At 46.4% G+C, this 68,768-nt stretch overlaps 6 protein-coding genes across 10 annotated transcripts in view; 5 read left to right on the top strand and 1 right to left on the bottom strand.

Annotated features, from left to right (window-relative positions):
- Positions 1-15,942, top strand: part of DCAF11 (DDB1 and CUL4 associated factor 11) — a 21,242-nt gene extending 5,300 nt beyond the window's left edge. For all 3 annotated transcript variants that reach the window (XM_033924658.1, XM_033924656.1, XM_033924657.1), the window contains 8 exons: positions 4,021-4,075; positions 4,389-4,457; positions 4,781-4,838; positions 5,654-5,839; positions 5,982-6,135; positions 6,247-6,399; positions 15,358-15,464; positions 15,555-15,942. In XM_033924658.1, the coding sequence (XP_033780549.1) occupies positions 4,021-4,075; positions 4,389-4,457; positions 4,781-4,838; positions 5,654-5,839; positions 5,982-6,135; positions 6,247-6,399; positions 15,358-15,464; positions 15,555-15,692 (920 nt within the window). In that variant the 3' untranslated portion in view covers positions 15,693-15,942. The remainder of the gene's footprint in view (positions 1-4,020; positions 4,076-4,388; positions 4,458-4,780; positions 4,839-5,653; positions 5,840-5,981; positions 6,136-6,246; positions 6,400-15,357; positions 15,465-15,554) is intronic.
- Positions 15,943-20,288: 4,346 nt separating this feature from the next.
- FITM1 (fat storage inducing transmembrane protein 1) lies at positions 20,289-23,301 on the top strand. The gene is made up of 2 exons (XM_033925331.1): positions 20,289-20,580; positions 21,582-23,301. The coding sequence occupies exons 1-2, from the start codon at positions 20,390-20,392 to the stop codon at positions 22,198-22,200; spliced, it is 810 nt and encodes a 269-aa protein (XP_033781222.1). The 5' UTR covers positions 20,289-20,389; the 3' UTR covers positions 22,201-23,301.
- A 6,177-nt stretch (positions 23,302-29,478) lies between these two features.
- Positions 29,479-36,276, top strand: PSME1 (proteasome activator subunit 1). The gene is made up of 11 exons (XM_033923003.1): positions 29,479-29,695; positions 31,686-31,718; positions 32,565-32,627; positions 32,726-32,833; positions 33,919-33,958; positions 34,322-34,419; positions 34,604-34,672; positions 34,801-34,868; positions 35,120-35,174; positions 35,295-35,381; positions 36,103-36,276. The coding sequence occupies exons 1-11, from the start codon at positions 29,657-29,659 to the stop codon at positions 36,181-36,183; spliced, it is 741 nt and encodes a 246-aa protein (XP_033778894.1). The 5' UTR covers positions 29,479-29,656; the 3' UTR covers positions 36,184-36,276.
- A 1,683-nt stretch (positions 36,277-37,959) lies between these two features.
- EMC9 (ER membrane protein complex subunit 9) lies at positions 37,960-40,363 on the bottom strand. Its single transcript, XM_033924240.1, has 6 exons — positions 40,231-40,363; positions 39,927-40,147; positions 39,767-39,846; positions 39,419-39,488; positions 39,185-39,279; positions 37,960-38,792 (listed from the first exon to the last, which is right to left on the bottom strand). Exons 2-6 carry the CDS (start codon positions 40,122-40,124, stop codon positions 38,609-38,611), a joined length of 627 nt encoding a protein of 208 aa, XP_033780131.1. The 5' UTR covers positions 40,125-40,147; positions 40,231-40,363; the 3' UTR covers positions 37,960-38,608.
- On the top strand, positions 40,354-61,739 carry RNF31 (ring finger protein 31). Of its 2 annotated transcripts, none has more exons than XM_033924238.1 (22): positions 40,354-40,479; positions 41,596-41,872; positions 42,426-42,572; positions 42,816-42,971; positions 44,323-44,382; positions 44,529-44,604; positions 45,374-45,542; positions 47,498-47,969; positions 49,118-49,375; positions 50,096-50,359; positions 52,107-52,289; positions 52,584-52,790; positions 53,259-53,432; positions 53,888-53,986; positions 54,634-54,723; positions 54,825-54,939; positions 56,719-56,837; positions 58,156-58,269; positions 59,270-59,327; positions 59,512-59,608; positions 60,468-60,636; positions 61,275-61,739. In XM_033924238.1, the coding sequence occupies exons 2-22, from the start codon at positions 41,672-41,674 to the stop codon at positions 61,326-61,328; spliced, it is 3,282 nt and encodes a 1,093-aa protein (XP_033780129.1). In that variant the 5' UTR covers positions 40,354-40,479; positions 41,596-41,671; the 3' UTR covers positions 61,329-61,739. The 2 variants fall into 2 exon arrangements, with proteins under 2 accessions (XP_033780129.1, XP_033780130.1); XM_033924239.1 differs by lacking the exon at positions 40,354-40,479 and adding an exon at positions 40,524-40,646.
- A 5,655-nt stretch (positions 61,740-67,394) lies between these two features.
- IRF9 (interferon regulatory factor 9) overlaps positions 67,395-68,768 on the top strand; it is a 12,990-nt gene continuing 11,616 nt past the window's right edge. Inside the window, exon 1 of one of the 2 annotated variants that reach the window (XM_033925375.1) lies at positions 67,395-68,034. The gene's annotated coding sequence lies outside the window, so the exon portion shown is untranslated. The remainder of the gene's footprint in view (positions 68,035-68,768) is intronic. The other variant, XM_033925374.1, reaches the window with a different exon arrangement.

Below are 68,768 nucleotides of genomic sequence, written 5' to 3'. Positions count from 1 at the left end.
ATGGATATTCCTGCAATTAGCACAGTTTCATCCACATGTAGTAGGTAGTAGACCAGACCTGCTCTTGACACTCAAGTGTTGCCCTTGCTCTGTAGCAGTGTGTCGCAAACCTTTTAAGCTGTGTCACACTGATCTTGGGGCTGCGGCTAAAGGGTATCCGGAAATGCGGGGATGTCCTCCAGCCACGGCCCTGAACCTCCTATTACCGCTAGTGGGGGGATGCCGCAGAAGGAGAATTTGAGGAGAAGGAAGAGAGGTGCAGGCACCGACTGACTGACTACAGGACATGCCTCTCGCCATGAGAGGCACATCCTGTAAGCAGGCAGCCAGCGCCATCATCTCGGGGCACACTGGAATCCTCCGGGGCACACTAGTGTTCCACGGTATACAGTTTGCGACGCACTTCTCTATAACCTTCCAAGTTTTAAGTTTATTAGCATTTTATGAATCGCCTATCGAAATATCTAGGCGATGTACACTCTAAAAGCCACAGATAGTGGTTTCACATATATTTTTGACAGGTTAGACATAATACAGACGATTTAAAACAGTTTTAGAGAACGACTAGTACAATACATTTGAGGTTAAGGAATAACATAAGTAGGCAGGAAAGAAGGGGAAAGTTACATCATTTTTATATATTGAAATTTACATAAAAGGGAAAACACAGTGGGAATAAGGGGGATTGGAAAGTGCAATATTTATATTAAGAAGTTCAAAAATTATGCGTGTTATAACGTGTTCAAATGCATCTTGAAATAAAAAAGTTTTTAAAAATCTTTTAAATGTATGTAAATCTTTTTCTATTCTTATGTAGTTTGGTAATGAGTTCCATAACGTGGGTGCCATAACGGAAAATATTTCGTTTCTTCGTATGCCAATAATTTTTAAGGAAGGGATAGATAATAAATTCCTGTGATGTTCTTCCTCTGCACCCGTCTGTGCATGTCTTTTTTCTTTGGTTCTGCAAAACTTGTAATCTCCCCATCTGTGTTTCTTTATTATCCTTCCAGACCAGCACAGAATGGATGGGTTTACGCTCTCTGCCAGCAGATGGAGACTGAGCACACATTGACTTTTGGCAGTAGTACACTTCTTCCTCCATGTTCGCAGGGGTTAGGAGCAGAGCTGGCTCGCGAATAACCTTTAGGGCCAACTCTGACCTACCCGCACCACCCTCCTGCTTCCCTGACCTTTCCACACCTTACCTGGTGGTCTAGCTGGGCAGGAGTGATTTTCCTACTGTGAGATTGAATTAAAAAAAAAAAGAAAGAAAGAAAGCATAACAGACAAGAAAAAAATAAAAGGACCTGAGGCAGCCGTTTTTAACCAGCGATTTTGTGTGTAGTTCTCCCGTGTATACGTGATGAGCACTTTTTAAAAAGTAGAAGTGCGTTTTGTGTGTGCGCCAAGCAGTTGATGCGGCCAACGTGTGCGCAAAGTGTTCTGGCTGCTTCGAGGAGGAACTGGCATCAGTTACAGGGTTCCCCTTCGCACGTGCACTGGTCGTCATGGGGGGGAGTGTGCTGGAGAAGCCCATGTTTCCCCTGCCACCCATGCAGGGGTTTCCTCAACCTCCGACAGTCAGGAAGATAAGGCTCTTTTCCCATGCATCAGGATATTCTGGTTGTGTTTTTCGCTTGGCGCAGTCCATGGCTAGACTTTTATTCTATTCCTGATGGGAATAAGGATACCTTTAAGTCTCCTGTGAATGATGTGGTGGTCTCGGCTATCGTACGTCAACACACCGTACCAGTTGAGGGCGGTTCAGCTGTGAGAGACCCTCAGGACCGTAAGATGGAGGCTCTCCTTAAATGGAGTTTTGATGTGGTTGCCTTTGCTGTCCAGGCGGCGATTTGTGGCGGTCTGGTGGCCCAGGCTTGTTTCCGGTGGTCTGAGCGGGTCCTTAACCAGGAGTTGGCTAAGATTAAGCTCGGTGCTTCTTATTTCTCTGATGCCATGTATGATCTGTTGAGGGCATCGGTTAGGTCCATGGCCCTAAGAGTAGCAACTCGCCATACCCTGTGGCTTCAGTGTTGGTTGGCGGATGTGGCCTGTAAGTCTAAGCTCAGTAAATTCCCTTTTTGAGGTTCTTTCCTCTTTGGGGAGGAGTTGGATAAGCTGGTTCAGGCCTTGAGAGACTCTAAAGTGCCTCAGCTTCCGGAGGACTGACTTAGCCATGCACCGTGGGGTGGCGCTGCCCATGGGCATTTATGTGAATTTTGTAGGTACCGCCCTGACCGGCTTTTCCTTCCAGAGGTCGCTTTTTTCAGTGCATGCAGTCCACTGGTGGCTCCTTCTCTGCTTGTCCAGCCCAATGACTCACTGCGGTTCTGGTGGGAACCTGCTTGCGGGAGTTTTACCGGGGGTGGGCTGAGATCACAACGGATCAGTGGGTCCTAGAAGTGATTCGGAATGACTATACTCTAAAGTTTTCCCATCCTTTGCCAGATCATTTCTTCTCTTCTTGTCAGGCTGCTTGGAAGAAGCTGGCATTTAGGCAGACGCTTCTTAGGTTCCTAGACCTCAGAACGGTGGTCTCAGTACCTCAGGAGATTTTACTGGCAGGTACTCCATTTACTTCATGGTGCCCAAGAAAGAGAGGTCATTTTGGCCCATTTTGGATCTGAAAGGTATCAGCAGGGCTGGGTTCTGTCTTTTCGTATGGAAACTCTGAAATCTGTAATTCTTGCAGTCCGGTCTGGGGAATTTCTGACCTCTCTCGACCTGACGGAGGCCTACCTGCATGTTTCAATTCGGGCCTCCTATCAGCGATTTCTTTGCTTTGCAATTTTGGGAAAACATTATCAGTTTTATGCGCTTCCTTTTGGTTTGGCTACGGCTACGTGGAATTTCACCAAGATTATGGTAGTGGTGGCATCAGCCTTGCACAAGGAAGGCATTTTGATTCATCCCTATCTGGATTACTGATTGACTCAGGTTTTGGAGTTCCTGCACTTATTGGGCTGGGTGGTCAACCTGTTCAAAAGTCGGTTGACTCCGTCTCAGCACTTGGAGTATCTCAAAGTTCTCTTCGACACTGGCTTGGGGAGAATCTTCCTTCCTGAGACCCAGGTGCTGAAATTGCAGTCGCAGATTTGCTCCCTCATGGATTGTCACTGCCCTCGGGTGCAGTATGTTCTGCAGTTCCTGGGGTCAATGGCATCCTCCCTGGAAGTAGTCAGGGGGGCCCAGGCTCACATATGCCCTCTTCAGTATGCGCTTTCTCAGTGGTGGTCGCTACAGATTTACGATCTGGACTCTCCCGTCCCTCTTCGGGGGTTGGTTCGTCACAGCCTGCACTGGTGGCTACAATCTTCCAATCTGATTCAGGGAGTGAGTCTGAATCAACCCCCGTGTACATTGCTTCTTACGGACACTAGTTTCCTCGGTTGGGGAGCTCAGTATCTCAGTCGCTCGACTTAGGGCAGCTGGTCACCGGTGGAGGCTTCCTTGTTGATCAATATTCTGGAGACCAGAACCATTCGGTTGGTGTTGCTGGCTTTCCACCCATGGCTGTCATCAAGGGGGAATTCAGTGTTTTTCGCAAACAGTACGTTTTGGTTTTGTATTGGTTGTTGGGGAGTATAATAAGAGCCGTGGTATTTGGTTCGGCTGGTTTAGCTGGCGAACTGTGGGGATGTTTTTGAAGGTTCTTGTTCTAATCGGTATCCAACAGTGTTTCCAGGTCCAGTCCAGACACTTACTTTGTCTTCTCCATGTGAGTGTGGAGTTGGTATGTTGACGTCTTTTTTTTTTTTTTTTTAGTCGAGTTTCTGCTTGGCTGTTCATCAGACTGATTGTAGATGGGACTGCACAATCCACTTGTACTACTGGCAAAAGTCATTATGTGTCAGTCTCCACCTGCTGGCAGAGGAGTGTAAACCCATCCATTCTGTGTTGGTCTGGAGGGACTAAAAGAAAGAAAATTAGCAGGTATGGACCTAATTTCTCCATGTCTCTTTCTCCACATCCTGGAAAGTCTCTTAACTTCATCTCATTCCATTCCTTTTCTTGTAGTTCACATTTGCAATATCTATGGGGACACTGATACGCACACAGCACTGGATTTAAGGTTGGTGGTCTTTACGGCGACCCTCTGTACCTGCGTGCACTATGTATTAGGTGAGATGTGCCTTCTCCATGCATCGCCTCTCCTCATTTTGCTGGATGGGTGGATGGCTTTGTGCAGCTTTGGGTGTGTATATTTGTGTCTGAATGTTCCACTTGTGTGATGTGATTCCTGCCTCTTCCTGACAGACCACTGCTGACCCTGCATTCCGCCATTGTGCAGTCCCTGTGTATCGGTCTGTATTGCATGTGACCTGAGAGATTCCCATTCTGTGCTTGTGTCTAGCACTGATCCTTGGTTTTCTCTTTCTCCACAGTCCCTCTACTCGCAGGTTTGCCGTTTTTTCCATCACAATCTCCTCAGATGGCCGGGAAGTCCTTGGAGGGTAAGAATTAATGGTGTGATCTTTGCTCTGAAGGGGTGGGGGTAAGAGCAGAGGAAGATAAATCTCAATAAAGCTGCACTATAGAAATGATAAGTAGTAAAGTGGAGAATCTCTTTAATTGGTACTCCGGCTCTTAATCCTTAATCTCCTCTCTATGGTCTCCAAACATTTATTTTCTAAATTTGTTTTGCTGCCCTCTTCTGTTGGAGGTTGGTAGGGGAGGGAGGACGGATGTGTGCAGGTGTGTGATGAGAGGGAATCCTGTATGGTTTTGGATACTTGCTCATCACAGAGACCCTCTCCACACTTCTCTCTCTTTCTAGTGCCAATGATGGCTGTCTGTATGTCTACGACCGGGAGCAGAACATACGGACACTGAGGGTAAGCCGTCTGCTTTTCACAAAGTAGATAGCGGGGTGTGCTTTGTGAAACCATTAGGTGCAGGGGGTGCTGCAGGTGGTTGGAGCTTGAGTTGATATGCTAGCAAACACATGGTGGAAATTTTCATAAAGGTTTTTATGTGGGACACACGAGACAGGACTTCTAGAAAAGTGCATGAGCACATATGAATTTAAAAATAGAATCATGGAAAAAATGCTTTCGCATGGTGTGCATGGAGATGGGTGGGGTGGAGGCACAGTTGTGATGTAAATGAGTGTTTTACTAAAATACACATGAATTTGCATAAAATTGGTTTCCATTGTTCTCGCTGCTTACTTAACAAAAGCTTTTTGATCTCACCATTATCACCACATTAATCATTTTAAGTGTGTGTGTGTGGGGGAGGGTTATTCATGCTGATCTTTCACCTATATTCGGAATGTTATTGTATATATTTAATGCCTTGATAAAAAATAGTCTCCTTTTGGACATCTCACTTGATCATCCTGTTAAAACCTTACCCCCCTCTACGTGCACCCCTGGTTCCCAGAAGGCTTACAGCATTGATCACCCTCGGACTGGGAAACGGTATCCGAAGAGCCAACATCAGTGCTTGTGAGATTTTGCTGCCTCTGGTTCTCCTTCTCCTTGCCATAATGGCACGGTGTGTCCAATCCTTCCTCTGTCCCAGAACATCCTCACCTTCTTTCTGTGGCATGGAGATACCCTTCTGCCCCCCCCCCCTTTCCTTTTGCTTTCTGTAGTATTCAGATATACTTTTCCTCCAATGGCACTAAATCTATCTGTCTCACTAGATTGATGCCCATGAGGATGATGTGAATGCTGTTGCCTTTGCTGATGCCAGCTCCCATATCCTCTACTCTGGAGGGGATGATGCGCTCTGTAAGGTGTGGGATCGTCGCACGTTGCGGGAAGACAACCCCCAGACTGTGGGGGTCTTGGCTGGCCATCAGGACGGAGTTACCTTCATCAATAGCAAGGTGAGGACAGAGCCGACCGATTCTTCCATCTCATCCAGGACAAAAGACCAGAAACTCTCTTTCTGTTTCAGATCATGTATCTCTATAGTTCCCTGACCCTCGTTCCTTAATTGTCCCTCTTTGTATCTCATCTTTTGAACAGGATGACGCTCGATATCTGATCTCCAACTCCAAAGACCAGACAATTAAGCTCTGGGACATTCGTCGTTTCTCCAGCCAGGAAGCACTGGAAGCATCTCGCCAGGCAGTGGTACAGCAAAACTGGGACTACCGCTGGCAGCAGGTGCCTAAAAGAGGTGAGAGAAGCTCGTGCCCAGCCAGGCCTGGCCACTTGCCACACTAGGAAGATCTCTTCTGCCCTCTCATTGTCTTAACCCTCTAATTCTCCTTCTGTTTCTCTCCCCAAGCTCTGAGGAAGCAGTCACTCCCTGGAGACAGCTCTCTCATGACTTACAGAGGTCATGGTGTCCTTCACACCCTCATCCGCTGCCGCTTCTCTCCAGCTTTCAGCACTGGTCAGCAGTACATATACACTGGCTGCTGTTCCGGCAAGGTCATAGGTGAGTTACTGCAGGGCTGGCAAAACATCTGTAAGGACTAGTGTTCGTTTCACTAAACTTTTAGGAAGTCAATCAAAACTTATCTCTTTGATAAATTTCTCTGACTCCACTTCTGCCTTGATGTACTTCTAAAACACTTCCAGGAAAAATTTGATTATCTTACCATGTTAATGTAATTTTTAAAGTTTTTTGTAATATCGCTGTCTGTATATAGTCTCTTCCTCTGTAAACCGCTCTGAACTGTTTGTGGTATTGCGGTAAATAAAATTAAGTTATTGTTATTACTAAATCGCTTATCCATTTCCTAAGCGATCTACAAAAAAAATAAAAATAGGGAAATGCAATATAGACTAAATTCACAGACAACAATGTCACAAGTTAAAAAGAAAACAATCCACAAGAATCAAGAGGAAAGAGGGGAGAAATACGTGTTCCAGCAAGGTCGTGGAAACCATCTTGGATGATGACAGTTAAAAAGGAAGTGTGTAGTGTGGTTTTTAGTATGAGCGTTGGAGCTGTTACCGCTGCAGCTGGCGCTAAAAAAAAAGGGAAGGTGTAAATGAGTAAGTTACCATCATGCTGGTAGAATCTTTGCACCAGGTTACAGTGGCAAAACAACTGTACCTGCTGTTCCGCATAATCTTGCCAGAGCAGGTCACTTCTGTGCTAGTGAAACATCTGCACCGGACATTGCTGGTCAGGAAAGGATATAGTTAGGATTTTTATTTATTTATTCAGTTTTCTATACTGTTTTCCCAAGGGCACTCAGAATGATATATGTGTCCTGGCAGGCTCACAATCTATCTAATGTACCTGGGGCAATGGAGGGATTAAGTGACTTGCTTGCCCAGGGTCACAAGGAGCAGTGTAGGTTTGAACCCACAACCTCAGGGTGGTGAGGCTGTAGCTCTAACGACTGCGCCATTCTAGAAATCAAAATGTAGTAAAAGTGAGCCAAGTCTAGGACAATCAACCCATTGCGACATCACTGATGAGGTTGCCTCTTATTGGTGGAATGAGGCATTATGACATCACAATATAATAATAATAATCAGTTTATATACCGCAAGGCCGTAAAGTTCTATGCGGTTTACAATAGTTAAAAAAAACAATAAAAGAAGTTGACTAGAACTAAAAAAGTTAAAGCCAATAATCAGAGACACTAAAATGATCAAAATAGTGCATAATATAATTTTTATGAATTAGCTGCCTAAATACTTTGAAAACAGATGTTTTTAGATGTCTCCTTAATTCCCCATAAGTGTCAGGAAGCAAAAGCAATTGTTCTAAATCATTACCCCATAACACAGCTTGATATGAAAAATGATTTTGATGATGTTTTTTAAGTTTACATCCTCTAACAGGCAGAAAGCCAAAATTCAGATGTGAGTTTCTCTTATGTCTGTTGGTTGCAAAAGAGAAAAGCTCAATTAATATCAGCTCCGGTTATCAGAGGCTGAAACTTTTCACACTATTCATTCGGTTTCCTATACTATTCTCCCAGGGGGAGCTCAGAATGGTATACATGAATTTCTTTAGCACTCTCCAGACCAGTAGAGGTTAACTTTACGAATGGGTATATATCTAATCATGACCAGCAGGTGGAGACTGAAAACAAAACTTTGGGACAGTATATACTATCCTCCCTTCTCTATTTCCCTCAGTCTTCTTTCAGTCTCCAGCAGGTGTTGAGTGATCTGTACCCATCTCTCTTGGTAGGGCTGTTGGAATTTGTTTAGGGGTTTATTGTCCCTGTTTTTGGCCGGACGGAGCTTGGTCGGGCCCTGTTTGGGGGTCCGTCCGACCTCGGGGGTGTCAAACCCGGCGGGTCACGAGCGGGGTCCCTCCCCCCACTTCCTCCACCTCCCCACATTTTTTTAGAGGAGCCTCAGCAGTAAGCCTTGCCCCCTAAGTCAAGCAAGGCATATTGCTTCGAGAGCCTGTGGAGTCTGTTCTGTAAAAAAAAAAAAAAAAAAAAAAAATCCTGAGGTAGTGCTGGTCTGAAGGGTTGTTTCCCTTTAAGAAAACTGTATTTTACTGTATTTTTTCATGTAACCAGCACTTTTTTATAGCTAGGTCGCGTCTGGAGCAATTGTGCCCTTCTCCGGGGGAGTAGGCCACAATTTTAGTCCAGCCGCGAGGCACTCGCGGCCGGCCTGAACTCGGCGGTTTGGGTCGGTGAGGTGGTGGAGCTCCGTCGGCAGCGGCTGCAGGCGCCCAGAGCTCCCCGCCGATGGTGCCTCGCGAGTCGGCTTGGAGCAGTGGGGAAGCCCGGTCTTCCACAACCGCCCACGGAGGGATTCCCCGAAGGATTCCCTCTCAGCTGATTTTTTGACAGCTGATGCCGACTTGCCTGTCTTAGCGGCTGGGACTGTTCAGTCTTCTCAGCCGCTACAGGCCATGGAGGGAGCATTTTTGGCGGGAACTTCGCCATTTTCTTTGTCTGGCCCCTCCATTTTGTCTGCAACCTCAGGTGACCTTCCCCCTGTATGGCGAACACAGGGGCAGGTTTCAGCATGGACCCCTGCTGGGGCAGGGAGTCCCTGGGGACCCCCAGGGGTTTTTTGCCCCCAATTTATTTTCTTTCTTTGTGCGGACTTTTGGGGGTCCCACGTGCGCCTGGGGGGTTTCGGGGGGGGTTTCCCTCCGCGCCCCCTATGGCTTTGCCTCCCTCTTTTCGTTTGGCGTCCCCTCTTCCTCCTCCCTCATCCAAGCGCCCGCGGGGGGGCTTGGATTGCGAATTGGTGGGCGGAGGAGCGTGTTGGCCTGGTTGAGGACCTGGCTGCTTTGGCGGGCTTCCAGGATCCTCTAGAGGGGACGCCTGTTGGCAGCGGGGCGGCGGGTTTCCCGTCTTCCAGAGCAGATGCGTCCGTGGTGCGCTTTTTTATTCAGAGGGATGAGCTTTTAGACCTGTGTAGCAGGTCTCCTTGGTGCTGCATTTTTGCAGTGGCGCCGCCGGAGACCCCGCGTATGGGGGCCCCTCTGCTTCAGGGGGTCTGTCCTGGTTCCCGCTCTTTTCCTGTGCGTCAGGATTTGCGGGATTTTGTGTTGGCGCAGTGGCCTATGGGCGCAGTTTCGTTTGGTGTGCGCCTTGGCTCTTGGGTATCCCGTCCCGGAGGGAGGTAGGGCTACCTTAATTTCGCCAATGGGGAACGCGGTGGTCTCGGCACTTCCTAAGCGGCATACCGTGCCTGTTATGGACGGTTCTGCTCTTAGGGTCTCGGAGGCGCGTGCGTTAGAGACTCTTCTTAAGTATGATTTTGATGTCTCTGCCTTTGGGGTCCAGGCGGCTGTTTGTGGGGAGCTAGTCGCTCGCGCCGTGTTTCGGTGGGCTGAGCGTGTCCTGGATCGGGAGTCTGATGACTGGTCTCTAGTGGATCAGGAGGTAGCGAAGATTGCGATGGCTGCCTCGTTCCTCTCAGATGCTCTTTATGACTTGGTGCGGATTTCGGCTAAGTCTATGGCATGGCCGCGCGGCGTATTTTGTGGCTGCGCGCTTGGGCGGCGGATTCTGCGTCCAAAGCTAAGTTTACTAAAGTTCCCTTTAGGGGGTCTTTTTGTTTGGAGAGGAATTAGATGAGTTGATTCAGACTCTGACGGACTCGAAGGTGCCCCGTCTGCCTGAGGACCGTGCCCGCCCTGCGTCTAGGTGTGGGGCTGCCCGGGGGCGTTTGCTGGAATTTCGCAAGTATCGCCCGGGGCGTGGGGCTGCTTCTTTCCCGGCTCAGGGTTTTTCCCGGGGTCGGTTCTTCCAGCGCATGCAGCCCTTTCGGGGGGCCCGTCGGGGGGCAGGGAATCCCTCCGCCGGTTCCCCCGCTTCCCGTCCTGCGCAATGACTCCTTGCCGGCGCCCCCTTTGGTTCCGGTGGGGGCCCGGCTGCGCAAATTTTTCCCCAAATGGGCCGAGATCGCGTCCGATCAGTGGGTCCTTGAGGTGGTGCGGGACGGTTACGCTCTGGAGTTTACCCGCTCTCTGCCGGACCTTTTCCTCGCTTCTCCATGTCAGACTCCATGGAAGACGCAGGCTTTTCGTCAGACCCTTCAGCGTTTGCTAGATCTCGAGGCAGTGGTGCCGGTGTCCCCTACGGAGTGGGGCACCGGCAGGTACTCCATTTACTTTGTGGTGGCCATAAAGGAGGGGACCTTTCGGCCCATCCTGGATGTCTCTCGATCTGACGGAGGCCTACTTGCAGGTTCCAATTCGGGCCTCTCATCAGCACTTCCTTCGCTTTGCGATCTTGGGGCGGCACTTTCAGTTCTGTGCGCTTCCCTTTAGTCTGGCCACGGCTCCTCGGACGTTCACCACGGTAATGGTGGTCGTCGCGGCAGCCTTGCGGTCGGTGGGCATCCTGGTTCTCCCCTACCTGGACGACTGGTTGATTCGGGCAAAGTCGTTGCAGGAGAGCTCCCGGGTTACGGCTCGGGTGGTGGAGTTTCTCCGGTCGCTGGGCTGGGTGGTCAACCTTTCCAAGAGTCGGTTGGTCCCGGCTCAGCGTCTGGAGTGCCTTGGGGTTATGTTCGACATCTCCTTGGGGAAGGTCTTCCTTCCAGAGGCCCGGGTGAGCAAATTGCAATCTCAGATTCGCCTGCTTTTGGCGTCCCGGGGTCCTCGGGCGCGAGATTTCCTCCAAGTCCTGGGGTCAATGGCGGCGTCCCTGGACGTGGTGAGGTGGGCGCGGGCCCACATGCGTCCTCTTCAGTATGCTCTGCTCCGGAGGTGGTCTCCCCGGAGGCAAGATTTGGATGTTCCGGTTCCCCTGCGAGGCTTGGCGCGCTGCAGTCTGCGCTGGTGGCTCCGGACCCCTCACCTGGTTCAGGGGGTGGGTCTGGATCTCCCGCAGTGGACGGTGCTCCTTACGGATGCGAGTCTCCTCGGTTGGGGGGCTCAGTTTATGGGCCACTCAGCTCGGGGCACCTGGTCCGCGGAGGAGGCCTCCTGGTCGATCAACGAGTTGGAGACCAGAGCGGTCAGGCTGGCGCTGTTAGCTTTCCACTCCCTTTTGCTGGGCAAGTCGGTCAGAGTCCTGTCGGACAATGCCACGGCGGTGGCTTATGTCAATCGTCAGGGGGGCACCAAGAGCACTCCTGTGGCGCAGGAGGCGGCTCGGCTCATGGTTTGGGCGGAGTCCCATCTTCTGGACCTCTCGGCTTCTCATATAGCCGGGGTAGAAAATGTTCAGGCAGACTTCCTCAGTCGTCACTTCCTGGATCCAGGAGAGTGGTTTCTCGGCGCCGGAGCGTTTCGGTTGATAGTGCAAGATTGGGGGCAGCCCCTGATGGACCTGATGGCCACGAGTGGCAACGCCAAAGTGCCCCGCTTCTTCAGTCGTCGCAGGGAAGGGCTGGCCGAGGGTCTGGATGCTCTGGTCCAGCCGTGGCCAACGGAGGGGCTGTTGTATGTGTTCCCTCCTTAGCCGCTGGTGGGCAGAGTGCTTCTTCGCATTGTTCACCATCCGGGTTTGGTGGTGCTGGTGGCTCCGGATTGGCCTCGACGTCCGTGGTATGCGGATCTGGTGAGACACCTGGTGGCGGTTCCTCTTCCTCTGCCTCTCTCGGACGACCTTCTGATGCAGGGTCCCATTCCCTTGTTCGACCCGTCTCTCTTCTGTCTTACGGCGTGGCTCTTGAAAGGGGTCGCCTTAGCAAGAAGGGATATTCAGACAAGGTGATCGCTACACTGTTGGGGTCCCGGAGGCTTTCTACCTCTCGGGCTTATGTGCGGGTTGGGCGTCTCTTTGAGGAATGGTGTCGGGCGCGGGGAGTGACCTCTTTTCGCGCTTCTCTGCCTAACATTCTAGAGTTCTTGCAGGATGGCCTGGATAGAGGCCTGGCTTGGTCTTCTCTCCGGGTTCATCTTGCGGCCCTGTCGACCTTTCGAGGGTTGGTGTCAGGTCAGCGTTTATCGGCTCTTCCTGATGTGATTCGGTTTCTGCGGGCGGCCAAGTTGCTTAGGCCTCCCCTACGGCCCTCGGTTCCCTCTTGGGATCTTAATCTGGTTCTCTCTGTTTTGGTGCGCCCGCCTTTCGAGCCCTTGGACGACTGTTCTTTGAAGGACCTTACTTTGAAGGCGGTCTTTTTGGTGGCCATTACTTCTGCTAGGAGTATTTCTGAGCTGCAGGCTTTCTCTTGTAGGGCTCCCTTCTTGGAGTTGTCTAGGGAGCGGGTCGTCTTGCGGCCTGTTCCTTCCTTTCTGCCGAAGGTTGTTTCTCCTTTTCATGTCAATCAATCGGTGGTTCTCCCGGTCTTGGGTGGTCGGGAGGGCTCTTCTGAGCAACGGCAGCTGCGCAAGTTGGATGTCGGTCGGGTCCTTCGCTCTGATGTGCAGCGGACCCAGGAATTCCGGAAGTCCGATCATCTCTTTGTCCTCCTGGCTGGTCCTCGTCGGGGAGCTGGCGCTTCTAAGGCTACTATTGCGCGCTGGATCAAGGAGACGATTGCTTCCGCTTATCTTCTGAAACAGCAGCCTGTTCCGGAGTTTCTCAAGGCTCATTCCACTCGGGGTCAGGCGGCTTCTTGGGCTGAGTCGTCGCTCGTGCCTCCGGTGGATATTTGTAAGGCTGCGGTTTGGTCCTCCTTGTATTCTTTTGTTAGACATTATCGGGTAGATGTTCAGGCGCGTCGGGACGCGGTGTTCGGTGAGCGTGTTCTGGTATCGGCCCTTCGGGGGTCCCGCCCGTGAGAGGGACTGCTTTGGTACGTCCCATTCGTAAAGTTAACCTCTACTGGTCTGGAGAGTGCTAAAGAAGGAGAAATTAGGTTCTTACCTGCTAATTTACTTTCTTTTAGCTTCTCCAGACCAGTAGAGGTCCCCACCCTGTCTGTTGTTGTTGTTGTTGTTGGGGCTGTTTTCGCGGGCAGTTTTTGTTTTTTGCTGCGGGTTCTAGTATTTTTCTAGGGCCGGGGAGAATTAAAGAACAGCGGCTGTGGCTCGGCTGGCTTAGCTGGCGAGCTGTGGGGACATTTTCCTTCGGGTATTTCTCCTCTGCATTTTCCAACAGCATTTGGGTATGTTATTTGTTACTCCTGTTCGGAGTATTGTTTTCTTCCTGTTTTCCAGTTCTTGGTTCTGCTTGGCTATTCGGCAGACTGAGGGAAATAGAGAAGGGAGGATAGTATATACTGTCCCAAAGTTTTGTTTTCAGTCTCCACCTGCTGGTCATGATTAGATATATACCCATTCGTAAAGTTAACCTCTACTGGTCTGGAGAAGCTAAAAGAAAGTAAATTAGCAGGTAAGAACCTAATTTCTCCTTATTCATGTACTCAAGCCTAATTTCCTATCTGTCCCGGTGGGCTCACAATCTGTCTAATGTACCTGTTTGTAGAAAACTTTCAGAGTAGCCGATGCTACTTTATGGACTTGGGGGCTGATTCTATAAACGGCCTATACATGGGCCTAGTTATATGGGGCGGCCTATATAAAAAATTTAAGTCATTCCCCCACCCCCGCTACCTTTTCAGGAGCCCCCTGGATGACGGACAGCAAATCTCCGGCGGTGCAGGGCAGCCGCGATCTCTTTGGCATCGGGCCTGCCCCCACACCGCTTGCTGAGTGACTGACGTCAGTTCTCGTGAGTCCCGCGAAAGCTGACAGCCGTTCAGCAGGCGGTGCGGGGGCAGGCCGAATGCCGAAGAGATCGCAGCTGTCCTGCACCGCCGGAGATTTGCCGTCTGCCGTCCAGGGGGCTCCTGAAAAGGTACCGGGGTGGGGTGGGGGATGATTGACAAAGGCAAGGGAGGTACCGGAAGATAAGCCATGGCTAATACCATGGGGCGGCTTATCTTCTGGTTTTGAAACATAGGCCGCCCTTTTCTGCGGCCTATACATGGGTGCAGCCTATGCAGAGGGGCGGACTATATGTGGGGAAATATGGTACATTTGCATATTTTGCCAGTAATTCTTGCTTCTAAGTAGTTGCACCATCCCTTTGGACATTAGACTTGAGTTCTGTCACAGGATCTGCAAACAACAATTGCAAACCTGTACAATTCCCTCCATGCTAAAGGGTTTTGTTATTCAGATTTTCTGTATCTTCCTGATGGTATTTTAATTATGTTGGGCCTGCCTCTGTACCTCCCCCCTTGTGTCCCATCTATCTACCATATCTCATTAAATCATTGTAACCTAGGCCTCCCAATCCGTCATCTCCTGTTGTTTTTCAACCCTTTTCAAATAATTCTTTTATCCTTCCTTTATATTTTTAAAACTGTAAACCGCCTAGATATGTAGTAATGATTTTGTCATGTATCAAATAAAGTGACCCATAAAAAATAGTTGTGTGCCAGGGACTTGGGAGTAGTCTTTCCCATTTCCTTAGCATCAGACCAGCCCAAAAACCTGTGGGTTGTGTCTCGATGGGCATAATGCATATATTTTGGACTGGTGGAAAAAATATCAAATAAGACATGATTTCTTCCTTAATTCTGTGCCAGGAAGTGGTGTAGTGAGAGGCGCTCGGGGCGGTGCCATCCCTCCCTTGCTCTCTCCTCCACCCCTCCCCCTACTGTCCTACTGTGCACACGTGCCACTTCCCTTTCCTCCATAACGTTCCTGGCGCAAGCAGTGACCCCCCCCCCAGCTACTGCTGCACCAGCATTGGCTCTTCTTATGACATCAGTATCTAGGTCCAGGAAATGACATCGGAGGAAGAGCCAACGCTGGCGCAGTAGCAGTTTGGGGGTTGCTGCTTGCGCCAGGAACGTAACAGAGGTACGGGAGAAGGAAGGTGGCGCACGCATGGGTGGCAATAGAGGGGCGGAGAGTTGAACGGGTGCCTGTGCCTTCACCAAGATGGCATCCAGGGGGGACCACCCCCCCACTTACTATGCCACTGAATCTAGAGCTTGTGGGTTCTGTCCATCAAATCACAACTTGCAGGTGTTAGGACTGGTCTGCTGGACTAAAGGAAAGAAAATGAGCAGGTAAGATCTAATTTCTCCTTTTTTTGGTACCTACCAGTATATGACCTGGTCACTGGAAAGATTGTGAAAAAACTGACGAATCACAAAGCCTGTGTCCGTGACGTAAGCTGGCACCCTTATGAAGAGAAGATTGTCAGCAGCTCCGTAAGTGGCTTGGGCTGAACTGGGATGGGGAGGAGGAGAGGCTTAGCGGTATTCCCTAAAGTCACTTTTTCCTCCTTTTTTCACCGGCAGTGGGACGGATTCCTGCGGCTTTGGGAGTACCGGCAGACAGAGTACTATGAGGATGACCTCCGTGACCCTGCTCCTAGAGAGGCATTGGAGCCCAGTGCTAAGCAAGCCACAAGGACTGGCGCTTCTTCCTCTTCATGAACTGCCTCGTGCTACTTTTTTAGGACTGCTGTGGCAAGGACTTAATTCTGGACATTGTGTTTTATTATTATGGGATTTTTTTTTGACAGGGGGTTGTTATGTTTGGCTTTTCTGCACAAAGATTCTTCTGTGTCTAGGACTCTGCCTATCCAGGGCGCAGCAGCAGACGGAAGGGCACAGTGCTGTGGTGATAAGAATGCGAGGATATCTGTACAGAATAAATTTATGGGTGTGAATTATGTTAACTTCATTTTGGAAGCACCTTTTTTTTGGGGAGTGGATCTCCTCATGGCACTATGACCCGAATTCTCTATAGGGTGTTGATATTGGTGGCTGCTGATCGCATCTCAGTCACGCAACGGTGCCCTATACAAAATCACGCCGTGGCAAAAGATAGGCGCCAGAAAAGTAGGTCAGGGTTTTCCAGGCCTACATTTCTGGCATCTATTTTTGTCGTGAATTGCGCTTATGTAGGCGTTTTAGGCTGCCTAACGCCACTTTTGGTATTAGCCATGCAAATGCTTACGTAAGTGCAATTCCGGCGCATATTATATAGGCACCAGTAGGTGCTTTAACGGTGCCAATTTTTGCTGTTTTAAATGGCGTTTGTTACTTAAGCGCCATTTCTAGGATTTCACCCTTAGTGTGTATGTGAGGGCAGTGGTATAGCGAGGGTGAGAGGCGCCCCTCTCTCGCTCTCATCTATGCACCCTTCCCTTCCCGCTGTACCTCTAGTTCACCGTCACGAGCAACAAGAACTTCAACGTGCTCCTCGCGACCCCCATCAGCTCTCCCTCTGACGTCACTTCCTACGTGTGGCACCCGGAAGTGACATCAGCGGGCGAGATGACGTGGCCGTGAGGAGCACGTTGAAATTGTTGCTTGTGGCGGTGAACAACCAGAGGTACTGGGGAAGGGAATGGGAGAAGTGGGAAGAGGTAGGGATCAGAGAGGAGGAGGGGTGTTGGCGCCCGGGGCATTCGCACCCCCTTACTATTCCACTGTGTGAGGGGCCTCTTTATAGAGAGAAAGGACTTTACACCAGATAAAGATCACAGCCCATCTGGCCTCATCCACACCAATGCTCAGTGTCACCATCCTCTCCTCTCCCTCAGAAATCCTCTGTGCTTCTCCCTTAGCTCGCCGTTCCATGCATCCACCATCCTTCCCGTAAAGAAGTCTTCTGTGTCGCCTGATAGACCGGTATAGTTTTTTACAGAAGGGTCTGACTGCAGGACACCAAGAGGGAAAGAAGCATGTTTGTTTTTGTTTTGTTTTTTCAGCATGTGGGGAGATTGCAGGGAGGAGGGCAACCCCCTGCCCTTTACAACTCTGGGGCAGCATGTCTCCTGCTGGTGGGAGAGGTCTGCAGGCCCCCTCCAAGGGAAAGAAGCATGGGAGATTCTTTCTCCTTAAATTCAGATTGGGAGGAGGGTGGGGCAGAGCCCTCGGGGCTGCAAGAGATTATCAGAGGTTTTCCCAAAAACAAGCAGATAGGACTTACCTTCGAACCCCGATCGGCTCCCTGCAGAGGCTGGCTGTACGCAGCAGCATGCAGTCTGGAGGGTGAAAGCCCCGATCTGCCTTTACGCAGCCTGCTTGCAGAGGCTGTGGCTTTACGCAGCAGCATGCGAGACTCCTATCGGCTGCCCTGCAGAGGCTGGCTGTACGCGGCAACATGCAGGAACTCCTGGAGAGATCTCTCGGTCTGATGAGGCTCCTATCGGCTGCCCTGCAGAGGCTGGCTATAAGCGGCAACATGCAGGGACTCCTGGAGAGATCTCTCGGTCTGGTGAGACTCCTATCAGCTGCCCTGCAGAGGCTGGCTGTAAGCAGCAACATGCAGGGACTCCGGGAGATATTTCTCTACCGGGCCGAGTGCAGGCGGGGGGTTTAGCTGAGCCAGGGCATCCTGGAGACTCCTTGCCGCTGTAGCTTGTGGATCCCCCGCTGCTGCATTCCGATGAGGATGGCTGCTGGAGGAAGATTCTCGGGCCTCACTTCTCTTCATGAAGTCTCCCAGTGCCCTCTTCCGTAGCTTGCATGCACGTGGTGACATGTGCGCACAATGCAAGCAACACGGAAACCTCGAGCGCCGGATCCAATCAGTGGGCGCACAATTCATGAGGATCCAGTGTATTCATCCTTCTCCTGCATCCCAGTCGTTTCTTTAGATGATTCAGGTATCTTCAAGGTGATGAGTAGAAAAGTTGTAATGGAGAGCTATAGAAAATCCGACCGATGGGAACGGGCGGAAACTAAAGACTGGGGATTAGGGGGAAGCAGGGGGAAATGGGTAGGGCTCGGGCATGCCCAGTGGGGCCCGGGCACTGCACGTGCTCAGAGAAAAAAAAAAAAAAAATCTCTGAACTATTGGAGAGCTTATCCGCAAATTGGGAGCTGTTGGGGCAACACCCATATGTGGCTGACTATCCTGCTGTCCACGGAGAACCTACGTTACAGGTAAGTAATTACACTTTATATCTCACTGTGACCAGCAGGTGGAGACTAAGACCAAAACTTGTAGATTAGATGAGGCTCCCCCTTCCCATCCAGTCTGCCGAATAGCCAAGCAGAACCTAGTACACTACCCCTCTGTATTCGCGAATTCCTTATCTACGGATTCGCTTCTTCGCGGTTTTAAATTAAAAAATTTTTCAGGCTATTTTAAGCCCTGTAAGCCCCCCCTTAAGCCTTACCTGGTGGTCTAGCGGGTTTTCGGGGCAGGAGTGATCTTCCCACACTCCTGCCCCGTGCAAATCACTCACAGGAAATGGCTCGAGAGACTACAGGAGCTCAAGGCAGCTATTTCCTGTGAGCGATCTACACGGGGCAGGAGTGTGGGGAAGATTGCTCTTGCCTGAAGACCCGCTAGACCACCAGGTAAGGCTTAAGGGTGGGGGGGGGGGGGGCTTTCATGGCTTAAAAAAAGCTGGGGGAAGCGGGGTTTAGGGGCAGAACCGGCCCAAATATTATTTGCGTTTTTTTAATATTCGCGGGCCGGCTCTGCCCCTAACCTCCACGAATATGGAGGGGGAAGTGTAAAACTAACTGAGAACAGTAAAAACACTCTGAACATGAGGTTAAAAAATCAACAAACACATAGGAACAACTGTTGGAACATGTATAGAATGAAAAACCTGCAGTGAAAATGTCCCCACAACTCACCAGCTAAGCCATAGCCGCTGTTCTTTGATCTCCCCAGCCCTAGAAAAATACTAGAACCCGCAGAAAAATTCAAAATCTGCACGTGCGCAAAACCCGCAATCACCGCATAAAGACAGATAGGGAGGGAAACTATACTGGTCTACAGGCTAACAGAAAGAAAATTAGCAGGTAAGAACCTAATTTCTCCTTTCCTTAGATTACTCCCGAGTCTGTCCCCTTTCACCTTCATTCTATGCCGCTGCGGTCCAGAGCTTCCTTTCCATTGAAAGAGACTCGCCTCCTGTGCATTTTATACCCCAGACAGAGGTATATCAATGTCTGTAGCATTTCTCCCCCCTTCGTTCTTGGTGCACATAATTCAAGTTTTATTAAAAATGTGATTAAATTGCTTAATCTCGCTTCTAAGCGATGTACAAAGTAAAAAATTTAAAACAGGGTAATACAACATAAAAATACACAAACTTAACATAATAAATACAGAACCAATACGGAAAAAGAGATAGGAAATACAATTTTTTTTAAATAGGGAAGAAACAAATAAAGGAAAAAAAAAACAAAAGGGGTGGGATTAGGAAAGAGATTAGAAATAAAATTAAAAATGAAACTAGTACAGAGATCAAATCAATATGTAGCTCATCCTAGTTCAAAGAGAAAGATTGAAAGCATCCTTAAATAGGAAACAGTTTAGGTTACCCTTGAGATCTTTAAACCTGTCATACATTCGAACCAATCAATTATAGCACGAAGGGAAAAAGACCTCCGAGACCTTTTTAAGCCACAATGTTGGTTGTATAAGGCGAAAAAAGCAGGTCAAGCCTCAATCATAGGTCAAAACCCCAAATGCTTTTAAACTGTAGTTGTGTAACATCGAAATTTGCACTGAAATTATTGCATTTGAAATTGAATTTATACATAAAAGCATTTGGGATTTTGACCTACGATTGAGGCTTGACCTGCTTTTCTCGCCTTATACAACCAACATTGTGGCTTAAAAAGATCTCAGGTTATTTTCCCCATGTGCTATAATTCATTGGGTTGAGTATACTATTGGTGTCTTGAGTTTTCATTTGTTGTGATTACACTGGTTGTTGCATTTTGACAATCTTTAAGCCTCTTTGACAGCCAGTGTTAACTTTTTTTATTTTTATTGTGTATGCATTTTTGACGCTGGCGGTACAGACAGAGCCCTGTCCTTGCGTGGTGTGTCTCTGGAGTTTTAAAGGGTGGTAATGTTTGTTGAAGGGCACTGCGTGTGGGTCTCTCCCTCGCTGGTCAGGGTTGGATCCCTTTGCTGTAGAGTGGTATGTGTGTGTTGTCTCGGCTGTGGTTTCAGGAGAAGGCTGGAGCCCGTTTTAGGATCCCTCAGCTGTTGCTGCCTGTCAACTGACGTCACAACTAGGCCCTGGCTTTGTCCTCTGTGCCCACAGCTGGGACACTGCAAGAGGGAGACAGGTCTCCAACAGCTCCAAAGACAGCTGCGACAGCGAGCGCAAGAGACTGCACACCCCTGGCATCGTCCCCCAGCTGCAATGAGTCCGCTCTGCGTCTTGCGGGCGCTGGTGATCTTCTGGAGTGATCAGTGCTCGCGGGTGCTAGCCAGCAGCTGTTTGCGCCGGATCTATCACCTCTGGGTGGCTGCTCTGGTGATCTTTGGACCACTGCTGCAGTACTATGTGAACCCTCGGACTATCTTTGCCAATCACCGCAATTTCTTTAACATGTGAGAGCTGGGCAGAGTCTCTGCCTGTTACTTATGTCTTGCACCTGTGTGTGCGTCTGTCTTTCTTGCATGCATGTGGGTCTGTGCTTCTGCCTTTTAATTATCTCTCTGTCTGTTGTCTCGCTGTCCTACTTGTCTTGCTTCTCTGCAAAGTAGGGTCAATGTAGGCAGTGGCGTAGAAAGGGAGGCGGACGACCTGGGTGCCAGCACCTTTCCGTCCCCATGCCATGCTCATTCTCCCCCCCACCCCCGGTACCTCTTTAAATCTTTGCCAGCGTGAGCAACTTCGGCCTGCTGCTTGCACCGGCCTGGCTTCCCTCTGAAGTGACATCGAAGGAAGTGACCTCGGAGGGAAAGCAAATGCTGGCGTGAGCAGCAGGTCGGAGAAGCTGCTCGTCCTGGCGAAGATTTAAAAGGTCACGGGTGTGGGGGGAAGGGAGGGCACGAGTGTGGTGTTGGCCTCATCACTACACCACTGATTGTGGGCACATTAATTGGTAATGTCAGCGGCGGAACTCAAGTGGCAGATTAGAAACCAACTAGTGTGGCTGCATTCCTCTGCATCTGTTCCAGGTAAGGAACTTTGCTATCTCACGCTGCGTAAATGCCCTTAGGAGGGGCTGCTGAAAAGTTCTCAGCCCAACCAACAAAGTTGGGGCAGTCTCCCTCAAGGTCTATACGCTTAGTCCAGCAATTTTCCCGCTTTTTTCGTTCCATATTTTCCCCAATGGAAAATCGCTGAACAAAGTGTCCAGCCCTCGATGGAGACTGCCCCAGTTTTGTTGGTTGGGTTGAGAACCTTTCAGAGGCCCCTCGTATTTCCATCTGTGTGTCTAACTGCCTTGCTGGATGGATGGATGTCTCTCTGCTTCCTGTGTTTCTAGATTTGCTGGCACGTCCATGCTGGATGCAAACTCCTAGTACAGGGCTGTGTACATTAATGCTCCTCTTCACTTTAACCTTCCATGTAATGTGTATTTTTTTTGTTTTTCTCTCTGCAGTAAGTTTGTGCAGTCTGCCTGGGGCTGGACCTGTCTTCTCTTAGGCGGTTATATCCTCCTAATCGCCTATATCTCCACCCACAGTGTCCTGTCCACCCTACGCCACCTCAGTCGCTTGGTGGTGGGTGGGGCTGTCTGGGTAGGCTCGAGCCGCCTCTTTCTGCTCATCGAGGATGTCACAGGCTCCTGCTTCCAGCCTGTGCCAGAGGGCCGCCTGCTGCTGCTGCCTGACCTGGAGAACAAATGCTCGTGTGAGGGGGAAGGTTACCGCTGGCGCGGCTACGACGTCTCCGGCCACACCTTCATGCTGACCTACTGCTGCCTGACCATTGCAGAGGAGGCAGCGGTCTTCCGGCGCTTCCTGGAGCGGGGCAAGCCAGCTGGGGTGCCGCTGCGTATGGTCTTTCTACTAAATGCCACCCTGTTGGCGCTCTGGAACTTCATGCTGCTGTGTACTGTTGTATACTTTCACGAATACTCCCACAAAGTGGTAGGTGCAGCCCTGGGCACCCTCTGCTGGCATCTGACCTACCGCTGGTGGTACCGAAGCCGCTGGTCTCCCGGCCGCCCAGGTCATGGCCTCTTCCACAAGACCTGGGATGCCCAAAAAACAGACTGAAGGGAGCCCACTGACTTTACTTACCATCCCAAGATAGCCCTCCCCCCCCCCCCACCTCACTATCCCTGGTCTGGGCTAAGAAGGGCGCCTTGTTCTCCATTCTCATGCCTTCTTGAGAGCTGTGGCGGTGTTATTTCTCTAAAAGATACATTCTTGCTCCTCTCTCTGATTTGTTCTTGTCCACTCTTTCTTTCTGTTTGCATTTTTCCTATCTCTTTCTCTTTTTTTTTCTCCATCTATCTCATTTTCTGTTTAACTTATAGAATTGCGCTTGCAAGGCTGTTTTTGCATTAGGCCTCAGACCATCTCTATTTCTATCTGCTGTGTTAAACACAATATATGGGAACAGAAAACAGGAGTAAAGCGAACCGACAACCATGCAGCATCCAGAGACTCTTGTGGAGGGCAGTGTTTTGCCCGTTGTGAATGTGCCAAAAATGTTTTTCCCTAATGCTGCGTTTCTGAGGAAAAGGTTTAGAAAATTAGGGTAGTTTTGTAAGAGGATGCCAACATTTAGGCCCTAAGAACACAAATGACCAAAAGACCAGCATACATTCAAATACGTATTCACGTTTGTGTGGAAATGCCAATATTTTAACTATGATGCAAACGTGACGGTTTGTTGTTGAAAGGTGCATGTATGCATGGGTGGAGTCTGGGCAGAGCACTCCATTATGCATGTAAATCACAGAATATTATAATTTAGCAACTAGGTCCTTTATGACTGATGTAAGTATGCATGCCTAAACTATATCGCTTGATAGATCGATATAGTTCATTATGGATGGGTTACATACCTCACTGCTACCAGCAGGTGGAGACTGAGATCAAACTTGTATATCGGTACAGCATCCCCTATACCAGTGGTAGGCAAACTCATCAGCAGTACAACGATTAAGATTTTTTTTGAGAGCCATACCCCGTGCCCACTTGCGTACGACAGCTACGTCAACCCGACTGACACCCCGCTCACCCGCACACAGTCAAAATCAATTTGTGGCAGAGCCTAGAGAATGACAGGGAAAAAATTTGTTTCTGTCCCCGCCCCGTCCCCGTGAACTCGGCCACCATGCCCGCAAACCACCTGATCCCATCCACACAAGCCTCAAATAGTTTTATACTGAACTTATTATATTAAAGTATAAATAGAAACAATATTCTGTACAATTGTCAATTTATAAATCAGCGTCTTCTCCCCACTCTCTCTTCCCCATTTCCCTTCAGCGTCCTCAGCCCACTCTCTCTCCACTTCCCTTCAGCGCACGCACATAAAAACAAGCAAGCAATTTTATATCATTTTCATTCTATTCATTCATAGAAATTAAAGTCTAAATAATGCCAGTCACATAACAGAACATGATTTTGCAAAAATAATTCCCTGCACAGTCAAGCCTGCAAGGATTACTAGATGTCTTTCAGCAGCTCCCCTCCCTCCCTCTTACCTTCATAGCCAAATCAAAATGATCTACCAACAATAAATTTTTAAAAAACACAAAGCACACGCAGAGAAAATGTTAATTACCATTTATATTCCGCGGGTTTTCAAAGAGGTCAAGGCAGATGACTTTATGCAATGTCACCTCAGTAACAACTATACAAAAATAGACAAATATACCCCCTCCCTTTTTGCTAAACCGCGATAACGGTTTTTAGCGCAGGGAGCTGTGCTGAATGCCCTGCGCTGCTCTCGATACTCATAGGCTCCCTGAGCTAAAAACCGCTATTGCGGTTTAGTAAAAGGGAGGCCATAGTGCAAAATATAGACAGCATATATAAATTCTCAAAACGGACACATTTTGATCATTAAATTGAAAATAAAATCATTTTTCCTACCTTTGTTGTCTGGTAATTTCATCAGTCTCTGCTTGCACTTTATTCTTCTGACTGTACATCCAATATTTTGTCCCTTCTTTCAGCCTCCTGTATGCTTCCTCTCCTCCAGACCTCATTCCCTCCCCCAACTTTTTCTTTCTTTCACCCTGCCCCCTTTCTGTATGTCTCTCTTTCTCTCCGTGCCCCATTTCTTTCTTTCTTTCTCCATACCCCCTTTCTGTCTGTCTCCCTGTCCCCCCCTTTTTTCTTTCTCCCTGCCCTCCCCCAAGCCACCGCCAATGGGGAACAGGCTGCCACCGCCGCCGGGGAATAGGCTGCCACCGAGTTCTGAGCTCTCCCTACTTCCCTTCGAAGCCAACCAACTCTCGCCACCCGACATCAATTCTAATGTCGGAGAGGAAGTTCCGGGCCAGCCAGGAAGCGATGGGCTGGCCCAGAACTTCCTCTCCGACGTCTAAATTGATGTCGGGTGGTGAGAGTTGGTCAGCCCCGCGGGGAAGGGAAGCAGGGAGAGATCAGAACTCGGCGGCGGCCCCGGTTCAGCCCCACACAGCGGTGGTTTTTTCCCCCCTCTACTCCTCTCTCATCCCAACACCCTAGGGTCTCTTGGGATGAGGATTTTTTCCCAGAGGAGCAGGATGCAATTGATGAGGACCTGGACCCTTGGGGAGAATTCCAGGATCCTCTTGGGGGATTGGATTCCACCAGGAAGGGGTTCGAGCACCCTCATCTGGTGAAGATGCATCTGTGGTGTGCATTTTTCAGCGGGAAGAGCTTCAGGAGTTAATTATGCAGGTCTCCTCGGTTTGGCACTTTGAGAACCCCGTGTCAGAGCCCCTGCGTACGGTGGACCCCTTGCTTAAGGGGATTCGCTCTGCTTCCTGCTCTTTTCCTATGCATCAGGATATTCGGGATGTTATGTCGCTCAGTGGCAGGTGCCGGAAGCCCCTTTTTGCTTTGCGTGCTCCATGGCCCGCCTGTATCCCATTCCTGAGGGAGATAGGGACACTTTGAAGTCACCGTGGTGGACGCAGTGGTCTCAGCCATTTCTGTCTCAACAGCAGTTTATGGACTTTTTCTCCAGGATCTTGTCCAAACCTTTTTTTTTAACCAGCTACATTAACTGCTCTTACCACATCCTCTGATTCCAGAACTTAACTATTCTCTGAGTGAAAAAATACTTCCTCCTGTTGGTTTTAAAAGTATTACTCTAATTTCATCGAGTGTCCCCTAGTCTTTATAAATCTTGATGCAGTAAAAAATTGATCCACTTGTACCCATTCTATACCGCTCTGGATTTTGTAAACTTCAGTCATATCTCCTCTCAGCCATCTCTTTTCCAAGCTGAAAAGCCCTAACCTATTTAGTCTTTTCTCATACGAGAAGAGTTCTACCCCCTTTATCATCTTGGGACATTTCCTCTCGTTGAGTCTAGAGATTTGCGAGGAGAGACATTTCTTGTGAGGTTCTGGGATTCCTTGCAATCCTTTTGGGGTATAAGATCATGTTTTTGTTTTGGGGTTGATAACAGAAATACTGGTGAGCTGTAACTACAAGGTGTCTATTTTAGATCAGGGCTCACCATTCCAGTTTCTATCCATCTACTGGTTGGTGAGTATAACTGTGCACATTGGACAGAAAGAAAGAAAATTATCAGGTAAGACCAATTTTTTTTTCCATATTCTTTTTATGCATGTGTGCTCTGCCCAAATTCTGCTTATGTGAATGCTCCCCTGCAAAGTGCGTAACTGGAATCAAGTTTTAAGTTTATTAAAATACTGGCCATTATGTGTGTTCTTGTTGTCTAAACCTTGTAAGTTCCTTCTATAATTACCCCCTTTGTGGTTAGTCTTGATCTACATGTTAGGAAGGACCAGGGATGGGCCCATGCCTCAGATGTTGCAGTTAGAGAATGACTTGGTGACAAAATTCATCACCGTTCGCCTGGGATAACAATCCCATGTCATTCTTTAGTGTCTGTCTGAACCTCAGTCCTTCTCCACCAGCATTCTTCAATGCAAGGTTTGAGGGTCAGTGGTTATGCTTTCATACTCTGATTCTTCCATCTCTCTTTAAAGAATGACATGAGGATGGTTTCCTGTGGTTATCCACGGGGATGGGGACAGTGATGAATTTTGTCACTAAGTCATTCTCTCGTCGCAGTGAAACGGGCTTGCCTTTCTAAGTGCTGCTTAGCCTTAGAAAGCAGCATGGTATTGGACTCATTGCTTTTGAAGTTGAAAACCAATCTATTCTTATGTCTGAAGAAGATTGTTATGAGACAACTGTCTCTAGTCCTGAAGCAGAATAAAATTTCTGATTAATGCGATACTAATACCACCATTGCGTCAGTCTTCTCTACTAGATCCCATTACAAACCTCCCCAAAAAACATCCACAAAAGCAAAAGGGTCACAAGACAATGGAGATGATGCCAATGCTAAAGGAATAAAAAAAATTGAGCGTGTGATAGGTTACAGAAAAGCATAGTGTTAAGAAATATAGAGATGGGGAAATTTCTGCCCTTGATACAAAATCCCAAGCTGCAAACTGGAAAGCTGGGGGTCCATTTTAACCTATAAAAAGCCCAACTTGGCTGTGTGTTGGCATATGCCCTCATTAAGGAAATGCAACGAAGAGGGGTAATAACTTAGTTGCAGTGAAATGATATTTCACCACAAATAATTTTAGCAGGGGTATCACTAATGTGGTGCTGGCTAGTAACTTCCGTGATAACTTTTTTTTGCGCTACTGCAAATATTGCATGTTCTTGGCTGCAGTAGCGTAAAACTAGCAAGCTCTTAAGTTTGGCCTGCTGTCTTTTAAAGGGGCCAGTATTGGGGGTCTAGAGAGGGGTTTTGTGTTTTCTTTTTGTGATGTTTTCACTATAGCATGTGTTGAACAGCAGAGAGGAAAATCTTCAGCCAGCTGCTTTGGGGGGGGGGGGGGGGTGCAAGTTCTACTCGGCAGGTGGGATAGGAGCTTGGCACAAAAAAATACCCTTGGAAGGCTGCAAATTCTTTTTGTACCTCCTGCAACTACAAGGGGACTCAGTTCTGGAGAAGACATTCACCATCTCCTTCAAAGGCCGCTAGCTTTGATTGAGATTTTTTTTTTTTTTTCTGAATGTGCTTCGGGGGTCTGGGGGGGTCTCTCCCATTGAGGCAGTACAGAGCAAGCTCAGGATAACAACCAGACATGTAGCCTTGGCTTGTTCTGTATGTTCATCACATATGTATGTCTTCAGCTGGTCCAATAACCTAGTGTAAACCTACTTTCTTTTAATTGTAATTGCGGGCCCTGGCTTTTTTTCATAGAAAATGATTGAGCCAAAGGCTATGTATATATGGTCTGTCTTGCTCTTTTTGGATTTTCAGCTGAATTAGAACTGGCCTCTTTGGGGAGGAGGGGAAGATCAACCCACCCACCCCCTTTAATCTGCTCAGGGTGGATTGTGCAATTTCCATTGTACGTCCTTAACCAGTGTGCTCCCAAAGGGTACAGAAAGGGATTGGGACTTCTAGACCGCTTTTGTGCAGTTAACACAACCACACTCAAGCGGTTTACAAATATACAGGTACTTATTTTGTACTTGGGGCAAGGGAGGATTAAGTGACTTGCCCTGGGATTTGATCCTATGACATCTGGGTGCAGAAGCAGCAGCTCTACCACTGGGTCAAATGGGGGGCAGAGAAGGGTCTTGAAATCTGAAACTTTCTGGATGGAGCGAAAGCACTAATTATGGCAGTTAAAAAAAAATAAATTTGTCCAGGTACCTTAATAGCAGCTAAATTCCTCGGGCTGAAAACTTCACTTTCCTTTTTTCTTTTCTTCCCATTTATTTATTAATATTCATTTCTTAATCATAAAGAAAACATATCTTTCCATTCTATCAATCTATTACATTAACAACATAAGAACATAAGAAATGCCTCTGCTGGGTCAGACCCGAGGTCCATCGTGCCCAGCAGTCCGCTCACGCGGTGGCCCAACAGGTCCAGGACCTGTGCAGTAATCCTCTCTCTATACCCCTCTATCCCCTTTTCCAGCAGGAAATTGTCCAATCCTTTCTTGAACCCCAGTACCGTACTCTGCCTAATTACGTCCTCTGGAAGCGCATTCCAGGTGTCCACCACACGTTGGGTAAAGAAGAACTTCCTAGCATTCGTTTTGAATCTGTCCCCTTTCAACTTTTCTGAATGCCCTCTTGTTCTTTTATTATTCAAAAGTTTGAAGAATCTGTCCCTCTCCACTCTCTCTATGCCCTTCATGATCTTGTAAGTCTCTATCATATCCCCTCTAAGTCTCCTCTTCTCCAGAGAAAAGAGACCCAGCTTCTCCAATCTCTCAGCATATGACAGGTTTTCCATACCTTTTATCAGACACGTCGCTCTCCTCTGAACCCTCTCGACTAACGCCATATCCTTCTTAAGGTACGGCGACCAATATTGGATGCAGTACTCCAAATGCGGGCGCACCATCACCCGATACAGCGGCAGGATAACTTCTTTCGTTCTGGTTGTAATACCCTTCTTGATTATACCTAGCATTCTATTCGCTCTCTTAGCGGCCGCTGCACACTGTGCCGACGGCTTCATTGTCATGTCCACCATTACCCCCAAGTCCCTTTCCTGGGTACTCTTATTCAATAATATCCCTCCCATTGTATAGTTGTATCTCGAGTTTCTGCTCCCCACATGCAATACCTTACATTTCTCAACGTTGAACTTCATCTGCCATCTCGTCGCCCATTCTTCTAGTTTGTTCAAGTCCCTTTGCAATTCTTCGCATTCCTCTGTAGTCCGAGCTCCATTAGTTTAGTGTCGTCCGCAAATTTTATTATCTCGCACTTCGTCCCTGTTTCTAGATCATTGCCCTCATTTTAACAACATATACTTCTTTAAATACAACATTTCTTAGATTTATATAAGATTTATTTATTATATACATTTCCTTAATTAATGTGTACCTCTTCAGATCTAGTTCGTGAAGTTCCTTCTTCACGGTTCCGCTATCCCCCTTTTTATATGTTGAATGCCACATATTCGCTAACAGGGTTATTATTTCTTCCTAGATTTCCATTTGCCTATTATGATTGAGTCTTGATACATAATAAAAAGCATTGAGCAGCAGAGTCTCCTTTGCTGTTTGTTTTCGTCTTTCTTCTCCCCCTGCCTTCCAGGTCTTAAAACACCTCTTGGCAGACAATTGACAGGTGCGTTGCCAAAGCAATATAGAAAAGGAAAGAATTAGGATAAAAACTTGTAACCATGGCAAATTGTAACCTGTTAACTGCATATTATGTATGTTAACCTGTAATCCGTTCTGAGCTCTTTGGTGAGGACCTGATAAAAAACAAGTTTAATAAGTAAATAATAAACTGAGAGGTGTGCAATACATTTCGCTCTCAAACTGGGAAGTCCCTGCCAGGCTCTCCTCCCCTCTGCCCTGACTTTCACTTTCTCTTTTGAGATTTCTGACTTAGTCACCCACTGAAAAAGGAATACAGCATAAGAGGGAGACGAGGCCTCCAGAACAGTTTCTCTGCACGTCCTTGTCCTGCTCTGGCTGTGGGAAAAAAGGAAATCGCTTGAATTTATCCACCACGTTGCTCTGGGTGCAGGATGGCAGAACTGGCTGTGAAGGCTGAGGCCAAAGAGAAGGTGAGAGTGCACTGCACAGAGGCAGAGAGACTGACTTAGGAGAGAGATCTATTTTGAGGATGGATCCGCAATATGACCCCCAGCAAGGGAGGTTCCAGGGTGCCTCAGACTAAATGTTCTAGAAGCCCCTAGTGTTATAGACTGAAAATAAGGGTAAGATCCAGGTCTGTTTTCACAGTCTTCAATTTTGCAGAGTAAAGGAAAGAGGATGCAAGATACCTTTTTCCACAGCTCAAGAGAGAGGAAGAAACCAGGGGATCATAGAGCAAGGAAAGGGAAGATCCAGGAGCCCAAGGAAGGTAGGAAAAATAGGGGACTGTAGACTGTGGGAAAGAGGAAGAAGCCTGGAGCCCTTGGTCCAAGAGGGAAAAAGGATACAAGACAGAGGGAGAGAAATAAAAGATACAGAGGTCACAGACTAAGGGAGAGGAGATAGGAGTCCATGGAGCAGGAAAGAGTGAGGAAAGAGAGGCCACAGATAAGGAGGAGTCAGGAATCCATAAAGCAGGATACAGGGGACACAGACTAAGGGAGGAGGAGTCAGGAGCCCTTAGGCAAAGAGCAAGATAGAGGGAGGGAGCAGTGAAGTCAAGAACCCATAGACCAGAGAGGGCAACTAAAGCCCGAGGGAAGAGGAGCCTGAGTCCCTAGACCAGCACAGAAAAATACAGACAAGCTCCAGGTGTCCCAAATCATACAGCAAATATTTGAGAGACCATTGAAGGGAGAAAGGATCCAGGAGACAACAGATCCAAGGAGGCTCCTGAGAGTCTCCAGTTACACAGACCAAAGAAGGAAGGAAAAATCCAAGAGACTGCAGATCCATTAAAGTGCACAGACTAAGGAAGGATCTATATAGAGCAAAGAATGAAAGGTTTGAGAGCCCCACAGACCAAATGAGAGCTTTTTTTTTTTTTTTTTCGGGTGGAGGGGGTGTTGGAAGAGGAGAGAATATTTGAAAATTTTACCCTTTTTTTCCTTTGCACAAAGAAGCTGTGTTCACAGGATTCCAGTGCTTCTTCCCTTTCTCAGGGATATTGTCCCAGATCTTACCATCTGAGAGCCCCCCTGTGTTTCAGGAAACCTCTTCAAGCTTCTCTGCTAGCAGTTCTCATAGCTGAAAGCTAAGCAAAGGATGCAAGAAAACTGAGTTGCAGCCAAGTGTGAAAGAAATACCAAAGATTTCCAATGATCCTTGACAGAGGGAGGAAGGGAGCCAGGCCAAAGAGATACATCCAGCATAAAATAACAGCAGGAGGGAAGCAGGACAGACGGGTACATTACATTACATTAGTGACTTCTATTCCGCCTGTACCTTGCAGTTCTAAGCGGATTACATTTGAAGATGGCTGGACATTTCCAGGAAATTACAAAATGGGTTGGATGCATACTAGGGGCTTTGAGGAGTAATTGAGGAAAGATAGCAAGAGGGGAGGGAGATTGCGGGGAAGAGGAAGAGAGCTCTAAAGATAAAGAGAGTTAAGAGGATTCTGGGATAGAATAATTCCTGGAGGGAAGGAGGCTGAACATACAGACACAGCTGCAACAGAATAACGAGGCAGGACAGATGAATGAATCTTCAATAGAATAACACCTAGAGGAGGGAGACAGGACAGACAGACACATCTGGGATAGAATAACATCTAGAGAGGGAGGGGGCAGGAAAACACATACCTGAACCTGAATAGAGTTAAACCTGGATGGAGGGAGACAGATAGGACAGATTAGGATTACCAAATGACTCCAGGACGGATTGAGGACATCTGGGTTTTACTTCCATTGGACTTCACCTCTCCTTTTTCTGGAGCTATTTGGTAACCCTAGAACAGCTTAATTAATCAGGCATGATAGATGCCTCTGTAACAAGTACAACTGATAGTCACAGAACGAAAAAGGAATGAAACTAAGCAACTGCCATTTACGGCATCTGCAGAGGATGAATAAAAAAGAGGCTTACGATAATTAATGCTCTTTCTCATGATTTCTACAGGTGGATAAGTTTCGCAAGGACCTATGTACTGAGGTAAGACAGACAGGCACGGTTATAGCTATGAATTATGGTTTAACAAACTCATAGCACACAGTGATGTGGCTTACAAGTAACAATATGCAAAGGAGGAAAACACCATTTCTCAATAGGAGAGGAGAGAAATAAAGGACATGAGAATTGCCATACTGGGACAGACCAAAGGTCTGGCAAGCCCAGTATCCTGTTTCCAACAGTGGCCAACCCAGTTCCCAACTACCTAGCTAGATTCCAAGTATTAAAACAAAAGAGAGACAATAGAGACAGGTTGTTTTGTCACAAGGAGTGGCGCACTACTCTTTCCTGAGATGGAAACGCCTGTTGAAATAGGGTTTCAAAGTCCCAAAATGTGAGTGGCATGAACTTCCTCACAGCAGTGCCCCAGTCAGTGAGACTCCCACTGAAGCATGAGCCTCACAGCAGTGCCCCGGTGAGACTCCCACCATAGCGTGCACTTCCTCACAGCAGTGCCCCGGTGAGCGAGACTCCCACTGAAGCGTGAACTTCCTCACGGCAGTGTCCCCGTCAGTGAGACTCCCACTGAAGCATGAGCCTCACAGCAGTGCCCCGGTGAGACTCCCACCATAGCGTGCACTTCCTCACAGCAGTGCCCCGGTGAGCGAGACTCCCACTGAAGCATGAACTTCCTCACAGCAGTGCTGTAGCTCCAGTAGCATGAGCACTTCATTAGCTGGGTTCTAGTAGTGTGTAAGGACTCTGGAAATGTGAACTTCTTTATGGCAACAGCTCTTACACGGAGGCCCCAGAAGCACGAGCTCTCTGAATGATGCACATCACGTCTCTTTGTTTTGGTTTTGAAATCTCCCTGTTTTTCTCTTGCAGGCTGAGACCCTCCTCGGAAGTTACTTTCCTCAAAAGATTATTGAGCTGAACGGGTTTCTGAAGGTACAGTTGGTTTTTTGGCTGAGATTAGTGGTAAGGGGAGCAGAGGGATTTACAGGACCCTGGATACTAATTTGCAGTCTCCCCATCCTTACTTCCAGGATAAAGAGCTGAACCTCCATGACCCATCGGTGTTGAGGGCTGAACTTGACATTCCCATCCCGGACCCAGAGAAAGAAAAAGAGAAAGAGAAAAAGAAAAAGGAGGAGGTGAGGAGGGAGAAAGACCAGGGTGCTGAGGTAGCTGCTCTAACCACTAGGCCTCTCCTCCACTCCCAGTGGCCTATGTTACTAACATCCCCCCTTTGTGTGGAGAGTTTCAATCTCTGATAACCAGAGCTGAGATTGTGATGTCATAGTGCCTCATTCCACCAATAAGAGTCAGCCTCATCAATGATGTCACAATGGCTTGATTGTAAAGGGTGAAGGACTTGCTATACTGCCTTTTTCTGTGTAGTTACAATCAAAGAGATTTACATATTCTAGACAGGTTCTTATTTTGTACCTGGGGTAATGAAGTGTTAAGTCACTTGACTAGAGTCACAAGGAGCTGCAGTGGGAATTGAATAGAGAATGACACAGGGACAAATTTTTCCCCTTCCCCGCAGGAACTGTTTCCCTGTCCCGTTCCCGTGAATTTTGTCGCTGTCCCTATCCCTGCCCCATTCCTGTAAATTCTGCTTTCAACTGCACAAGCCTCGAACACTTATGATTTTAAAGTGTTTGAGGCTTGCAGGAAGGGGGAGGGACGGGAAAATGAGTTCCCGCGGGGATGGGGAAAAATTTGTCCCCGTGTCATTTTCTAGAATTTAATTCATAACCTCAGGATGCTGAGGCAGCTGCTCTAAGTACTAGGCCACTCCTGAAAAAAACCAGGGCTTGGGTCAGAGGGTGCTGGATGCAGGCGTAGGAAAAATCGCATATAGTACATGACATTGAAATCTGTAGTCGAGGATGACTAACCCTTCCAAAAGAGCTTTCCCCTTCCTATTGCGATTCCCCTTTTCCCATCCTCTCTTTCATATCCTTTTTTTATTTTGATGTAATTATGTACCCCTTACATCTTGTTAGTTTCATGTTGTCTGTGTTATTCCCCTATTTTTTTTTATTTTTATAAGATACAACTGTTTTTATTTTTTAAAATATATTTATTAACTGCATTGTAAACCATTTAGATATTCTGGATAGATGGTATATCAAGTAACCAATAAACTTAAAAAGCTTAAATTGTTTTTTTAAAAAACAGATATATTGAATCTTTTTTTTAATATCTTTTTATGGTTCTTGCTCAATAGAAGGAAAAGGATGGGAAGAAAGAGGATGAAGATGAAAAAGGTGAACATTGGGGTTTTCTGTTCATAGGGTTCTGGATTCCAATCCTCCTTCCTTCTTTTTCTGGCCTGGCCGTTTCCCACTGTCACTTATCTGCTTCCAGTTCTTTTCAAACCAGCCTCCGTTGGGCAACAACCTTCCCTCTCAACCACCCATTGTATAATTTCCCTCCCCCACTCTTTTCCAGTTTCATTTGCATCCTTCAGAAGATTATTTGCGGGATTACTCATCATGACAAGTGGTTCAGAATATTTCAGTCTGGAATGTGTTGTACAGAGACCAGCTCTTCCAATTTCTGGCAGACTGGGAGGGGGGTTAGGCCATGGGATACTACAAAAGCATTTATATAGTGTATTTTCTTCTCAGCTCCCCCCTGTGGGCCCATCAGCTGCAATGAGAAAATTGTAGCTCTGCTGAACCGCCTGAAACCTGAAATCAGGGAGGTGAAAGAAAAGCTGAACCTGGTAAGCTCAGTAGCTCATTGTGTCATAGACCAGATACACAAAAAAATGAGAGGAGAGAGCAGGGGCTAGAGAAGAAATTTACCGGTGGTTTCTTGGGAATATTCTCTCTAGGTTGCTCTGTACTTAAGTTCTCAGCAATAATCCCTTCCTCCAAGCTCCCTGACAACCTGTGTGTTTGTCCCAGGTCTCCATGTGGGTGCAGCTGTTGGTCCCTAAGATTGAAGATGGAAATAACTTTGGGGTAGCTGTACAGGTAGGTGATCCGTCTGCTTCTCTATACCACCCCAAGGTGAAACCGACGACCCCCTTTAAGCCTCCTATCCTCCTTCTCTGTTTTATTGATCTTTAATGAGTCGTCTTTTTGTTTGTTTCACGCTTTAGGAAAAGGTTTTTGAGCTGATGACAAACACCCGAACAAAGCTGGAAGGATTCCAGACACAGATCTCAAAGTACGGGACTGGCAAAGGGGTGTTGGGAAGGAATTCAGAAAAGGGAGAGTTCTGGAGAGAGCCAGGGAAGATAGGGGAATGTGAAGGTCTATACCTAGGAAGAGAGGGCAGCCTGAATAGTGAGGGAGGATGGAGTGTACACATGGCAGAGGTAGATCTTGAGAAATATTATAGGATAATCCCAGATAGATTTAGGATAGGCTGACAACTCAAGTGAGTCCCTCTCTTCATAATCTTTTCTTCTTCTACAGGTATTTCTCCGAGAGAGGGGACGCAGTTGCAAAAGCTGCCAAACAGTCGCATGTGGTGAGTATGGAATTAAAGCCTCAGAGCTCAGAGAAGGCATGTGTTTTGCAGCAAACCTCGTGCATGCTTTATCTCGCTGTTATAGTTGGGTCTCATTCTGGATTCTTCTTTTATTCACAGGGTGATTACCGGCAGCTGGTGCACGAATTAGATGAGGCAGAATATGCCGAGATCCGGATCATGGTCACCGACATCAGGAACACTTATGTAAGTGATGGAGACAGCAATGCACTGAATTGTGGCTAGCTCGAGGAAGGATCTAGTGAAGCTTGATGAAAAACATAGGGTCGGGTATTTGGGCTGCAAAAATAGAAGGAAACCTTAGAAGAAGTGAAGTACTTCTGTGCCTGAAAAAAGAGAAGGACTTGAGGGTGATGTATCTGACAATCTTAAGGTAGCCAAACAGGTAGAAAAAGTGTTGGGCATCCAGAAGGCTGCTTGGGTGCTTAAGGAGAGAAATGGCCAGTAGGAAAAAGGAGGTGATAATGCCTCTGGATAAATTCCTGGTGACATCTAGAGTACTTTGTACAATTCTGGAGACCTATTTTTAGAAAGATAAAACATAAAGGAATCTGTCCAGAGGGTGGTTACTAAAATGGTCAGTGGTCTCCGTTTTTATATATGCTTTTGAAGAAAGGTAGGAGAGGAGATATGACAGAGACATTTAAATATATATGTTGCATAAATACACAAGGCGTGAGTCTCAGTTGCGGAATATGAAGGCATAGGATGAAGTTAAAAGGGGATAGACTTGGAGCAATTTAAGAAAATACTTTAGGGAAAGCATGGAATGGCCTCCCGAAGGAGGTGATGGAGAGAAAGATTGTATCTGAATTCAAGAATATATGGACAAACATGGGATGGGCAGAGTGAATAGGCTTCATTTTGTGTTTCTCTAGTCATTTTTATTATTTCTAATTCCTACCAGGCCGTCCTGTATGATGTTGTTATGAAGAATTCAGATAAGATCAAGAAACCACGCAGTGAAACAAAGGCACTAATTTACTGAATAAGCCAGATTCCTGAACTTACACATGGGCTTTTTGGTTTTCTGCTCTACTCTGAAGAGTCTTTGTTTGGAAATAAATATTTCACTAGAGATGCCCTCGCTTCCTCTCTTTTTTTTTAAATTCTGCCACTGTGTAAGGGCCGGGTCAACGCACTAGGAAAGATCCTTTTCCAAATACTGTAGTTTCAAGACAAAGTTGGACAAGTTCCTGCTAAACTGGAACGTACGCAAGTGAGGTTGGACTCATTTAGAGCACTGGTCTTTGACCTGGGGGCCGCCGCGTGAGCGGACTGCTGGGCACGATGGACCACTGGTCTGACCCAGCAGCAGCAATTCTTATGTTCTTATTAAAAAGCTTCAGTTCTAGTACAGATCTCTGGGGTACTCCACCACTGAAAACTACTCCCGGTATTAACCTTACTCTTTTTTCTAGGTGTTAACTGTTACTTTTTTTAAAAATTTAGCTTTGCGTAGCATAAACAACAACATCAAATACAAACAGTATTACAATACAGTTTACTTTGAACACCTATAACCAATTAAACTCCCCCCAACCCACAGGGTGCAGTAAACCAAAAAAGGCCATATTTTAGCTCAGAGCAAACACAAAGCCAAACAAGTAAAGCATATTTCTTAGTAGTTTCTATTTCCGAGCAGCCCTCTATTGTCCATAAAGAGTTGAAATCTTTTGAAACTTAGCTATATGTCCATGTCATAATGCCATCAATTTTAAATTTTGAAATATAATGTCCATTTTTTGGCAGTATCCGATCTAAAGAGGTCAAGGTCTGTTTCCAAAGCTGTGCTAAAAATAACCTCACTGTAAATAAAACAAGCTGCCAATTAGTGATAGTTCACTTTAATGTCAGGGGACACTGCCCTCTTGGGATATGGAAATTGTACCTGTTGCAAAATATCCAGAAGAAGATGTCCAATAAGGTTGGACTTTTGGGCAGATCCACCAGATCCAATAGAATTCCTCTCTCAACAGGCATTACTACTACTATTACTACTACTACTAATTTCTAGAGCACTGTACATCAAACAGAGAAGAGACAGCCCCTGCTCTAAAGAGCTTACAGTCTAACAGCAATAGAAGATTTTGAAACCATTTTCAACCAAGTTGCTGGTGATAGAAAGTTTTAGCGAATATTTAAAATCTTGCCGTGTGAGCTGATTCTCAGTGCACAATAAAGTAGCGCCTCTAATTTCCCCAGGAATCTGAAGGGACTTTTGTTAAATGCCTTCTGAAAATCTACAAGCACTAGGGGCCCCTTTTAGAAAGTCGTGGTAACGAGTCCCAGCGCAGGAAATGCAACACAGCCCATAGGAATTGAATGGGCTGCGTCACATTTGCCGTACAGGAATCACTACCATGGCTTGTAAAAAGAGGGGGGCCTATATCAGCTAGCTTAAGCATACGCACATGCTTATTAACACCTGCAAAAACACCCAAGGACTAGTAAATTAAAACTTTGCTTTGGTAGACCCATGTTGGCTTCCCATTATACCATGTCGATCCACTGGACCAGTAGTTTTATTTTTCAGTTTAGGTTCTAGCTTTTTACTTGGAAGCAAGGTTAAGACACCTTGGTCTGTAGTTTCCAGATTAGCCTGGCACCCTTGATGCTGCAGAGGTGATCCAATGAATTTATCATATGAGGATGCCTGCAGATCTCTCTCTGGTCTGGAAGGAGTGGACTCTTTGTAGATCTTCCTCTGATTGATGCTATTAATCACACATATGCTACAGAAATGAAATTTAATCATACTGGAAGAATTTAACACTGTTCATTTCTTTATTTAACTATTTATATTACACTTCAAAGAAAATCATCCAAAATGGATTGCGACAAACATATACATAATTATAACAGGGCAGATATATATAAATAACAAATTAAATACCACATTCAAAGTCTTTAGTAAACAGGAAAGGCTTTGCCTTTTGCTGAGCAATGTTCAATAAACTTTTTTAAGGCAGGATTTGGGGATTATGAAGTCCAAAGATGCAAGGCAACAACAGAAAAGCTTCTGTTCCACATAGAAATTGATAAATTCCTACTCTCAAACAGCAAAATGAAAAACCTGTCCGAATTATTTAGTTCCATCACTTAGTTCTTTCCCATTGGCCAACCACAACAAACTTTGCAAATAGTTCCCACTGACCAGTCATGAAGCAGGGTGGGGCCTGTCTTCATGTCAGCCTTTATAGCCAATTACATTTCTTATCTACTGGCTCCTTTCTAAATAAATTTTGGCCTGTCTTTTGAAATAATGTTCTACAGTTTAACAGCCTTATTAGCATTCAATCCCTACCCCAACGAGATTAGAGTCTAAGTGGGTTCCTGAGGTACTGAGAAATAAAGCCACTTGCCTAAGTTACAAGGGGTGCCAGTGTGGGGAGCATCTACTTGCACCAGGTCTATCCTGTGCTTCCATTGGCCGTTGACACCAGTTGGGCTATCTCTACATTGATGTCCTGATTGGTCCAGTCTTTTCTGATGTCATCCAAGTGGGCATCAAAATCTACCAACTGACTGTAAGTCTTGGATTTCAACATCACTTTGGCCACATGGCGAATCTCTTCCCAGTTCTGCCACATAATCCTTGAAAAATACATAAGAAAATGGATAGTCATGAAAGTGGTCAACTTCTGTGGGGCAGGTCTCAAAGCTGCCAGATGGCTCAATGTCAGCACTATCCACCACCATGGTTTCAGTTCCCTGACTCAGGACTGTGATGACACTAGATTGGCAAGATAGAGAATGGATATAAACTAGAGTGAAGGGGCACTTAACAATAGCCCTGGAATCTACAAATGAAGGCTATTGTAGTCCAATAGAGGCTGGTTCCAATTAAGCTGGAAGCCCAGAAGAGGAGAGGAAGAAATTGCAAACTTAAAAGAAACCAGGTTATAAATCCCACTTCTCCACCTCATCACTCCCTCAAGCATAGGAAAGACAATGTGGGCCCCAAAGCAATTTCTGCAATCACTCACAGTCTCTTATCCTTTGGTATCCAGCGTCTGTCCTTCTGTTGCAGAACGATGACCGGAGGAATCCCTGGATTCACAGAGAGATTTTGGTTATCCAGCTACAAACAGAAAAAACATTTTTTCCCAAGGATTAAGAATAGTTACTACCTGAAGGGGAATTCACCAGTCCACGACAGAAGCCAGGCCCCTGGTTACCATTCTGTGTTAAATATGAGCAATATAATGCTTCCTTCTCACCATAATTAAAACAGCATCTTCAAAATATTCTGAAACTCGGCCAGCAATCCGGAGGGCAGCCGTGCTAGGACTGAGGAAGTGTAAAAAGGAAACCATGAGAGACGAGCAGCATCAACAAAGATATACCTAATCTAATCGAATCCTTAGGTTTGTATCCCGCATCATCTCCACGTTCGTAGAGCTCGACGCGGTTTAAAGTAGGAGAAATAGGAAGGAACTACAACAGAGGGTTAGAGGTAGAAGTGTGAAGAAAATTTAGAGGACTTGGGATGCCAAGATATAAGAGTTTCCTTGATTCCTAAGTTGGAGGGAGACTTACATTTTTTGAGAAAAGCCAGGTTTTCTTACCTTTTATCATCTAAGCTGGCATTAGCCTGGTAATAACCAACCAGCCCTCGCCCTTGTTCCTCTGCACTCCAAAGGTCAACCTGTCCGTAAGAGAAAGACACAGATCAGCCTGCAGCAAAGCTACTGAAGGCAAGGGGAGGGGGGTGCAAGCTCACAGTACCTGGCTCAGCGCCACCTCCAGCGGGAGCGAGAGGGGAAGAAGGCCATGGGAGAGAGGGACACAGTCGGTCAGCTCCAAGCAACCCGTCTGGCTGCCTCCACATCCCAGCAGGATACCGTTCACTGCCATGTGGGGATAACGGGCTGCGTGCAGGCACATCTTCACGTAGGCCTGCATGGAGATCTCCACCTCACACATCTCTCTGGGGTTGCAAAGGTGACCTAAGAGGAGCAAGACAAGAATGTCTTCCAGCCATTTTTTATCCCCCCCCCCTCCGAGTCGGATAGGTCAGTCCCCCACCTACCTGGCCCCGCGCTGCACTTCAATCTTCCAGCCGCTGCCTTAAACCTGCCCGGAAGCCTCCTCTCAGCCGGAAACAGGAAGTGATGAGCAAGCGAAGACTTCCGGGGCAGGCCGCGGCGCGTCCTCCCTTGCTCTAGGTGTCGCCCTCTGGCCGGCACTTCCGGGAAAGAGGCGCGAGAGCCGCGGTCGCCGGTGCTCGCGCTAAGTCACGCGCTTCTTCCCTCGCCGCCGTCCGAGATCTCACTCGCAGGTGGGCCGGATGCCTCGCTCCTGCCGATGGGCCCAGCCCCCCGTGAACTTTGAACTTTACCCCCGTGGCTGAATGGTTGACATCTCGTCCTCGAGGCGCCTTGGCAGATAAAGGCCAAATGGTCCATCCTAGGCCCTCTTGAATTCAGAGCTGCTTTTGTCCTTATGGCATGTGCAAACTCTATACTGTATATCAGGGATCTCAAAGTCCCTCCTCGAGGGCCGCAATCCAGTCGGGTTTTCAGGATTTCCTCCATGAATATGCATGAGATCTATTTGCATGCACTGCTTTTATTGTATGCTAATAGAACTCATGCATATTCATTGGGGGAATCCTGAAAACCCGACTGGACTTTGAGATCCTTAGTCTATATTGATATTAGCAGTGGCGTAGTAAGAGGGGGGCTGTCCATCCCGGGTGCCGTCTTGGTGAGGGTCCTCCTGTCTGCGGCCCCCCCCCCCCCCCAATGCGTGCTTGCTGCCTCCTCCCTCCCACCATACCTCTGTAACATTCCTGGCGCGAGCAGCAACCCCCAGCCTGCTGTCTCGCCAGCATCGGCTCTTTCTCTGATGTCGCTTCCTGGACCTGTGCCTAGGCTGTGATGTTGGAAAAAGAAGAGCCGAAGCTGGCGCCACAGCTTGTGGGTTGCGGTGGAAGAGAAGCGGTGCATGCTTGACAGGAGGGGGCAGGGAAGAAGCATGGGGGGTGCCATCACCACTCTGGGCGCCTCGCATCCTTGCTACTATCCGTAATTTGTGTCGAATTAGGATAAAACTTGCACTGTACTGTGGTAAATTGTAACCTGTTAAACTGTATATTATGCACTGATCTCTTTGGGGAGGATGGGATAGAAAATGAATTAAATAAATAGGTGTTTGTTCCTGTTGGACCTCAACCCCACTCTCTGACAATCTAATCCCCCTAGGATTCAAAACCCTGTACCCCTCCAAGGGTCATAAACAGATAGCCATAGAAACATCGACTCCCAGGATTATGTTACCCAGTGGGAGGTCAACACCCTAGTTTGCAGGACCATATCAGGCAACAGGGCATGTCTTGGGCTCTGCTACTTTATTTTCCCCATGGAATAACCAATTTCCCTGCTTTCCCCTTCAGCTCGTCACAGGTGCAACATTGCATCAGGCCCTGCAGAAGACCCCCAGCATCAGGGCTGGGGCGATGAGTAAGAGCGATGATAGAAGAAGGGCAAGAAGAAGAAACCAGGCATCGATTCCTAGAGGAGCGGCAGGCGGTGTTGGCTGTACTGAGTGCTCAGCCCTTGGAGATCTCCGAGGAATGTTTTCAGCCACTGATCCAGAGCCCACTGCCACTCAAAGACAAATACTGCGAGATCGATGCCTGTGACGTTATACAGACCAATGCCATCGGAGAGGTGAGAGAGAGTCATGATTCTACCACCAGTAGAGAAGAGATGGGTAGGGGATCACAGCTGTGCCACAGGGAAAAGAGTGGGGAGGGGAAGGGGGTCTGTATCAAGAAGTAGCCTAATGGTTAGTGCAGCAGCTTGAAAACAAGGGGAGCTGGGTTTGGTTTCCACTGCAGCTCCTTATGACTTTGGGCAAGTCACTTAATCCTCGATTGCCCAAGGCACAAAATGAATTTACCCATATGTAATATGTAAACCGCCTTGATTGTAACCACAGAAAGGCAGCATATCATGTCCCATTCCCCATCATGATATTCCACCATCAGGGAGTGGGAGATCAGAGGTCACAGTTGTGCCTCCTTCAGAAAGGAGAGGGATTTGGCATCAGGGGTGCCCTGCTTTAAAGAACTAATGGTTAAGGCTCACAGCTATATTTTCTTTGGAGAGTTAAAGGTACAGAGGTCAGGGCTGCTTTGCCCCAAAGGAGTAGAGAAATTGAATGAGTCATAGTCTGCTCTTAGATGAGCACATTTATTCCCGCTCCATTCTCCCTCCCCAGCCCCCGGTATTCCTCAGGAAGATCTCCACTGCTTTCAACATCTTGGAGAAGTATGGACGGAATCTGCTGAACCCCCAGAAACCCAAGTTCTGGAGAGCTGTGAAGTTCAACAATCCAGTCTTCCGGAGCACTGTGGACGCTATCACTGTATGTGAGGGGTGGGGAGTGTAAGCAGGAGCCCAGGTCTATTCGGTGTGTTAGTCACATCTCTCAGGGGGCAACATAAGACATAGCTATTGTAAAGCTAAGAGGATTCCCCCCTTCCCTCTTATCAGAGCCCTCAGAGGTATAGGGGACACTGACCAGCAGTACAAAAAATTTCTGCTTTCATAGAGGTGGGGGACGCTTCCATGCTTTGTGTTCCAGATTCAGGCAGTTTTTATCCTGCAGGGTGGGCGCCAGGTCCTACGACTCTATGGATACACGGAGGAGCAGGAAGACGGCATGAGCTTTCCCCAGGAAGTGGAGGCCCCGGATGTTCTCAGGGTGGCTTCGGTGACTGTGGATGTTCTTTTGCTGCGCTTGGAGTTGAACCTTCTCATCTCGGTAAGGAACCAGGAATGTGAAGATATGGTCTCCATATGAAAGCAGGGGGTGAAGGGTTTCATTGGGTTGGCTTAAAGGAACTGGGGGTAGAGTGAGTAGATTATTAAGCACAGCCAAAGCACCAGTTGGTGGCTTACCAAGGAAATGCTCTGTCTCATTCCCTTCATGTTTCTTCTTCATACTCCACTCAGCCTGATGGGGGATGGTACTGTGGAATTGGCCTTTCTTGGACTATAGTTTCATAAGATTGCATTTGGAAGGTACTTAGAGAAGAGGGTGGGAGGGTTTAGTTTTTTGTTTTTTTTTATATTTTTAATGTTTATTGAATATACTCAGTTTCATAATCAGTACTAATATTACAGCTTGTCCATTTATAGCATTAAACATTTTTGTCCAAAATTTACGTAATTCTCATTTAAACTTTTCCACCCTGTTTCCTCTTCTCACTCTCTCCCCTGCCTCCATCCCAATCCTGTTCCTATTTGTACAACCATCAATTCCACTGCTTCTATCTCTGGCATCTCATTGTTTCTTCAGAACTAATCAATACGTTCAACTTTATCCATCAACTGCTTCATCCCTTGTTTCTCCCTCCTCCATACGCCTCTCCTACATTTTCTCAATCTGGGATTTTGCTAAATCTCTTTGGCTATTTGCCAAGTGGTAAAGGTGGGAGTTTTCCTATTTTTATTCCCCTCTCAACTCAGCTAGCCGTCACAGGGCCATTCCTTGGGCAGGAGCTGCCAACTGTGGTCTCTTGGGTTATAAGAACGCAAGATACACTGACAGCTCATGCAGTTCTCCTCATGTCTCTGCTTTCACAGCTTCATGTTGAAATGCTGGATGGTCCCCTCTCTGTCTTCGCTCTCTGTTCCACCTGCCAATACAGTTCTAGAAAATATTAGTTCAGATTTTAATGTACAACGCTGGGTATGTCTAGCAGCACTATAGAAATGATAAATAGAAATAATAGTTTTAGGTACTCAGCCAGTGTGGACCCTTAGTTTGGCCACTAGGAGTCACTGTTGAGCAGTAATCTTAGCCAGGAACTGAACCCAATCCTTCACTCCATGGCTATGTATAGCACTCGATGTTTAGTAGGAGTTATGTGCAGTGGATATCCTGTATTTTGGCCATGTGTCAGTCAATCTAAAAGGGTGGGATTCATATAATAAGGGAGGGGCCAGATGGTAGCCGGTTAGGCGATTTCAGCGGATGAGAGTCAGCATTAGCAGCTGAAAGCGGACGGTCAGAGCTCATAAAACCCTGTGGTTAGGACTCCTTTTATCAAGTGCCTCTCCTCAGCTCTTAGGAGAAGGAGGTAATTTACTTCTTTTCCATCTGTTTTCAGAATCTGCATCCTCACCCAGAGAACTTCAGCAAACTCCTGCAAAAGGCTTCCTTGCCTGAGGTATACTATGGGAAGGAACGGTTTCTTCTTTGAGCTATGTTATAGGGAGGAGGTCTTTTCTGCGGTATGTCTTGGGAGCTACAACTTAGAACAGGTGGCAGAGTGTCTCTGAAATTCAAACCCAGACATTTTCCGTTTGCTTCTAGGCACCACTTGCTTCTGACTCGGTCCTAAAGCATGAAGGGATTTCAGGGGCTCCTCTGGGGTCTGCTGGTCCTCAAAGTAAGAACCCTCCTTTCTCAAACATTATTCTAGCCTTCCTAATGTAAGAAATGATAGAGGTATGCTGTGTGTGTGGAAGAGGGTGTGCTGTAGGGAATGGTGAAGTGGGGGAATTCTGGGTGTATGTGAGAGAGCTGTAGGGAGTGGTGGGGGGAGTTCTGGGTGTATGGGGGGAAGAGCTTTAGGGAATGGTGGTGAAGGCCAGATGGTGAAGTTGTGTTGGCTGTGGAGGATGCTATAGCATGAGGCAGGAACACCTGATTTGGGGGAGCTTTAAATCAGAAACTATGGCCCGTGAGCTGGATCCAGTGCAGCGCCCAGCATTAATTTTGTCAAGTTAGGTGTCCTGCTGAAACCTACCAGCGATCTAAGTTAAGGAAGGAGCGTGCCTGTTTTGTTGCCAACATCACTACTCGGAGCCTTGAATGTGTTTGCACATCTCTAGGTAAAGCTGGGAGAGGGGAAGGGCTGATTGAAACCAGAGATCAGAGAAGATTATGAAGCCAAGGAGAGAGGTCACAGCAATAAGCTTTGTGGGTTTTTGTCGTCTTTTCTCCTCTCTTCAGCCCTCATTAGTTTCATAATAATGACGCCTCATCCTGGCCACTTAAGGGACGAGCTTTTGTCCCTTTTTGTACTGCATGTACTAAATACTGCTCGAAACTGTAGGCGTGAGTTCTAGTGCGTCGTTTGGAGAAGATGTTTTCCCCACCCTGCTTTAAGTCACGGTGGAGGCGGCTTATGTTTGCTCTTCTCCCTTTTTACTTAGGTTCCCTGACCCAAGGGCCATGTATGCTCTGTGGAGGGGAGGATGTCTCTGTTCACTGTCCCGTTTGTAATCAGATTCTGTGTTCGGAGTGTGACAGACGCCTGCACCAGCACCCATCGAGGTCCCAGCATCACCGTGTTCACCTACTCTCCTCTCCTCTCAGCACCAGGCAAGGCCTACCCACTCCACATCCTCAAATTCGTTTATTTATCGCATTTGATAGAATGTCTCTTTGCACAAGGTAACCCAAATGGTTTATAAAGATAAGGTTCTGAGCATAAGAAAAGCTGAAAGGTAATGGAATTAGAAAAGGTACCGAGAAGAGCGACGAATATGATGAAAGGGATGGGATCACTTCCCTATGAGGAAAGGCTAAAGCGGCAAGGGCTCTTCAACTTGGAGAAGAGACGGCTCAGTGGTGATGTAATAGAGGTCTATAAAATAGTGAGTGGAGTAGAAAGTTTATTCTGTTTTTGATATACCGACCATCAGCGAGTATCTGATCAGTTTACAGAGTAAAATTAAAATATAGTTATTATTATTATTTTTTTTTCCAAAACCCAAAATATAATTCTATAATAAAAAATAAAGTCATTTACTAAGGGCTCCTTTTACAAAGGTGCGCTAGCGTTTTTAGTGCACGCACCGGATTAGTGTGCGCTAGCCGAAAAACTATCGCCTGCTTAAAAGGCTAGCGCGCGGGGCAATTTCGCACGTTAAGGCCCTAACGTACCTTTGCAAGAAGGAGCCCTAAGTATTTACGTAATTGACGGATGGAACTAAGACTGGTTTGATAGATAAGGGTTAGGGTGGGAGAATAAAATACACTGAAGAAAAAAAAATAATAATAATTAAAAGGAAGGTAAAAAGGGGAGGAAAGGAAACAAAAGAAGGGGGCCCCTTCTTAAAAGCAGTTCAGTTTCATCCTTGGATCAGAGGAGGGGTGGGAGAAGTGTTCTTGTCTCATGTTAGATATGTGTCTCGGAATAAGAATGTTTTGAGTTAGCTGTTAAATTTGTCAAGAGATTCTGCTAATTGGATGTCGGGTGGGAGAGAATTCCAAAGTGTGGGCGCGGTAACGGAAAAACTCATATTGCGAGTGTCGAAGAGCTCCTTAATTGGGGGGATAGTGAGCAAGTTTTGGTTTGTAGATCTTAAGGCTCATGGACTGGAATAAGGGATAAGAGATTTGTCCAAAAAGGATGGAGAATGAGTGAGTTTAATTTTGAATGGCGAGTAAGAGTATCTTATATGTCGCTCGATATGTTACTGGGAGCCAGTGAGCTTCACGAAGTAGAGGTGTAACGTGGTTGTGTTTACTTGCCTTATATAAGAGTTTAATGGCAGTATTTCCAAAAATACTAGGACTAGGGGGCACGTGATGAAGCTAAGTAGCAGATTTAAAACAAACCGGAGAAACTATTTCTTCACACAACATAGTACTTAAATTCTGGAATTTGTTGCTAGAGAATGTGGTGAAATCAGTTAGCTTAGCAGGGTTTTAAAAAAGTTTGGATAATTTCCTAAAAGAGACATCCATAGGCCATTATTGAGGTGACTTGGGGAAATCCACTGCTTATTCCTAGAATCTGTTTTGCTACTTGGGATCTAGTTAGGTACTTGTACCCTGGTTGGCCACTGTTGGAAACAGGAGACTGGGCTTGATGGACTTTCAGTCTGTCCCAGTATGGCAACTCTTATGTTCTTATGTGAGCCAAGTATAGGACAATCAAGCCTTTGTGACATCACTGCTGAGGTTGGCTCTTAGGCATTGGTGGAATGAGGCATTATGATGTTACAAGCTCAGCTCTGGAATGTTCTTTGGGGATTCCGCATGGAATGTTGCTACTCTTTGGGATCTGGGTTGGCCACTGTTGGAAACAGGAGACTGGGCTTGTCCCAGAATGGCAATTCTTATGTTATGTACAAACATTTATCTAAACACATAAAAATATAAGACATACAAACTACCAATGACCATAAAATCGAGACTGACTCTATACAGGAGTTGTGTGGTGGGATTTGAACACCTCACACAGCCAGACCTGCTCTGGGAGTGGCATGCTGTTTGGTTTTGCAGCTTAGACCATTTCAGGATCTTTCTTTTGTTTTCTTTCCTTATAGCTCCTGTTCACTGGCAGGAGACCCCTCCATGACCCCTTCTCCATGGACTCCTCCACAATACTCTGCTGGACCCACGCCTTTCTCCGAGAAATGGAGGAGTCTAATCTCGGAGTCACCGCTGATCCCTGGAGGGAATGCTCCAAAGATATCTCCTACCTGGGACGCTTCCATCACTCGCACTGGGGGGCGGCCACCTTGGCACTGTGCATGCTGCCGGACTCTCAATGAGGCACGAACAGTGTTATGTGTGCGTTGCGATAAGCCCAGGGGCTACAAGGGGATGCCGGAGCAGGATAAGGGGCTCTCAGGGAGCCGAGGGAGGTGGTCCTGTCAGGCCTGCACCTTTGAGAATGAGGCAGTTGCCATACTGTGTGCGATGTGTGACCGTCCGCGTCTTGCCAGGAAGCCAAGCCTGTCGCCAGGAGAGGAGCAGCCCGAAAGCGTCATTCATGTGGGAACACCAAGACAGGAGGTACATCAAGAAGGTTGTGTATGGTGATAGGTTATTGTTTATTCTTTATTTCTTGCCTTTCCCAAAGTGGGTCACAACAAAGTCCAAACATAGTCACAATAACATGACAACAACCATCATAAAACATAACAATAATATCAGACCTCATAAAAGTCACAAAAGGCTACTGGCGGGGCCCCCCCCCCCCCCCATCCACATACAGTTCAGGTCCCATATTTCATCCTGTGGAAAAGATGTTTTTTCAATATTTTCTTGAAGCTATTCAAATTTGTTTATTGTCATATGTACCCCGGGAGTTTATTCCACTCTTGGGGACCCACACGAGAAAACATACTAATTCTAGATGCAGTCAACCGCAAATCAGCGTGAGTCATAGAACGCAAGATGTGCTGCGGTTCGTGTGGCAGAATGCTATCCATCAAATACCTCGGCGCCTGGGTATGGACGCAAAGATACACCGTAACTAGTAATTTATAAAGAATTAGATATTCCAATTTCAACCAATATAAAGATGCATAGCTTTCCGTCACATGATCACACTTTCGAACAATCAAGTTCTGAGTAACTTGCAGCACACACTACGACAATGCAGTTATATCGCGAAATATCAAGTTACAGTAGCATAGAAACAAGATGGCAGATAAAGGCCAAATGGCCCATCTAGTCTGCCCATCCGCAGTAACTATTATCTCTTTATCTCTCTCTCTGAGAGATCCCACGCGCCTATCCCAGGCCCTTTTGAATTCAGACACAGTCTCTACCACCTCTTCCAGGAGACTGTTCCACGCATTTACCACCCTTTCTGTAAAAAAGTATTTCCTTAGATTACTCCTGAGCCTATCACCTCTTAACTTCATCCTATGCCCTCTCATTGCAGAGCCTTAAATATGATGCCTGACAAATACAATCGCAAGTTGCTCAGTAACCGCAACTTAAAATATATATATATATTTTTTACCACTGCACATTCATGCCCTCTAAACGTCAGTCATGCCTAATCCTTTCTCTGCAGGCCTGCGTTTGGGAATGTAATATTGTGTGTGTTTTTGTAAGTCTCTTTCCCCTCCATTCTCTGCAGACCTGTGGTTTTGTTTGTGCACTGTGTGCGTTTGTGGGTATGTAACCCTTTTCCCGTTCTTTCTTTGTAGGCCGGCGGATGGGAGTGCGAGCACTGCACGTTTTGGAACACCACAGCAGGGCGTGTGTGTAAGATGTGTGATCGAAGCCGCATTGATGCCAACAACACTACAGTCCCTGGTGTGAACTCCACCAAGGAGAAGGACCCTGACTCCCAGTGCTTCAAGGCTTTGCTGCTTGCTCCGCTACCTGCACCATGCGAGGAGGTGGAGAGACTGCGGCAGGAGAAACTACAAGAGGACGGACAGCGACTGGTCAACATGATTCGGGTCAGAGTCCACCATATGAATGAACTTCATAGCATGTCTGTACACATGATACAAACACTGTGTAGCACAGCATGGTGTTTACCTATGAAGCCCCCATGGAACTGAGGAGTTGCATTATTTTGTGGCTTCAGGTGGTGGTTTGGGTTCTGGTTGGAATGAAGCTTGCTGTAATTATTTGGGTTTCGCTTAGAATCAAGAGGGGCTTGGATTGGACCTGCGCGAGTGTTGTGGTTTTGGTTCTGGTCGTAGTTGGGCTTGGGTTAGGTGCTTGAGTGAAGGGCTGGCAATAGAATGGATTTGGGTAGGAGTTAAGTTGAGTTTGAGTTATTTTAATGGTCAGGGTGCAAGTTACAGTATATGGTTAGTTAAGGATACTTTAGAATTAAGAGGATTTGAGTTAGATGTTTGGGTTATGGTTTGACTTACTGTTGGGATATAGTTGAATTGAGAATTACGACATTGGGTTGAAAGTTGTCTATGAATCATGCGGAAAATAGATTAATTGGGGAAAATAGTGATAAAATAAAACTAATATAAACAACTCATAATAATAAAAATCATAAAAGAACCAAGAAGAAAATCAATAGTGGAAATAAAAACAACAGCCCATGGAAACTCCTATCCATTCTAAGCACACCATGACATAAAAGGCCATCACAAATTCATAGCACCTTTGACCTGCTCCTCTGTATTCAGATAATATGCTTTTCCTTTTCCCAGGCTGGAGAGTCTTTTGGGCTGCAGCCAGAAGAGGTGTTCTGTGCTGTCCAGTACTCTGGCACTGAGGTTCCTGTGTATTGGCTGCAGTCAGAACTCCCGTTTGTGCTGGAGACGGTGGTGGAACTAGCCGCACGGACCAAGGGGGCCAGGGATGAAGCTGCGGTAGGGGCAGTGACGCAGGAGGAGGCCAAGAGGGCCTGGTTGGCCTGTGATGGGAACATCGAGGAGGCAGCAAAGTACTGTGCTCGTGAGAGGACGAGGAAAGTAAGTAGCATGTGGAAGGGGAGAGAACAACTTACAGTTGGGATTAACCTTTCTTGGGTTATCCTTGTTATCTCTTTTTGGCGCCCCATTCCTTACTGTATCACCTGCAAAATACTTTTATTGACTTTCAAAGTAATAACGACGGGTGAACCCCTCGTTCTTGCATGTTTTTTGATTCCATATACACCCTCAAGAACTCTTAGATCAGAAAAACAAAAATGACTTTTAGTTGCCAACATATTAGGACTCTATGCCCTTGTCTCTCCAGTTACTGAGTTCAACTGATAAGTTTAAAGCATCGGAAAAAAAAGAAACGTTTTTATCACAACAAATAGTGGCATTCGGCTTTCGAGAGTTTTCTGCAAGACACAAGAAGTTTTAACCTAATGTATTTTCCTCCTTATTCTCCTATAACAATCCTAGTTCTGCATTTAACCTTATTGTATGTGATTTTATTTGTCATTTTAAGTTCGATTTGATTTTAGATTGTAAGCCGTCCAGACAGTTTTTATCCTTGGTGCGGGATAGTAAGACATGAATAAACTTGTATTTTTCAAGCATTTATGTTTTATTAAAACTTGTTATGCTGCTTGTTCTTATGACAGGTCCTAGCGGTTTGCAAATACATAATGTATATTTTATTTCATTGCCCCCACCCAATCATGGAATCATTTACCACCGGACATTAGATTAGAAGTAATCACACAGTCATTCAAGACTACACCGAAGACCTGCTATTTTGAGGGATCATTTGGGAAGGACAGTTTGTCATCAGAAACCCTTATATCTATTGAAGAAAATTGGTTCTATCTAGTGCTTTCCTATCTCTAATGGAGTTCCTTTCATATATTATTTGTATTATAATGTAAACCTCTTAGGTCTGTAATATGCTGATATGGTATAACAAATGGTACTAAGACTTAAACATAATACAGTCAAACGGTTTGCAAGTAACGCGGTTTGCGAGTGTTTTGCAAGATGAGCAAAACACTCTTGCAAATCGTGCCTCGCAAACCGAGTCCCGAGAACCGGCATTGCCCGCCTGCCCAAACCCTTACAAGATCTGGCACTGGCATGTCTGGCACATAGCACCAACCCACAGGACGTGCCAGTGCCGGAAGAGCCTGCCGCTTGCTGCTGATCTCTGCTGGGCTGGGCCTCGAGCATCTGCTCATGCTCAAGGCCTTCTGGCTCCCGCTGTCTCCGAGAATCTCATGAGAATCTCGGAGAGAGTGAGAGCCAGAAGGCCTTGAGCATGCGCAGATGCTCGAGGCCCAGCCCAGCAGAGATCAGCAGCAAGCGGCAGGCTCTTCCGGCACGTCCTGTGGGTTGATGCCAGATCGCGGTAAGGGTTTGGGCAGGTGATGCCGACTCTCAGGGATGGGGTGGAAGCGCACCAGTGGCCTCGGGGATGGGGAGTCTTTTTGGGGTGGGGTGGGGTGGGGTGGAAGCGAGCAGCGCCAGTGGCCTCGTGAGCGATGGGGGGGGGAATGTAGAATGAATCAAGCGAGTTTTGCGTATTTTCTATGGGGAAACTCGCTTTGATATACAAGCATTTTGGTTTGCGAGCATGCTTCTGAAACAAAGGTTCCACTGTATATAGAAAAGAACTCCATTTTAAGCATTGTTTCGGCCACATGTTATACCAGGGTCTGTATTCTTATTTTGTCTTGCTTCGGTATTTATTTGTAACCAGGTGCAGTTTTCGATAAAAAATTGTTGAAACTTAACCCTTTCTTTCCCTGAGGTGCAAGAGATCCGAGCACTGGGGTTCATAGAGCAGGAGCAGATTCTGCAGGCCTTGTACATGAACGCCGGGGATGTGAACAAAGCTGTGACGGATCTGCAGCGGCAGCTTTTGACGCCCTTCCACATCCGTGTCTGGCAGGAGCAGGAGCCGCAGTTCAACTTCAGTACTCCGGATAAGCAGGTACCTCTCTGACTGAATTCTGCAGCATCCACAGAGCCACTGTCCTCCCGACCCAGAACATAACATAAACAGGCTGGAGTGAGCTTTGAGGAACCTAAAGATTTGTCCCGGAAAACGTCTATGGTCTACAGCCCAGAAATATCAAAGAAAAAAGACAATTTAATCATGAATTTATAACACGTGTAACTATTGGGTAGACCGGATGGGACTGTTCAGGTTTTTATCCGCTGTCATTTACTATGTTATGGCCTTCCGGAGCCTTCCTTCTGTGACATGTATGTTTCTCTTTGGCAGGCTTTGGTGCGCCGTGTGTTGGCGGTGTATTCCCTCCCCAGCTGGGGGCGTGCGGAGTTGGTGGTGAGCCTTATGCAAGAGCAAAATCGAAGCTACGAGTTGCAAGACATTGTGGAGGCTGTCCGACAGTCTCATGATAAGGAGTTCATCCGTAGGATGCTGGCACAGGAATGCGCAGTGTGCAGTCTAGAGCTTCCCAGGAACCGTGTAGGTGATATCTGTTACCCCGTAGGATGGGAAGGCATTCCCATTCCAGCAAGTGTGTTTCTGCTGGCAGGAGCAGTCCCTCACCTCATTTCTGCCTGTCTCTGTACAAGGGAGCAGGAGCAGTTGTAGTCACAGGAGCAATCTCTTGCCTCTTGTACGATGAAACCGTGTTGTTTCCAACTTGTGGCCTGACCACATGCTGTACTTTTTTCCTGTCACAGATGTAGTTGCTGTGAGTGACTGTCTCTTTTGTTTTAGATGCAGTCTCTCTTCTGTCACATGTGTGGTCTCTGGTGTGAGTCTGTGTCTTTGGGTGTAGATGCGGTCTCTGAACTCATTCAGATTCTGTGGTCTCTGGTGTGCGTGTCACTTTGATTGCAGGTGTGGTTTCAGGCCACATGCGCATGCTACACTCTCTTCTGTAACAGATGTGGTCTCTGGTGCAAGTGACTGTCACTTTGGTTACAGATGCAATCTCTGACCTCTTGCGAGTGCACAATTTGCCCAGAATGCTTTAAGATGCATTTCACCATTGCAGTGAAGGAGAAGCACATAAAAGATATGGTGTGTCCCAGCTGTAACGAGCCAGAAATCAGTGATGAAGCTGAACTCCTCAACTATTTCTCCACCCTCGACATCCTGGTAGGCAGAGAACAGGAGAAGGGGAGAGGGCTTTTTCTTGTCACTAATGTCATATACTCCTCTTTCTTTATCGTCTCTCCAGACCGGCACAGACGGATGGCCTTTTTTCTTGTCCCTTTTTCTGTCCGGACAGAACTTGGGGGACCCTTTCAGGGGGTTCATCCGGCCTCAGGGGTGCCGCACTCCAGCGGCCGAGTCCCTCCCCTTATTTTCCCACCTCAGTTATAATTATTAGAGGTACCTCAGCTGTATTCCTTGCCCAAAGACAAAGACTACAGCTTTGAGAGCCTGTGGGGTCTGCTCCTTTGTCTGGGAAAGTTTTTCTTTACAAAAAAATAACAGACTGTCCGGACAGAAAAAGGGGACAAGAAGAAAGGCCACCCATCTGTGCCGGTCTGGAGGGACTAAAAGAAAGAAAATTAGCAGGTAAGAACCTAATTTCTCCTTTCCCGCAGCTTCGGGATTGCCTGGACCATGACGCTTACAATCTCTTTCACAAGAAGCTTACAGAACGAGTGCTTATGAAAGACCCTAAGTTCCTGTGGTGCACCCATGTGAGTGAGAGACATTTCCCTGGCACACTAAGCCCTCCACTCAGAGAGTGAGAGCCAAATAAAATAGGATTGTTTCTTTGGTTTTAGGGCACATCCTTTCGTTTCCTGTTTCCTTGTAACTGTATTATTAGATTTCAAAATGTGCAGTGGCCGTCTTAGTCCACAAACATAAAGGGAAAACAACCTTTTTTTATTGAACTGACTTCATGTGGTTAATGATCAGCTTTTAAAGGATACCCCTTTTTCCTCCAATCAGATTCAGTTATGTCAATTCTTGATGCTCACGAGTCTGGGATGGTATAGGTTATCTGTGGGGGTAGGTCACTGATCCTGTATTAATTTCCTTCTTTTCTTTATTTTTGCTTGGTTATGATTTCTCTCTACTTTTTCTTTTCTTTGGTTCCCGTCCCCTCTCCCCTACGGACCTTGAGGATTTAAGTCTATATCTCATGATTATTTGTGAGCTCTTTCTCTGTTCCTTTCTTTAATTTATTGCTGAATTTCGAATCTATTTGTATTTGAGGTTTATGCAAACATCTGCACAAATACAAAGCAATACAGTTTTACTGGGGCACCCTTGTAAGAGAGGTAATAATGCAGACTGCCACGCTTGATTTCTGATCTTGTTCCCCCCCTTTTCTTTCCAGTGCTCCTTTGGGTTTATCTATGAAAGAGAACAGCTGGAAGTGAAATGTCCCCAGTGTCGTAAAAGCTTTTGCATTAACTGCAAACGTCCAGTAAGTGCTAAAGGCCACACGCTGCGAAGAGGCCTGAGGAGCTGGCTGTGGATTAATCAAGACTAATATTTTCTCTCTTTCTCTCTGTGGATCTGCTACAGTGGGAGGAACAACACCAAGGCATCAGCTGCGATGCTTTTCAGAGCTGGAAGCGGGCAAACGACCCCCAGTACCAGGTTCAAGGCCTTGCCATGTATCTGCAGGAAAATGGGATAGGTATTTCCCTGGTCTTTGTGCATGCCATCCTGTACCTTGTGAGCCACCACTTCCCATGCTTTCCTAGCACTTGCCGTGTGGGGAGGGAGTATCTACAGACGGGGAGAGGGACCTTGGGGTGATAGTGTCCGAAGATCTAAAGGCGAAAAAACAGTGTGACAAGGCGGTGGCTGCTGCCAGAAGGATGCTGGGCTGTATAAAGAGAGGCGTAGCAGTAGAAGGAAGAAGGTGTTGATGCCCCTGTACAGGGCGTTGGTAAGGCCCCACTTGGAGTATTGTGTTCAGTTTTGGAGACCGTTTCTGGCGAAGGACGTAAGAAGACTTGAAGCGGTCCAGAGGAGGGCGACGAAAATGATAGGAGGCTTGCGCCAAAAGACGTACGAGGAGAGACTGGAAGCCCTGAATATGTATACCTTAGAGCAGAGGTGTCAAACACCTTCCTCGAGGGCCGCAATCCAGTCGGGTTTTCAGGATTTCCCCAATGAGTATACATGAGATCTATTTGCTTGCACTGCTTTCATTGTATGCTAATAGATCTCGTGCATATTCATTGGGGGAAACCCGACGGGATTGCAGCTCTCCTAGAGGAAAGGAGGGAAAGGGAGATATGATTCAGACGTTCAAATACTTGAAAGGTATTAACGTAGAACAAAATCTTTCCCAGAGAAAGGAAAATGGTAAAACCAGAGGACATAATTTGAGGTTGAGGGGTGGTAGATTCAGGGGCAATGTTAGGAAATTCTACTTTACGGAGAGGGTGGTGGATCCCCGGCATGCGCTCTCGAGAGAGGTGGTGGAGAGGAAAACGGTGACGGAGTTCAAAAAAGCATAGGATGAACACAGAGGATCTAGAATCAGAAAATAATAGTAAATATTGAAGAACTAAGGCCAGTACTGGGCAGACTTGCACGGTCTGTGTCTCTATATGGCCGTTTGGGGGAGGATGGGCTGGGGAGGGCCTCAATGGCTGGGAGGGTGTAGCTTTGACGAAGTGAGCTTTGACGGAGACTTCAGTAGTTGGATCCCAAGCACGGTACCGGGTAGAACTTTGGATTCTTGCCCAGAAATAGCTCAGAAGATTTAAATTGAATCAGGTTGAACAGACTGGATGGACCATTCGGGTCTTTATCTGCCGTCATCTACTATGTTAAAGATAAGCGTGAGATAGTGACTACCTGATCACTAGTAATATGAAAAAGTTACAAGGAAATTAACTACCTAGTCAGAATTATGGGAAAATATTGCAGACATCAAGGCTTCCTAGTCTCAAGTCAAGGCAAAAGTTGCAAAGTGACAAGCTATTAAGAATTGGGTTCAAATGCCAGTTTTTTGTTGTATATGAAAGTGGGAGGGGATGGGGGTTATATCTTTTTGTTGTATGATATGATAGATTTTCAAGTGGTATTGTATTCTAATTGTTTGATATTTTCTGTCCATTTGTGAATTATAAAATGAATAAAGAATTAAAAAAAAAAAAAGGATTCGGTTCAAATGCCAGTTTGAAATGATAAGCGTTCAAGTGAGACTTAAATGACTTCAGGGATTTAAGCCCCCTATACTCTTTGTGTTGTGGGACGGGTCTCCTTGCTTCGTAGTTGTGAGGGGCAAAAAGTAAGGAAGTCTTATTGGCAGGACACCTGCAGCACCTGGAATGGAGAGGAGGAGGAGGGGATCATTGTCACGCAGCTGGTGTGGAGAAGGCGTTAACCCCTCATGTGCTGGCTTGACGAGTAAGGGTTACTCCAGGGTTAACAGAACACCGGCTCTTTTATTTTGCAGCCTGTCCGAACTGTAAGTTCTCCTACTCGCTGGCGCGGGGTGGCTGCATGCACTTCAAATGCTCCCAGTGTCGTCACGAGTTCTGCAGCGGCTGCTACAACACGTTCCATGCAAAAAACGTAAGTAGCTGCACGGGTGCGACTGCAGTGTGCTGGCTGGAAACCCAGGCCCACCCTGGCCTTTCCCCTTCCAGCCCCTCCCCCATTTCCTTCACATAGGAAGCTGATTCCGAGACAGGGATTAGCTAATTTTGCAGAAAGTGTTCATACTTACATCACTCAATAAAATCCCCAAAAACCAAATTTTATTAAAGTAGTGGGCAGCAGTGATCTCAAGACGTTTATGCTGGCTCCGGGTTTAAAATAGCAACAGCAACCTCTAGTGCAGTGGTCTCAAACTCAAATCCTTTGCAGGGCCACACTTTGGATTTGTAGGTACTTGGGGGGCCGCAGAAAAAATAGTTAATGTCTTATTAAAGAAATGACAATTTTACATGAGCTAAAACTCTTTATAGTTTATAAATTCCCCCCCCCCCTTGAAGGACTGCATGTTCCCCCCCTTCTTTGCAGCGTCCTCCAGCTTCTCCTGTGGCCTCCCAGTCTTAGTTTCAGCTAATTACCGCAGCCTGCAGAGAGGATTGCAGTGCTGTAGCGTTCCTTGCAGGCTGCTGTCGGCCTCCGCAGCATGTTCCCTCTGCCGTCAGGGGCAGGATCGCAGCAGAGGGAACATGCTGCTGAGGACAATGGCAGCCTGCAAGGATCGCTACAGCACCAGCAATCCTCTCTGCAGGTTGTGGTAATTATCTGAAGGTAAGAGCGGGAGGCTAGGGGGGAACCGAAGGATGGCGTAAAGAGCGGGCAGCACTAGTACAGACAGTACTAGTACAAACCGCAGGCCACACAATAGTACCTGGCGGGCCGCATGTGGCCCCCGGGCCGCGCGTTTGAGACCACTGCTCTAGTGCTATTCTTTAGACTATCATTAGAGGTTGTGGCTGACATTTTCAGTCCAAAACTAACATGGACAGCAGTGACTGGGGATTACTGCGGCTAGCTCTACTTTAGACCAGGGCAGCCTATGGGAAGGTGGATGGGTGCACTTGTTGGGAGGGTGGGGAGTATAGGGAAAAAAATGGGAGATTCTGGCCAAGCAAGGGAGGCAATGGACAGGACACAGTTTGGAACCCCCGCCTCCCTGCACTTTGCAACGGCCTTGACACTCGGGCCCTTTGAACCCCCTTCTGCTGAACTGCTGGTGGAAATCAGATTGAATGAGTGAAAGCCAGTGGGCAGACAGCTGAGTTGATTCTGCTTCAAGAACGGTAGGGGGTGTGAGCATACATTTTTGTCAATGAGATGTAAATTGTGCAAATTTATGTGACTTTACTGGGGGGAGACTGTAAGCTGTATCCCTCTCCCCTCTCTTAACTCCTCATAGAAATGCTGTCTACAAACCTGCCCAGTTCGGAAATCTCTCCACGCACATCACCCACGAGACTGTCTCTTTTACCTGCGTGACTGGGATGTGGAACACCTGCAAAGGCTGCTGCAGGTGAGGAAGGGCTGAGGGGCTATGGGGAGGGGGGGAGAGAGTTCACAGGCTAGCAATGAAGCAAAGACGAAGGGGGACTGAGGGCTTTTATTCATTTCTTCTGAGACCGGGGGGGGGGGAGGGGAGGAGTCTCTGCAAGTGAGTGGATTTCATCTTTCTCTGCATCTCCCTCTTAGTTTATGGTTCAAAGCTTCTCTTTGATAAATTTTTCCCTGTCCCCTCTCCTGCCTCCTGTTAGACCACTTCCAGATAAATTTGACCAATCGTAACATACTAATGTAACTTGGAAAAGCTTTCTGTTATATCACTGTTTGTATACAGTCTCTTCCTCTGTAAACCGCTTTGAACTATTTGTGGTATAGCAGTATATAAAAATAAAGTTATTGTTTATATTGCACTTTTATTTAAAGCGTATTACAATAAAACATACTTCTTTATCGTCTCTCCAGACTGGCACAGAAACTGATGGTCGTCATGTGCCAGATCCCGGAGAGTGGTGTTTCGGTCCCACAGCCTTTGAGTTGATTGTGCAGGTTTGGGGGTCCGCTGGTCATGGACCTGATGGCCATGAGTGTCAAGGCCAAAGCGCCCTGGTTCTTCAGTCGGCGCAGGGATGCACCGGCCAAGAGGCTGGATGCTCTGGTGCAGCCTAAAGGCTGCGGGATCGAGACACCACTCCGGGATCTGGCACGTGACGACCATCAGTTTCTGTTCCAGTCTGGAGAAAATTAGCAGGTAAGAACCTAATTTCTTCATAATTAAAACACATAGTTCGACCATCAAAAGAGATGACACTTCAGAAGTTTTAAAAATTAACAGAAGTCTTTCTGCTGCCAGAGAGACACTGGACATACTCTTCCTTATTGCTTCCAAATTCAATCGTTTCTTCTCTCGGTTACAGAGGTGCGGGTTTCAGTTTGGCCTGTGGCAGACAAGGTTCTCGTGATGCCAATGTGTTTTTGAGACGATGTTGCTTGATAGATTTCGTTCTCTCTTCCAGACAAAAGATCTTGAGTTTAACACAAACCCCCCAGCTGGGACTCAGCCAGCTCCTGGAGGTGAGAGCACATTGGTGGTGGTGGGGTGTCTACCACACTACGTATTTGTATGTGTCTTTGTCTCTGTCACTTTCCTTCGGGCTTTCTATCTCACTCCCTATTCCCTTTCTGACTTAAGCTGTTCATTTCTCACTGTTCCCCCTATTTGTGGCTCACTCCCTCTGCCTCTCTCTCTCTCTCTCAGGGGGATGTCGTGTGATGGAGCAGAAGGAGACTTTGAGTGGGCTGAAAGACGAGCCCTGTGGGAAAGAGACACCTGTAGGATATGCAGGCTTGTGCCAGTAAGTGACATGGTGTCCTCCACTTCTCCTTTCCTATCGACATGTCCTGTCACCCTCCCACCTACTAAATCCCATCTCAGCTTGTTCCCATCCCTTGCCTAAGAGATCCCACGTTTTCTTGAATTCAGACACAGTCTCGGTCTCCACCACCTCTACTGGGAGACTATTCCATGCGTCTACACCCTTTTGGTAAAAAAAATATTTCCTTAGAGTACTCCTGAGCCTATCACCTCACCTCTTAATCTCACTCTATGCTCTATCACTCTGGAGTTTCCTTTCACGCGCCTCGTGTGTATTTATGCCAGGTAGGCATTTAAACGTCTCTATCGTAGCTTCTCTCTCCCGCCTTTCCTCCAAAGTATACAGATTGAGATCTTTAAGTCTGTCCCCATGTGCCTTATGCTATATCTTAAAAAAGAACAGGTAAATGTAAATTCATTTTTTTATTCTTTCAAAAAATACAAAGACTATGGGACACTCCACCAAGTTACATAGTGATACAAATAGAAGAAATTTTTTTTCGCTTAATGAATAGTTAAGCTGTCAAACTTGTTGCTGGAGGATATAGCAGTTAGTGTATTGGGTTTAAGAAAGGTTTGGACAGGTTCCTGTAGGAAAAGTCCATATTTTGTTGTTAAAATAGGCACAAGGAAAGCCACTACTTATTCCTGGGATTGTCAGTACGTAATCTTGCTGCCGCTTATGATCTGGATTGGCCGCAGTTGGAAGCAGGACCCTCTGCCTCCTCTTACTCACCCCTTTCTAACAGACCTCATGCTTCCCCTCATCCTTCCTTGGCTGAGAGAACACCCCCCCCCTCCCCCAGTGCCTGCCCTAACTTTGTGTGTCTTTCCCCCAGGTCACACTATAAGGAATATCTGGTGAGACTCATAAACAGTCACTCCCTGGATCCTGTGCTGCTCTATGACCTGTCAGAGGCTGAGATCGTCTGTAAGCGATATCTCCTGGCCGTGCCCCAGCGAGCAGCTGGAGAAGATGATCGGACCTACCGGAACCGGTTGCTGAAGGTGAGGAGCAATTCCTTGGTGGGGGGGATGGGGGCAAGTTCTGCATTGGTTCCTGGGGAGGGGATACGTAAGTTCTGCAGCAGTTCTTAAGAACATAAGAACAGCCTTACTGTGTCAGACCAATGGTCCATCAAGCCCAGTAGCTTGTCCTCACGGTGGCCAATCCCGGTCCCTAGTATCTGGCAAAAACTCAAAGAGTAGCAACATTCCAGAATCTCGAAGAGTAGCAAAAGATTCTAGAACCCCAAAGAGTAGCAACATTCCATGCTACCCATCCAGGGCAAGCAGTGGAAGAAGGTGGTGATGAGTCCTGCAGTAGCTCATGGAGGGGGTGGTGTGAGTCCTGGAAGGTGTGGAGGAGGGGGGGGGGGGATGGCGGTGTGAGTTTTGCAGCAGTTCCTGGAATGGGGATGAGTCCTACAGCGCTGCCAGAGCTGATTCCTATATTGGTGCCACATGAGTTAAGAAGTCAGAATGGTACTTAGGGGTGAAGAATAGTGAGCAAAGTCTTGCAGTAGTGCTGACAGAGAAGAGTTCTCTGTTAAACAGTGACATGGCTTCTAGATTGTTCTAGGGTCACCACACAGAAATTGATGCTTATAGTCCACTCCTGTATCTCTCTCTCTTTTGCTGGACAGAAGCTGACGGAGGAGGTCCCTCTTGGAGAAAATATTCCTCGAAAGAGGATTTAGATTGGAAGTTCATCTTTTTGTCTCAGCCTGCCTCTAGGATCCAGGAGCCCTTTTGCTTGGAGAGTGAAGGGTGGACAGCAAACCTCAGCATTAATCGGGAGACACCCAGAATCACAAACTTCAGGGAAAGGTTACATGCCTGAAAATTCCTTCTCTCTTTCTCCCAAAATCAGTTTGTATAAGTTGTATATTTACATCCAGTTTGTCCATCTGTGTGAATTCTTTCTCTTTGTAAATTCATTATTCAAGTACAGTATAAAAAAATGCACTGATCTTTTTTAAATTAGTTTTATTGGTTTTTGTGAAAACATACATGAGTTAACAACAATGCAACTGAAAATGCAGCACATTTGAGCTAATTAGATTCATTGTACAGGATAAATAAAGATTAAGGGTTTTCCATTTGTGACATTTCCATGCTACATGTATGAAAAGGTAGTCTTTATCTTTTTTTAAAAAGTAAAGCCTAGTTCCACCACATATATACCGTATAAAGATGTGTATTATCCTTCCAATGGGTAATTCTGAGCTTCAAAGCAATTGAAATCAGAAAGTCAAATAATGAGCGTAGTAACATAGTAAATGACGGCAGATAAAGACCCGAATGGCCAACCGCACATTCTCTATTTAAATTGGCCGGAAACCCAGAGCTCTGCCCAGTAGTGTGCTTATGTTCCATCTACTGGAGTCTCCAGCAAACCATTCCAGCCGTCGAAGCCCTCCCCAGCCCGTCCTCAACTGAATGTCTACCCAGTACTGACTTTAGTTCTTTAATATATGCTATTATGTTCCGATTAGAACGATCTTCATTAGCTAGAACAGTGGATTGCAAACTGTGTGCCACAGCAGATTCCAGGTTTGCCCCAAGGAGGAGAGGCGCCAGTTGACTGTTTACAGGACATGCCTCTCATGCCGATGACTCTCCTCCTCTCCCTGCACCTCCCCATCTCCAGGATCCCCCACCGGCGAAGTGACAGGTTCAGGGTCACGGCCGGAGGGCCTCCGTGCATGACATCTTCGTATCGATGTCCACGCGCTTCCGTAGGCCTTCCAGCAGGGGCGCACCGAAAAGTTTGCGGGACACTGAGATAGAGGAAAATGCACTGACCTTTAATTAAAAAAAAAAAAAACCACATTCCTTTCTTGAGGATTAACGTGTGAATCCTGGCACTAGTACTGATGCTTTGCGCTGTGCTGAGAGTTATGGCTTTTGAATTTTGGCTTTGAACCATTAGGTTAAAAAAAACCCCCACATTAAAACATTGGATTTACGCAATGAGCCTTCACGCCAGAGTGCCTAAAGGCATCATTCTATACTTTTACGAGATGATATAAAAGAATTTGTCAGCAAGGAATAAAGACATGAATAATTACAAACCAGAAATAGTAACATACAAGAATCTGATACCCCTCCCTTTCCTAGGTCAGGCATGGTTGCATAAACCATGAATTACATTTACTACACAAACGATGCACCCTAAGGACGCCAAGATCCATAAACGTGAGAACAATGAAAGGTCCACCGAGAACAGCCAGGGTTAGGGACAGACAGGCTGCGTTGGGAAGAACGCCTGAAGGCCCACATTTTTTTTGCACAGATCTAGAGGAATTTTGTTTCATATACTGGAAAGTGGCTGAAAGCAAAAAACCCTTGTAAGCGTTAATTTGCTTGGGGGGGGGGAAGAAAGACTGAGGGGCCCTGCCAGAGGACTCAACTTCCCTCGTGGGTGATCAGCAGCTAGAAACAATGGGCTTCAGGCTTTACTAATAAAACATTAGACTTACAGGTCAAGATTAATCAAAACAATGAAATTTTAAGACATGGCCCTTAAGAAATTAATGAAATCTAAGCATGAGCCTGATAAAAAAAATTAAAATATGATGAACTAAAACAGATACAACCAACAAGAACAGAAAAACAAGAGAAATGGACTAAGTGGAGTCACGACTAAATTCACCTTAGGCCTTAAGAAAACATCAGACCTTTTAAAAGTGGATTAGATACATAGTCAAATGCATAGATTTATGATCTGCCTTCAACTTTTAAATTCTAGACAATTTACAAAACATTGCTAACTAACCCCCTCCTTTACTAACGTGTAGCGCAGGCACTGCTTCTACGATCATAGAATTCCTATGAGTGTCTGAGCAGTTACCGCTGCTGCCAGCGTTAAAAACTCACGCTACGTGTTAGTAAAGGAGGAGGTAAGCATTCCTAAGAACAATTGCAGTACAAACAGCCTTTTCCTATAAGCAAAAAATGCCTTGAGTTGCTTCTTAAACATTGAGGCCTGATATCCCACTGCCAGAAATCTGTGTTTTACTGACTGCCGCTGGCATTATCCCCAGAAATTCAAAGCCAGTCTGTGTCTGGGCTCCAGCACTGAATTTCCAGGTCATATGGAGCTGGTGAAATGCCTTATTTAGCGCTTAACTAACTCTGGCGACCCACATAAAGATAGGACTGATTTTTAGCTGGCCTTGTTATGTCGAATGTTGACACTTAACCGACCAAGTGCTAACTCCGTCCCCAGAACGCTTCCAAAATAGCTAGTTTTGTTTTGGGCGCTAACCGCACATTTCCAGAGGCACTCTCCGGTGACGTGCTGCCAAATACGACTGGATAACCCCAAACAAGCAATTTAACCAGTCAGGTGCTGTTTCTGGCCCGCTATATTGCTTTGAATATTGACCCCTAGGTAATTAATATGTGGCACAGTGGTTAGAGCTACAGCCTCAGCACCCTGAGGATGGGGGTTCAAATCCCACACTGCTCCTTATGACCCTGGGCAAGTCACATAGTCCACAGTGACCACAATCCTCACTGTTCGGATTCAACAACAGGATGGCAATAGGGCTTTCAAAGTGGTCAATGTCAATACATCAAACAGATATATGTCTGGCTTTGGCTCATCTCATTGCCTCCTTATGTGATGTAGCTTGTCTATTTACTTCTGTGTCATTTATCCAGAAATAAAAACTAGTTGACGGCATAAATTCTTTTTACTTATCGTTTTAATGCAGTGTCTCTAGCATGCTCCGACGGGACCCATTTCGCCCAAAAGACTTTCTCAAGGGTTCGTGGAGGAGCTCTATATAATACAGAAATGTTGTTTATAAAACTGATTAAAACATACATCACAAATACCCGTCAGACTGTTAAAAACTTCTACTAATATAATATATAAACCAATCAATTTGAATACTGTAAATTTACTTCATAAAAAGCATAAATCAATAAAGAATTAATAAATGTTTTCAATCAATTAGAAATTTACATTAATCATTGATCAAATTAAAATATTGACTATATGGTCACCATCAATTAAATAATTGTAATAATCATTAAATATCTTTATGCTGTACAAATTCATGAAAACAAACTCATTATTAATAAGTTAAAATACTAGTTATTCTCCATTATATAATAAATTTGTTAAACTTTTACATAATATTCCAATCGTATGAGAGATATAAATTAATTATTAGGTATCAACCAATTAAAACCTATCATCAAATAATAATATATTCATTAGATTAATAAATGTAAATATGAAACACTTTTAACATAAACTCATCATTAATAATACACAATATCTAAATTCATGAACTTATAAAGCCCCTAGATATAAGCAACTTATTAATAAATTTAAAATGATGGTATTCGTAATCCTGTATTTAGATTTAGTAAACTATTCACGGGACTTACATACAAAAGACCAATGTTCCCAATTATATAATGATAACGACCACTCGTTTGTTCTAATTCATTCATTAATTAAAACTTAGTGACTAAAATCATTCACCTCGTATAAACTATATGTTGTAAAAGTTAAATTGATCTAATATGAAACTAAAAGGTAATATAAGCCCACCAGGACAGACAGGGAAAAATGCTTGAGTGCCTGAATGTAAACCACTTAGGCTAAACTAAAACTAAACTAAAGCTTAACTTTGTATACCGAGTCATCATTCTGAGAAGGCTCGACTCGGTTTACAGCAATTAAATAAACAGGGAATGATTTACAAATGATAAATAGAAGATAATAGCAAAATTTCAAAAGAATTTTCAAAATGTTTTGCAAATAGAGTAGTTTTTAAAGATTTACGGAAAAATTGAAATGAACTGGAACTCCTTAAAAAAAAAAAAAAATAAAGGGGGTGATCATTCCAGAGTTGAGAGAATTTAAAGACCAAAGATTGACTGAAGATCTTGACTCCTTTAATCCCTTTTTTAGAAGGAAGGGAGAGTTTAAATTGTTGGATACCTCTTGCAAAGGAGAATCGGTAAACGTTCCAAAATAAAGGAATAAGAGGATTAAAGATACCATGTAGAATTTTAAAAGAAATACAAGCGCATTTAAATTGAATTCTAAAATAAGGCTCTAAGTAGTACTGTATATAAATACTTAATAAATTCAAGATCTTGACTCTAGTGGCAGTTTATTGCATAACACTGCTAATTGATAAGAAAAAAGTAAAAAATGAAGAGTTTGAGCTGACATATACTGAACACTTGAAAAATGCAACATTAAAAATTCTCTACAATGAGTTCAACCTGAGGAGTGACAAAGGTCAGCAGGAGTGGAGTTCCATATTGGCAATGGGAGCAGGTTCCAAGCTAACGGTACACAGACGTTATGGGACAGGGAAGAAAGTTTCAAATTGATGATGGGGCTTTCCAAGGTGGCGGTGGGAGGGACACTGAGAAGTCTTGAGGCGGGGATGGTGTTCCAGATTGACAGTGGACGTGGGAGCATGGAAGAAGTTTCAAGTTGATGGTGAGACACAGGACAAAGGAATGGAGCAGGGATGGCATTCGCACATGAAGAAATGACTGTGAACTAGTAAGTCAGTGCAAGCCCAGTCTGCAACCTCTTATTTTGAGGATTTTAGTGCAGGAGATGGAACAGATGGGATTAGGCTTTTTTTTTCCCAACTAAATTCATCCTCAAAGAGCTGTAAATGCCATTGTGTACTGGCAGTGCAGTTCCTAGTACTGATACATTGCAGGGGGTGGAGGTGAGGGTCCCACTGTGCTCAGGGGCTGAATATGATAAGAACATAAGAATTGCCGCTGCTGGGTCAGACCAGTGGTCCATCGTGCCCAGCGGTCCGCTCCTGCCGCGGCTCTTAGGTTAAGGACCAGAGCCCTAACTGAGTCTAGCAAGAACTTGTCTAACTCTTGAATCCCTGGAGGGTGTTTTTCCCTATGACAGCCTCCGGAAGAGCGTTCCAGTTTTCCACCACTCTGAGTGAAAAAGAACTTCCTTACGTTTGTACGGAATCTATCCTGGCACTAAGGTATAGTGTCAACACTCGTGTGAATTCTGGTGTTAGTGCCCAGGGCTATGAGAATTTTCATAGGTCTCTGAGGCTGGGATTGTGAATGACGGCAGATAAAGACTCAAATGGTCCATCCAGTCTGCCCAAACATACACTCTCTATAATGATTTACTTTAAATTGTTTTTTTTCTTAGATATTTCTGGTTCCATCTACTGGAGTCTCCGTCAAAGCTCACTCCAGCCCATCTAAACTGTCCCAGTATTACAGTTAAATCACTTATATTCCCCTATAGCCAGCAATTAGCTCGTAGCAGATAAACATACAAAGAGGCTGGATCAGTAATCTGGAATGTGCTTACAGTATAATAGATTGGTCTAAAGTGAGAAGAACGTTATCCTGTTAACTACAAAGATTAAACTTTTGAAACAAAAATGTTTTGAGCGCTTTTTTGAAAATGTGAAAGTTTGATATAGATTACAATTGAATTGGTAAAGCTTTGAGAGTCTGCCCTTCTGATGAGCAGGGACCGTCTATTGTATGTTAAAATGTACAGTGCTGCATCTATGTCTTTCAGCGCTTTAGAAATAATAAATAGTAGTAGTATTTTCAGGCCATGGTCTCCACGGCTGGCAAAGACTGGCGTGGATCTCTGCAAGTGTTTCTGGCTTGTTTTGGTCACTTCTGAGAGGTTTGGTGCCCCCAAGTGGCAGAGAGCTATGTTGGCACTCACTTCTGACAGAAGCAGCTGGCACAGGTCACGTGATTTCTGGGAAAGGGTGTGAGGAGTGAGAGAAACAGAAGTGAATGAGACAAGCAGGAAGTGAGAGACTAGGGACTGCAACGCCCAGACAGCAGAAGAGTGCCGGGAGAGGTCCAGAAATTGCAGCAGAGTGAGCAGAGAAGTGAGCAGAGCAATATCTCTAGGAATTACAACAGAGAGACAGCAGAAGACAACAGGGAGACCGAGACCTCCAGGAATTACAGCAAAGAGACAGGAAAAGTGACCCCCCCCCTCCTCTCCCTTAAGAATTACAACAGAGGGACTGAGACCTCCAGGAATTACAGCAAAGAGAAAAGTGACAATTCTCTCCTCCCCCCAAGAATTACAACAGAGAGACCGAGACTTCCAATAATTATAGTAGAGAAGGCCAAGCCAGAACTTCCATTATAGATACAGCAGGAGGGAGCAAGGAGACTGAGACCCCCCCCCCCCCCCCTAGTCCTCAAACTAGGTCTGCCAGCCCGAGAGAGTAGAAGAGAGCAGGGAGACCGAGACCGCCAGGAATTACAGCAGAAGAGAGTGGGAAGACTCAGACCTCCAGGAGCTCCACCAGAGAGACAGGAGAAGAAGACTGGAAAGGCCCAGGAACTCCCAACCAGAGACAACTAAAGGAGCCGAGACCCTGCAAGAACGCTCAGGTGAGAGGACGACGCTTAACCTTCTCAGTTTCCTACTGTGTGCCACAAGTTAGGTGCATAACTTTAGGCAGTAGTAAGATGCTGCCTAACCATAGAGGGGACAAGCATGTGGGCAGGTTTCTAGAATATGGTAAGTTGCACATCAAGGTGTCAACATGGCCACTAATATTTATTTAGGTATTATATACCACTTATGATCTAAGTGGTTTACATTCAGGTACGCAAGCATTTTCCCTGTCTGTCCTGGTAGGCTCACATTCTATCGAATGTACCTGGGGGCAATGGGGGGATTAAGTGACTTAGCCAGGGTCACAAGAAGCAGTGTGGGTCGTCAACCCACAACCTCAGGGTGCTGAGGCTGTAGCTCTAACCCCAGATGCCAACTTAGGCTCATTCTGTAATGGAATCTGGGCGCCCGGATGCTGTTCCAGCAGTGAGGTGCCTAATTTTGAGCAACCTGTATAGAACCGACCCCCCCCCCCCCCCCCCTCACTGTGTCATTTTCACTCCTGAATGCCTGGGCTTCCTTTGTGCTCCTTTTCCATCATAAAAATAAGGGATGCTGAGTCAGGCCAAGGTCCATTGAGCCCTGCATAGATAGCCAAATGGGGTGGTCCATTTGCTCAAGAACTGGTGGGCGTGGGGGCCTCTCCAACCAAAAATATGTTTGGCTGCCCCTGGAGCCCAGCATCCTCTCACTAATAGTGGCCAGTCCAGGCTACAAGTACCTAATT

The sequence above is a fragment of the Geotrypetes seraphini genome, chromosome 16, assembly GCF_902459505.1.
Source record: "Geotrypetes seraphini chromosome 16, aGeoSer1.1, whole genome shotgun sequence".
NCBI lineage: Eukaryota > Metazoa > Chordata > Amphibia > Gymnophiona > Dermophiidae > Geotrypetes > Geotrypetes seraphini.
The sequence above is the reverse complement of the archived record's forward strand: the minus strand, read 5'-3'. Positions and strand labels throughout refer to the sequence as shown.

Coding starts and splice junctions, on each gene's coding strand:
- FITM1 (XM_033925331.1), top strand. CDS start 20,390: ATGAGTCCGCTCTGCGTCTTGCGGGCGCTGGTGATCTTCTGGAGTGAT. Junction 20,581..21,581: donor CACCGCAATTTCTTTAACAT/GTGAGAGCTGGG, acceptor TTCTCTCTGCAG/TAAGTTTGTGCAGTCTGCCT.
- PSME1 (XM_033923003.1), top strand. CDS start 29,657: ATGGCAGAACTGGCTGTGAAGGCTGAGGCCAAAGAGAAG. Junction 33,959..34,321: donor AGAGGATGAAGATGAAAAAG/GTGAACATTGGG, acceptor TTTTCTTCTCAG/CTCCCCCCTGTGGGCCCATC. Junction 34,420..34,603: donor TGAAAGAAAAGCTGAACCTG/GTAAGCTCAGTA, acceptor TGTTTGTCCCAG/GTCTCCATGTGGGTGCAGCT.
- EMC9 (XM_033924240.1), bottom strand. CDS start 40,124: ATGTGTGAGGTGGAGATCTCCATGCAGGCCTACGTGAAGATGTGCCTG. Junction 39,847..39,926: donor TGGAGGTGGCGCTGAGCCAG/GTACTGTGAGCT, acceptor TCTTACGGACAG/GTTGACCTTTGGAGTGCAGA. Junction 39,280..39,418: donor AAGATGCTGTTTTAATTATG/GTGAGAAGGAAG, acceptor TTCTGTTTGTAG/CTGGATAACCAAAATCTCTC.
- RNF31 (XM_033924238.1), top strand. CDS start 41,672: ATGATAGAAGAAGGGCAAGAAGAAGAAACCAGGCATCGATTCCTAGAG. Junction 44,383..44,528: donor AAAAGGCTTCCTTGCCTGAG/GTATACTATGGG, acceptor GTTTGCTTCTAG/GCACCACTTGCTTCTGACTC. Junction 59,609..60,467: donor GGATATGCAGGCTTGTGCCA/GTAAGTGACATG, acceptor TCTTTCCCCCAG/GTCACACTATAAGGAATATC.